General features: G+C 43.9%; 1 protein-coding gene across 4 annotated transcripts; it reads right to left on the minus strand.

The window, feature by feature from the left end:
• Positions 1 to 8285: 8285 nt before the first annotated feature.
• On the minus strand, positions 8286 to 46088 carry HAO2 (hydroxyacid oxidase 2). 4 transcript variants are annotated; one of them, XR_009734974.1, is made up of 9 exons: positions 45953 to 46087; positions 31073 to 31211; positions 28967 to 29118; positions 26822 to 27105; positions 25190 to 25399; positions 20727 to 20885; positions 20089 to 20158; positions 16208 to 16324; positions 8286 to 10797 (listed from the first exon to the last, which is right to left on the minus strand). XR_009734974.1 is itself a non-coding variant. In XM_061409564.1 (9 exons), the coding sequence occupies exons 3-9, from the start codon at positions 31201 to 31203 to the stop codon at positions 16269 to 16271; spliced, it is 1062 nt and encodes a 353-aa protein (XP_061265548.1). In that variant the 5' UTR covers positions 31204 to 31211; positions 40665 to 40871; positions 45953 to 46088; the 3' UTR covers positions 12598 to 16268. The 4 variants fall into 4 exon arrangements, 3 of the variants coding, with proteins under 3 accessions (XP_061265548.1, XP_061265538.1, XP_061265560.1); XM_061409564.1 differs by lacking the exon at positions 8286 to 10797 and adding an exon at positions 40665 to 40871 and having other exon boundaries at positions 12598 to 16324; positions 45953 to 46088; XM_061409554.1 differs by lacking the exon at positions 8286 to 10797 and having other exon boundaries at positions 12598 to 16324.
• Positions 46089 to 72089: the final 26001 nt, after the last annotated feature.

A 72089-nucleotide genomic window follows, 5' to 3' on the forward strand; every position in this document is an offset into this window, starting at 1 on the left:
TTATAAAATTGTCCCCATGGCCCCTCAGCAATGCTGAGTACGTGTGTGAATGCTTGTGGGTCATTGTCCACCAAACCCTACTCTGTAAGTTACACTCTGATAAACTGATCCAACGATTACATGGAGCTGCCTGCTTCACTTTTCCTTCCCAAGATGTCTTCTCAATTTGATGGGCATGCCTCCAACATTAGGGGTCTATAGCTGTGGGCCATAGTAGCTTTTATTATGAATGTTTGCACCCAACCCACATTTGGTTTGCAAAAACACTCTCAGTAGATTCTTGAACGGATGATACTTACATGGTTCAGAAGCCTATACCCCAGAGATGTCCAAATACCACTGCCATCAGCATCTCAAGATACTGTCAAAAGATTGAGGTGTAATTTACGTGCCTTAAAATGTCCAGATCTTAAACGTTAGTTCAACGAACCATTGCAATTATGTACAGCTATGTAAGAAACCACCCAAAACAAGATCTAGAATGTTTTTTTTCCCTGCAAAAAATTCTTTCCTGCCCATTTTCAGTCAATTCCCACCCTTCCAACCTACCCCAGAAACAACTACAGTCTGGTATTTAGTGGATAGATATTCTCCTAACTTTTCTTCTAAAGCCTTCATCATTCTGGATGTATATTTAAATATAGAATTCATCTAAAATCAAGTTTTATACACTGCATACAGGAAATTTTACTATTGTATTCCTCTATTGTCTATCTATTTTCTCTCATCAATATCTCGTTTTAATTATTTGCTTGCTTTTATGTACTTTGTGTTTAATTTATACTTTTCAAGTTTCTTGTGGTCGAAGATTAGATACTTGATTTCTTCTTTTTTACAATGGGCATTTGCATTTAAAGCTACAAATTTCTGTTTAAGCACCATATTACCTGCAACCAACAATGTTTTTTTTTTTTTGGTGGGGCACACATTGAAGGCATGTGGGATCTCAGTTCCCGGACCAGAGACTGAAGCTGCAGACTACCGTGGAAGCACAGGGTCTTAACCACTGGGCCACCAGGGAAGTCCCTTAGCAGTTTTGTTACCATTCAGGTAAAAATATTTTCTGACTTACCTGTGGTTTCTTCCTTAATGCATGAGTTATTCCTAAGCATGTTGTTAAATGTCAGAAACCAGAGATTTTCTAGATAATGTTATCAATTTCTAATTTAATACTATAGTGGGCAGAGAATATAGTCCGTATGATTTTGATTTTCAGATATTTATTGACAGTTGTTTGGTGGCTCAGTACAAATGGTCTGTCTTAGTGAAACGCCACAAGCACTTGAAAAGAATTCTTTAAATTGCCAACAGTTGCAGAGAGTGATGCTTTATAAGAGTGGGTTTGACACCCTCCTTCAGATCTCCCCCTCTTCCTGCGTTGTGGACATCCTCCTCTTGTCACTTGGGACTTGCTCCCAATGCCTCAAACGCCCTTGCTTGGGAAAGGCACTGAGCTACAGCGTCTTCTTCTCTGAGCACTAACTAAAGGCCCTCGGTCTCACTGAGACCTGTGGCGCCTATCTGAGGTCATCAAGATGCCTCGTACAGCTTTGCCTGCTGTGGGGATGCTGTAAGTGGGCATTTATACCTCCTATCCCCTCCAAGGCTGGGGCTGAAGAGCTAATTCCCCCAGCTCTTGGAAATGTTGGAGGCTGGTAGATTTCATCTAGTTTCTCTCTGAGGATTGCCTTCAGCCAAAGAACCAGTGGAACAAGAGTTCAGAGTCGATGAGTGGAACTGATAAACCGTGTAGATGGTGAGAGATAAAGGGGAAGGCAGACGGGGGCCAGAACATTACTTTTGTTTTGTTTTCAGACATCTTTGCTGTAAAACAAATTTACATGACATAAAATTAACTTATTTTAAGTGTACAATTCGACTATTTTAAGTAAAATTATGAACTTGTATAACCATCACCATAGTCCTGTTTTGGAACATTTCTGGGTTTGTGTATGTGCGTGCGTGTGTGTACTAAGTTGCTTCAGTCGTGCCCAACTTTTTGCAACCCTATGGTCTATAACCTGCCAGGCTCCTCTGTCCATGGGATTTCCCAGGCAAGAATACTGGGGCGGGTTGTCATGTCCTCTTCCAGGGGACCTTCCTGACCCAGGGATGGAACTTGAGTTTCTTACGTCTCCTGCATTGGCAGGTGGGTTCTTTACCACTCGTGTCGCCTGGGAAGGCCTGGAACATTTCTATCCCCACTAAAAGATCTCCTGTACCCATTAACAGCAACTCCTCATTCATGCTCCCCAGCTATGTGAAAGTCGCTCAGTCAGGTTCAACTCTTTGTGACGCCATGGAGTATACGGTCCGTAGAATTCTCTAGGCCAGAATACTGAAGTAGGTAGCCTTTCCCGTCTCCAGGGGATCTTCCCAACCCAGGGACTGAATGTCTCTCACATTGCAGGTGAATTCTTTACCCCAGCTGCAGACACCCTTTAATTAACTTTCTGACTCTATAGATTTGCCTTTTCTGAACACCCTGTAGGTAGAGTCATACAGTGAGTGCATGGTCTTTTGTGTCTGGCTTCTTTTTCTTACCACAACACACTTTTGAGGTTCATCAATGTTGCAGCATGTATCAGTATTTCATTCCTTTTAGGTGTCGAGTACTATTTCATTGTATTGATCTCCCATATTCTGTTTATTCTTTCACCAATTGATAGTTGGGTTGTTTCCACTTTTTGTACTATTATGGATAAAGCTGTTAGGAACATTCCCATACAAGTGTTTGTGGGGATGTATGTTTTCATTTCTTTTGGGTGGATAGCTAGGAGTGAAGTTGTTGGGTCATATGGTAAATTTATCTTTAACTTAAGACATTGCCTAACTGTTTTCCAAAGTGGTTGTGCTCTCTACCAGTACTGGGTGAATATTTCAGTTTTTCCACATTATTGTTTCTTCATATTCTTCAACTGATATTCTCTATTTTTTAAAAAAATTATTTACTTCCGGTTGCGCTGGGTCTTCACTGCCTTGCACAGGCCTTGTCTAGTGGTGGCAGTGGGGGTTACTCCTGTGGTGCACGGGCTTCTCCTTGCGGTGACTTCTCTTGTTGGCGAGCATAAGCTCTAGGCGCACAGGCTTCGGTAGTTGTAGCACGTGGGCTCCGAAGCTGCGGCTCACGGGTTCTAGAGTGTGGGCTGGGTAGTTGCAGACATGAGTTTAGTTGCTCCGCAGCATGTGGAATCTTCCTAGACCAGGGATTGAACCCAGGTTCCCTGCATTGGCAGATGGGCTTTTATCCACTGTGCCACCAACGAAGTCCAGCGTTGTCTATTTTTAAAATCATAGCCATTCTTGTGGGTAAGAAGTGGTATCTCATCTTGGTTTTGATTTGTATTTCACTAATAATGAGTGATGCTAAGCATGTTTTCATATGCTTATTAAACATTCCTATAGCTTTTCGGTGAAAAATCTATGTGATTCTTTGACCATTTTAAAATTGGGTTATTTATCTTTTTGTTTTGATTTGTAAAGTATTTTATATTCTATATCAAGTTCTTTCATAGATACACGATTTGAAAATATTTTTCCAAGTCTATAATTTATCTTATGTTATTGATAATGTCTTTTGTTTTAATACTTAAAGCATTTTTTTTCTTTACAATTTTGTGTTGGTTCCTGCCATATAACAGTGCAAATCATGCATAATGACACATACACCCCTTCCCTCCCTAGTCTCCCCCCTCCCCCGATCCCATCCCTCCAGGTCGTCACAGAGTGTCAGACTGTGCTCCCTGTGCTCTACAGAAACTTCTCACCAGTTGTCTGTCTTACACCTGATAGTGTGTATGTTGATGCTGCTTTCTCTGCTCTTGTCGCTCTCTCCCTCCCAACTGTGTCCACAGTCCATTCTCTACATCTAAGTCTCCTTTCCTTCCCTGCAAATGCTGGAGAGAATATGGGGAAAACGGAACCCTTCTACACTGTCAGTGGAAATGTAAACTGAGACAGCCATTATGGAGAAATGTATGGAGATTCCTTAAAAAACTAGGAATAAATCTACCGTATGACACAGCAACTCCACTACTGGGCATATACTCTGAGAAAACCATAATCCAAAAAGACACATGTGCCCCAGTGTTTATAGCAGCACTGTTTACAATAGCCAGGACACATAAGCAACCTAGATGTCCATTGACTGATGAATGGATAAGGAAGATGTGGTACATATATACAATGGAATATTACTCAGCCATAAAAAAGAATGAATTTGAGTCAGTTCTAGTGAGGTGGGTGAACCTAGAACCTGTAATTCAGAGTGAAGTCAGAAAGAGAAAAGCAAATATAGTATATTAATGCATATGTATGGAATCTAGAAAAATGATATTGATAATGTCTTTTGAAGAATAAATATTTTTAATTTTGATTAAGTCCCATTTTTCAATTTTTTTTCTTTTACTACTCGTGTTTTTGTCTAACTCAATGTCGGGAGGTCATGAAGATTTTTAATCTATTTTTTCTTCTAAGAAGTGTATGGTTTTAGCCTTTACATTTATGTCTATGATCGATTTTGAGGGGGTTTTTGCATGTGGTGTGAGTTAATGGTCTAGTTCAGATGGTCAGTTGAAAAGATGTCGAGTAACTTCAGTGGGAGAAAATGATAGCCTTTAAACAAATGACTCTGGGACAACTGGACTGTCCTCCATCCCCTTCAAGACTGAGATTTGTACCTGTTCAGGGAAGGTCAGAGCCTGTTAAGTAAGGCCAGGCCCATCTGGGTTACCCCCAGTTGGCACTGGAGTTTGGGAAGAACTCCTCAATATGACACAGCATGGGTTGAATAATATGCTGTATCAGGGACACTCACAAAGGCCAAAGGTCAGCAAAGGAACAGAGGGCATGAGTCCCCCATCCTTCTACCCTACACTGATTGATGCATGAATGTTCAGGAAACTGCCAGGCCTGCAGTATGGGTCTGTATTCTAGTGTGGGGACACAGGCTTCCTTTATTCGATTTTTTTTTTTTTTTTGATATCCCATTAGCACAAGAAAGCAGGCTAATCAGTAGAGGAAAATATATCCTGTTGGTGCCAAGCAGTCTGAATTTGGAGTGCCAGCTATTTATAAGTTATATGAGGGGACTTCCCTGATGGTCCAGTGGCTAAGACCCTGTGCTCCCAATACAGGGGGCCTGGGTTCGGTCCCTGATCAGGAAACTAGATCCCACATGCTGCAACTAAAGAACCTGCCTGCCACAAGGAAGACAGAAGATCCCATATGCCGCAACTAAGATATGGTGTAGACAAATAAAATAAATAAATAAATATTTAAAAAATAAAAAAATACTAATTAAAAATAATAAATTTTGAAAAACAGTTGTATGGGAAAGACAACTGCCCAGCACCTGGAGTCCGTGGGGCTCATAGGAAGTGTTTCTCTCTCTTTGGGAAGAAGTTACTGTTTCCAAGGGATCTATTCATGGTACAGTCTCTCATGCTGGGAAGAGGGAATTCCTTTACCTGGATAAGTTGTGAAAGTCCTGGGCCACTTAGGACAATTAAGTTCCTTGTGCCACAGTTCTAGAGAGGCAAATTTGGAAAGAGAAAGCATATGATAATTTTTTAAGCCACAGGGTTAGGTGAGATACTATACGGAAAGAATGCTTGTGGATACAAGGAAAAGCCTCAGAACTGAAACCCGGGAAAAACTTAACAACATATAGAGGTTGAACAGAGGAGGACGAGCCAGCTAAGGTGATGGAGTAGGAGTGGAGTAAGGCAGGAGGAAAATCAGGAGAGTATGACGTTAGGAAAATGACATGAGGGAAGTACTTAAAGAAGGAAAATGTGGTCGACTGTGTTGGATGTTGCTGAAGCATCAAGTGCAATGAAGAAAACAATTGACCATTGGTTTTAACAACATGGAGTTCATAAGTAAGTTGGTAAGATCAATTTCCATGGATTTCAAAATTCTAATTGGAGTATGTTGCAAAACAGATGACGTCAATAGAGCGACTACAAAAAAACACTGGGTCTTGTTTTTTGATCCACTCTGACAGTCTCTGTTTTTTAAATCTTATTTGGTGTATTTAGACCATTGATGCTTAAAGGAAGTATTTATATAGCTGGGTTAATATCTATCATATCATAAGAAATAACAAGTGTTGGTAAGAATATGGAGAACAGGGAACCCTCCACTGTGTATTATTTGTGGGCATATAAATTGCACCCACTACAGAAAACAGTATGGAGGCTCCTTGAAAAACTAAAAATAGAACTACCATATGATCCATCAGTTTCACTTTTGGGTGTTTATCCAAAGAAAATGAAAACACTAACTTGAAAAGATTTATGCATTCCCCCATGTTCATTGCACCATTATCTACAATAAACAAGATATGCAAATAATCTAAATGTCCATCAGTGGGTAAATAGAAAAAGGAATGGAGAGTTAGTATATATGGAGAGTTAGTTCAAGGAACTGAACAATACAAGTGTGTGTCTGAAACACAAGAATCTGGGAGAGGGTGGAATTAGATGAGGTTGTCAAGGTGAGCTGGGCCTTGACATGCATAGTCTTGAAGTCGTGATAATGATTTTGGCTTTCTCCTAAGAGCAATGTGAAGTCAAAAAAGAAATTTGAGTCATGCAGTGGCATGATGAGAATTACATTTTTAAAAGGTCACTTTGGCTCCTGTGTGTAAGCTAAGTGTAAGCTTAGTGTAAGCTAAGAAGACTCAGAGAAATCCACTGGGAAAGGAGTTTGGAAGTGTAAGACAAAGGATGGTAACTCACTCTCAAGTAGTGATATGGAGACAGAGAAAAGGTGACAGGCGCATTAGCAATAGAAGGAAACATTGCAGTCCTTCTAAACCACATGCCAGGTACACATGTTATGGTCTGTCTGAGTATAGCCACTGGCTGGTGTGTGATACTCCCTGGAAATCCACGATTTTAAGTAGAATGTGCTAGTTCAGATTCATACCCCATGTTCTATGCTGTGTTGGTTGATTTTGTAAGAGGCAGGAGATGGACAGTTTGTAATAATGTCGCAAGGTATGTGTTTTGCCTCCTGGAGCCAGCAGAGGGTAGGCAGCGTAAGGAGTGTAAACAGGTCAAGAGTGCAGGGGAAAGGCTCACCCACTCCCTGCGGGCCCATTGGTTTAAAAGGTTAAGCGTCTGCCAAACCTGTAGCCTTATCTAGTCTAGCTGAGCCACTCTTTCTAGACACTTGACAGGACTGTTAACAATCATTAAACATATTTGATTAGTGAAAACTTTCCTCTAAACAGTCCCATGAAATGTACCACATCATTGAAAAAATGCATTAACCCTTCTAAATTCAGTACCAATAGCTCAACACAGAACCCAGTGTAAATATACCCTAAGTATATGATAACAAGGAGGGGTACCAGATAGGCAAAGGGAGAAGGAGTATGAGAACAGTTTGTCTGCTCTACTTAATATCCGATACTTGTAGCTTTCATGCTATGACATCAGACTTAAGTAGATGCAACAGACTGTATGGTCTGCAGTGCCTAAAATTTTACCATCTGGCCCTTTAGAGAGAAAAGCGGTCTGTCTCTAAACAGAACCTGTTCAAGAGAGTAGTAGGCTTCTTTTTTATTATTCGTTTATTTACTTCTGGCTGTGCTGGGTCTTCGTTCCTGCGCGGGCTTCTCATTGCAGTGGCTTCTGTTGTTGTGGAGCACAGGCTCTAGGGCACCTGGGCTTCTGTAGTTGTAGGCACATGGGCTCAGTAGCTTTGGCTCTCAGGCTCTAGAGCACAGGCTTGGTAGTTGTGGCATACGGGCTTAGTTGCTCCGAAGCATGTGGAACCTTCCTGAACCAGGCATCAAACTGGCATCCCTTGCACTGCAAGGGAGATTCTTATCCATTGGACCACCAATGGGAAGCCCTGCCAGTTCTTGATGTCCATGCATATATGTAGTTACTCCTGTTTACAGAAACCTTTGAATTTGGCATTAGTGACAAATGGAAATGGAATTGTTCATTGTTATTCAAGAGTAAAGCCAGACATGATGTCCTGGGTAAGAGGAACTCCAGTCAATAGGCCTATAGTGATGTGCTGGTAAGGTCTGTGATAGGGAAAGTGTTTTCTAGTCCTATGGTTAGTCTTAGTCTTTTGGTGAGCCTGTAACCATGGACTGTGAATTTCACCAGTGCTTCTTGGTCCCTCCTTGCCCCCTTAAGTGGGACCGGGTGGCTAGAGGGGGCTGGAGTTGGGTATTTCCCATCTCCCAAATTGGTTTCAAAAAACTAAGATCATGGCATCCGGTCCTATCACTTCATGGCAAATATATAAGGAAACAGTGGAAACAGTGACACACTTTATTTTCTTGGGCTCCAAAATCACTGCAGATGGTGACTGCAGCCATGAAATTAAAAGACACTTGCTCCTCGGAAGAAAAGCTATGGCAAACCTAGATAGCATATTAAAAAGCAGAGACATTACTTTGCCAATAAAGGTCCACCTAGTCAAAGCTACGGTTTTTCCAGTAATCCTGTATGGGTGTGAGAGTTGGACCATAAAGAAGACTGAGCGCCAAAGAATTGATGCTTTTGAGTTGTGTTGTTGGAGAAGACTCTTGAGAGTCCCTTGGACTGCAAGGAGATCAAACCAGTTCGTCCTAAAGGAAATCATCCCTGAATATTCATTGGAAGGACTGATGCTAAAGCTGAAGTGCCAATACTTTGGCCACCTGATGCGAAGAGCTGACTCATTAGAAAAGACTCTGGTGCTGGGAAAGGTTGAAGGCAGGAGGAGAAGGGGACGACAGAGAATGAGATGGTTGGATGGCATCACCAACTCAATGGACATGAGTTTGAGCAAGCTCTGAGAGATGGTGTTGGACAGGGAAGTCTGGTGTGCTGCAGTCCATGAGGTCACAAAGAGTCAGACATGACTGAGAGATTGAACAACAACAACAATTTGGTTAGGTTGTGATAAAATCCTAGTCCGTGAGGGTCTGGTAAAGTGGTTTCTCTTGAGGGCATGCTCATGTTCAGTCACCCAGTCATGTCCAACTCTTTGCGACCCCCATGGACTGTAGTCTGCCAGGCTCCTCTGTCTGTGGGATTAAATCAGCAAGAATACTGGAGTGTTTTGCCATTTCTTCCTCCAGGGTATCTTCCTGACCTAGGGATCCAGCCGCATCTCCTGGGCTCCTCCATTGGCAGGCTCTTTACCACTGTGCCATCTGGGAAGTCCCTCTTGAGGGCAGGCCTAGTTAAGAACAGAACATACTATTGGGACTTCCCTGGTGGTCTAGTGGCTAAGACTCCAGGCTCCCAATGAAAGGGGCCCAGGTTTGATCCCTGGTCAGGGAACTAGATCCTACATGCTGCAACTACGACCCACTGCAGCCAAATAAATAAATAATAAATATTAAAAAAAAAAGAAAAGAACAGAATTCACCAGAGTACTTCAAAATGGTTACTCCCCACTCCCAGTGGAAGCTCTGTGGGATTTTTCTCTGGTATTCACTGTGAGAACCTAGTAGAGCTCCTGTTGGTAAAACAAAAGTATGGGGCGGAGTCTCCCCTGACTGTTTCCGCCTGGATTTTGAATTTTCAGATTTGTCCACTATGAGCCTCCAGCTATTCATCAGTTACAGTTCAGGTTTTCTAATGTCAGGGCTGGTTTTCATGGAGGCTTCTGCTCATGGATTTCTGCTCAGACAAATTATAGTTCTCTGTATCTGTTAGTTCTTCCAATCTGAGGGGCAGTGGTGTGCCCTGTGACTTCATTTTTCTGAAGGAACTAGAGGAGCTGTCGATGTTTCAGTTTGTTCAACATTTTGCTTGTTTTTGGGATGGACTAGCAACTTCCAAGCTCCCTATATCTTATATTGGGAATCAGAAGTCCCCTATAGTGTTTAATTTTCACAGTGAGAATCCAAGGAGATTGGTATTATTATTTAGTAGAAGAAGCAAAAGATGTTTTGGGTCTTGCTAAGAGTCTTGAAGATAGTAGAGTCAGAATCTGAATCCAGATAGCCTGACCTTGGAGTGACTCAAAAGCTTATCCTCTTTATCAGAACACATTTCTTTTACATACTCAGTGTTCTGTTCAATTGTTGAAACTTTCTAGTGGGGAGGATTTCTCTGCCTTCTTTACAAATGCATTCTAGTGTGTGACATCTTTGGGCTTCCCAAGTAGCGCTCATGGGAAAGAACCCACCTGCAAATGCAGGAAACATAAGAGATGCAGATTCAGTCCTTGGGTTGGGAAGATCCACTGAAGGAGGGCATGGCAACCCACTCCAGTATTCTTGCCTGGAGAATTCCATGGACAGAGGAGTCTGGTGGGCTACGTCTGTAGGGTCGCAAAGAGTTGGACACAACTGAAGAGAGTGAATACGCAGGCACATGGGACATCTTTAGAGGCCAAGAAGTGCCTTCTGATGTTTCATATGTATCCCTCCATGTAACTGAGGCCATTCTGTTGTCCACACTTCTGGTTCATTGGACACTCTCTTTATAACATCTTTGCCCATATCCCTTTGAATCTTAGATCCATCCCTCTGAGTCCAGAAGGAAAAGCAACTCAAAAAATAACACATACATGTGTCCAGGACCAAAAAAGAGTACAGTTATCACCCAAGTAGAAGTGCCCAGGGAGAACTTACATCAGATTCTCTCATAAAGTAAGCTAACTCCATTATCTGCACACCAAATTACCTTCATGCCATATGCTATTATGATTTATTTCTCTCTTACCCCAAACCAGTCTGGATGACTCAGTCAAGATCCCAGCGGTGATTTCAGGACAGAAGAGACTTCCTGGCCATCATGCCTACTTAGAAGGGGTGGTAGACAGCATACCCTGTAATAAGTACAGTTATTACAGAGAAACTTGGCTAATTTTACTGCCTGTTCATCAGCCAGCAAGATAATCTTAGCATGAAAATAAAAAATTTGACTTATGAGATTGTGGTGAGGTGGCTAGGGAAGTGGATGTTCTCTTACCAGTGATTTCTCTGGTGTCAAACCTTACTGTCAAGGCTGCCTATTTATTCTTTTAGACCACAAAGGACAGTGTGGTACTGTGATATTCTCATTTGGTTTCTGACATAAGAGAATCATGAGACCAGAGTCACAGACTTAACACAAATTGGAAGAGACTTCAACAAGTGGTATCTGAGGCATAGTTCTGTGATCTATAAGTGGAATTCTAGAGAGTGAATTTCTAGAAAGTGCACTAAGCCCCAGGGGATGTGATGCCGAGTCGTAATGGGCAACAGGGATATGAGGGCTGAGGAACAGGGCAGAGAAGAGCAAAGTCCATCTAGACATGATGTGGCTGGGCTGTCCAGTTCTCTCAGGAGTCTGTCCAAAGCCTATCTACTGTCAGAGTCCATGTTCTTGGGGACCCTTGTGTAAGAAATTATTTTTTAGACTTTAATCTCTTTAGTTGGTTGAGCACTTAATGGAGAAAGCCTACATCTATCTAGTAAAACTAAAATATGAGTGCAGTAAAGGCCTCTCCTTTCTCATTTATTGGTCAAGAACTGATGCCTATGAGCATGCTTGGTTTCTCAGTCACGTTCAACACTTTGCAACCCCAGGTTCCTCTGTCCATGGGATTATCCCGGCAAGAATACTGGAGTGGGTTGCCATTTCCCCCTCCTGGGGATATTCCCAAACCAGGGATAGAACCCTCATCTCCTGCATTGGCAGGTGGATTCTTTACAACTGAGCCACCTGGGAAGCCCCGCAAGGACTGATACAGTCAATTTTAATTTGTGTTCAGAGTCCCCGCAGCTCTTGTCTGAAAACTCTCTCTTTACTACCTGTCCTGGAGGTCAGTGTGCTACACAGAACAGGCATACTTAATGGGCCATTAGGTCCTGTAGCATCCTAGGTCACAAGCACAAATGTTTTACGCTTTCTCTTGCTTTTCTGTTCTCTCATGTCTTTGGTCTTGGCTCTGTGAACTAAAGTAAAAAAAATTCCAGAAGATTCCCGCAGCAGTGTGTGAATTAGTCTGCACTGTGACCACCCCTGCAGCATAACCCTTTTAGGTCCTGTGAACCTTCCACGTGTTTCTTCTCCAATCTGTGTGTTGAGGGCCTTCTTCAAACCCATGGTCATTTAGGCCTCCTGTCCCACAGCTGTGCAACGGTGATTGCTGTGTCAGCCAGGCAGGTGCCCTTGGACATGGACTTTACTTGGTATGTCCCTAAACTTTGAGCACAAGCACCTATTCTTGCTGCCAAATTAAGACCCCTTCTTGGCCTCAAACTGACCATGAGCCTGACAGTGTAGGAGCCAATTTTAACTTTTAATTGAATAAAAAGATAGGGTCTAGCACAAGGGTCACAGTCAATTACCTTTTTCCTTTTAAAACCCATTAACAATGCCATCTAACTCACTCTCCTGGGCCTCTTTTCAAAGACCACAATTCTATAAAGAGGTTACTGCTCTTTCAGTATTCTAACTACAGTAACTTTCCTTTCCTTCTTTATTCTGGTTCATCTGTTCTGCCCTGTCTGATAGATAGGGAGTATGATTTTTGTTGGGGAATATTTTATGTGGATAGCTCTCTGTCCAGAGTCCAAATTTCCACAGTTATGTCATAAAGATATAGCAGATGTACAAAAAATAGAGCTATTTCAGTCATTGCTGATCTGCCCTTTAAAGATCTTTTATTCAGAGAAGAATCAAAGGAATCGATGATTTGGGAGTCTGGGTGTTCACATCTCCTGTATTCTGGGTTCTAAATAAACCCCAGTATAAGCAAACAAGATTCTCTAATGCCACCATAGTTTAATTTCTCTTTACAAATACGTAGGTGGCATATACTCCATACCTTTGGGTAGGCAGATGGTTAGAGCATCAAGAGTTATGATCAGGGAGGCTACCACAGGACTGCTTTCTCTTTCCGTGTTTCCCATGCTATCTAATGTTCCCTTGATCTTGCTTATATGCAATAAGCTGGGCAACAGAGGACTTTTGTTAAGGCAGGAGTTCATGCAGAAAAGTGTCGGCCTAGGAATGATAGGAGACTTTCCGAGTCTGTTGGCTTAGATTGTGATTGATTCAGCTTCTTTCTGTTGCTAACTAACTGTGTTCCCTCTGGGACCACTATATTTCTCCGTATGTGGCAACGCAATTTGATCCAGCTTTTTCTTTTTGGATTAATTCATTTAACACATATTTACTGAAAGCTTTCCATGGAGCTGGGCCTGGTTCATGCTCTGGGAATAAAGAGGTGACCACAGCTGATAAGGGTGCTGTGGTAGTGCAGATGAGCAATAAACAAAGGATAAGTTAATTGCCAATTGTATTAAGTGCTGGGAGGGGAAAACACAGGGTGATGTGATGAGTAAAGGAGAGACTATTCTAGATGGGATTGTCAGGGAACTCTCATCTGATTGGGGTGGTGACACTTAAGTGTAGTTAGTCGCTCAGTCTTGTCTGACTCTTTACAACCCCATGGACTGTAGCCTACCAGACTTCTCAGTCCATGGGATTCTCCAGGCAAGAGTACTGGAGTGGGTTGCCATTCACTTCTTCAGGGAAATCTTCCCAACTTGAATCTTGCCAACCCAAGGATTGAACTCAGATCTCCTGGACTGAAGGCAGATTACCGTCTGAGCTAAGCTGAGATCTAACTATAGGGAAAGAGCCATTCATGGGAAGAGGATGGGGAAGGACATTTTATGTAGAGGGAATAATAAGGATGAAAGTCCAGAGTTTTACTTATTTAAGAAACAGAGATGCAGATGTAGAGAACGGACTTGTGGGCACAGAGGGGGAAGAAGGTGGGATGAACTGAGAGAGCAGCACTGAAATATATACATTACCATGTGTAAAATAGACAGCTAGTGGGAAGTTGCTATATAGCACAGGGAGCTCAGCCTTGTGCTCAGTGATGACCTAGATGAGTGGGATGGGGTGGGAGTGGGTGGGAGGGAGGTTTAAGAGGGAGGGGATATGAGTATATTTATAGCTGATTCACTTTGTCATAGAGCAGAAACCAACCATTGTAAAGTGATTATCCTCCAATTAGAAATAATAAAAAGAAAGGAATAGAAAGGACACATTTTGGCTAAGGCATGATGAGGGAAAGGGAGAGTGAAGGCTGAGGGAAGAACCAGATCATGCAATCTCCTGGAGAGCTGATGCTCAGTGTAGAATTGATACTGAATGGAATAGGAAGCCATAGAAAAGCCTTAAGCAGGTGAGGTATAGCATTTGCCTATCAGAGATCATGGCATCCAGTCCCATCATTTCATGACAGATAGATAGGGAAACAATGGAAACAGTGACACACTTTATTTTCTTGGGCTCCAAAATCACTGCAGATGGTGACTGCAGCCATGAAATTAAAAGACACTTGCTCCTTGAAAGAAAAGCTATGACAAACCTAGACGGTGTATTAAAAAGCAGAGACATTACTTTGCGAACAAAGTTTTGTCTAGTCAAAGCTATGGTTTTTCCAGTAGTCACGTATGGGTATGAGAGTTGGGCCATAAAGAAACCTGAGCACCAAAGAACTGATGCTTTCAAACTATGTTGTTGGAGAAAACTCTTGAGTGTCCCTTGGACTGCAAGGAAATCAAACCAGTCATTCCTAAAGGAAATCAGTCCTGAATAATCATTAGAGGGACTGATGCTGAGGCTGAAGCTCCAATACTTTGGCCACCTGATACGAAGAGCCCATTCATTAGAAAAGACCCCGATGCTGGGAAAGATTGAAGGCATGAGAAGGGGACAACAGAGAATGAGATGGTTGGATGGCATCACCAACTTAATGGACACCAACTCAATGGACACAAACTTAATGGACATCATCAACTCAATGGACTCCAACTCAATGGAGTTTGAGCAAGCTCTGGGAGTTGGTGATGGACAAGGAAGGCTGCGATGCTGCAGTCCATGGGGTTGCAAAGAGTAAGACATGACTGAGTGACTGAATTAAGCACTAAACTAGCAGGATTTGCTTGTACTTAAAAAAGTCAATGATTGTTGTATAGAAAACAGTCTATAACAAGGACCAAGATAGAACATGAACACCAGTTATGAAATTATCAATATTTATTTAGGATATCGGGAATTTATCCTTAACTTCCTTAATGTCTTCAAGTGTCAGATCTTATTTAGCCAAGCGCCCCTGCTCTAGAAGTCTATTCTTGCTGACTGCTGGTCTGGGGAGTTTTTACTCTGATAGGGCATTTATTCATTTTCCCATCTCTCCTTTCACCCTTTTCAGTCCATCCACTCATCTATCCATCCTACAAATGTTTATTGAGATGCTGCTATATGCCAAACCCAGTACCAAGCATATAGTTTCTTGCTCAGAGACATGTAAAGTCTATTTATGGAGAGAGACCAATAAACATAACACATTATAATAAGGATTGTAATAGTATAATGTGCAAAGCACAATAGGAAACCTTTAGCAAGTAGCCAGGTAAGAATAGGTGATATTTGAACAAGATCTTAAAAGATAAATAGGAATTTGCCAAATAATAATCATAAAAGCTAATAGCTCTTTATTTTTTAAGAGGGATTTTTTCAAGTTTTATTTATGTATTTTAATTTTTGGCCACATCCTGCAGCATGTGGGAACTTAATTCCCCCACCATAGCTTGAATCCACACCCGCTATATTAGAAGGTGAAGTCTTAACCACTGGACCACCGTGGAAGTCCAAAAACTACTCTTTCTTAAACTTAGGGGCTAAGCATTGTGCTCTGAACTTTATGTATGTTATCTCCCTCAATCTTTCTCCCAACCTAATAGGGTAGGTATTATAAACCTCATTTTATACACAAAGACATGGAAGAACAGAGATCAAAAAACATTCCCAAGTCTCACAGCTTGTCAGTAACAGACCTGGCAATCCTGTGTCTGTATGACTCCAAAGCTTATGTTTTTAACTATATTATTTCTCTGTTGTCTACAGATAGGAGTATGATTTTTGTTGAGGAATATTTTATAGGTATAGCTCTTCTGTTCTTGGGTACAGATTTCCATAGTTATTTCATAGAAACATAGTATATTCAAATAGTTGTAATCACTAGTTATTTCAGCCATTGCTGATCTGCTCTTTTAAGATCTCTGCTTTCAGAGGAGGATTTCAGGCAAGAGAGCAACATATACAAGGCAGTGAGGCAAAGAAGGGCATTGGCATATTTGAGGAAGATGAGGGATTTGGGGTGGAGTGGTTGAGGGTGCAGGGATAAACTGCTGGCCAGGATGGGATTGAGGCAAGAGGGCATCACACACCCTATGATTTTGTCTTCCTCCTATGGGCAAACTCTGCAGTCAGGCCATCGGCTGTCTTTTTTTACAACCTGGAGAACCGGATCAGGTCCTGATTGATCTCAGCAACCGATCGGCAACCTAAAAAAAAAAAAAAAAACAAACAAACCAAATGTAGTTTAAAAGCTCATTTCTCTGAAACCCCAGTCACCACCCCACCATGGGGATAGAAACAAGCCTTGACCCTTGCCCTCACCCTGATAAGATGTTATATATACAGAACATATCACGTAATTCTGATTACATTGGGAATTATTTTGTGAGCCTGTGCTTGTGTCCTCTTTGAAAACAGCCATGGCAAAATGGGATGGTAAAAAACATAAAAGCAGTATTTCAGCCTTTTGAAAAGTCAGTTTGTGTGCAGTGAATACCCCTGAATACTGAACCACCAGGGAAGCCCCTGGTGTTGATGATAGGTGACAGGAACGGCAGGTGAGGGATGCGTAAATAACTCATAAAATGAACTAAGTCAGCAGAAGCAGGAATTTGGAGCCAGAGGTGCTCTCATCAGAAGTGACAATGATTTTGACAGCTCTGGGTTTCCATGGGGCAGACAGAATTGTGCAGCTTTGGAGAGGGTAGACTTCCTCAAGGAGTGCAGAGATGCCAGAATAGAAACTGCTGATACACTGTAGTAGAAATAAATATTTAAACTATGCAAAAATGTCTCAGTCGTTGCATCAAAGTGTGTGATACCATTTTGAGACACTTTGAAGCATCCCATGTAAGCCCTGGTGCTATTTGTGTGCTTGTTCTACTTATCAGCATGAGCTCATCAGATGGAGTCTTGGTCCACATGGTACCAGGGACACTGCCTTGTTCTTGGTAGAGGTTCACTAAAGGTTTAACAATGAATTCATAATTACAAGGTACTCATGTTTTTTTCATTACTGTAAATTAGGAGGATATTCACACTAAAACACGTTGGCTAAATTAAAACAAAGTGGGTAGTTTCGAGCAATAAAACTCAAGAAGATTCAGCCCCTGTTGAATCTTCTGTTTCAGCCCCTGTCCCTTACAAGAGATGAGACCTAAGTGAGGTCTGTGTACACATGATTTATGTGTGCACAGTTTTGTTTTCCAAGACAAATTGGGATTGTAACATTCCTATATGTACAGTTTTGGCATATGGTCTCACAATTAGGAAAAGATGATTTCTAAGCTTATTTTGATTTCACATGCAAATAGGGTTCTCTTCTCAGGGCTGAGATGTCACAAGGTTACAGAGGAAAAATGTCACACATCTCCAGGAGGTTTAGGATAGAGAAGTCATATTGACTGATCACCTCCTGGGTGCTGGTTTTGTGTCAAGCATCTTACATGCATTGTGCAGGGAAGGGCTGATCTTGGACTGCAAGGAGATCCAACCAGTCCATCCTAAAGGAGATCAGTCCTGGGTGTTCATTGGAAGGACTGATGTTGAAGCTGAAACTCCAATACTTTGGCCACCTGATGTGAAGAGCTGACTCATTTGAAAAGACCCTGATACTGGGGAAGATTGAGGGCAGGAGGAGAAGGGGACAGCAGAGGATAAGATGGTTGGATGGTATCACTGACTCAATGGACATGGGTGTGGGTGGACTGTGGGAGTTGGTGATGGACAGGGAGGCCTGGCATGCTGTGGTTCATGGGGTCGCAAAGAGTCGGATGCGACTGAGCGACTGAACTGAACTGAATGTGAAACTCTATGGAGTTTCACATTATGATTTTCTATTTGAGTGAGTTCCACTGAAAACACAGCCCTCCTCACCTGAGACCCCCTTCTCCCCAGGGATCAGCTTGGGGAGTCTTTCCTGCGGGACCGATACCCACAGAGAATGCTGAGGGATGCCCTTCAGCCTAGATTTTCTCTTCTTTCCCTTCTTCCCCAAACCCTCCTGCCTATCCCACATTTAGTTGTTGATTAGTCATTTTTCTCTGCATTTAAACAATACATTCTCATTGGAGAACAATTAGAAGGAAAGAAATATAAAAAGTTAGGCATAAAAGTATTCATCATCCTGTTTTCTCTTTCTTTTTTTCCTGACCCCATTTAAGAAGAGGGCTCTCTACCCTTTATTTCAGAAAAAGATTTTCCAGTCTCTATTTCCATCCCAGTGGTTGTTAAGTATAAACTTTTGGTGGAATAAAAAAGCTTTGTTATTGTGAATTCCCCCTCCAGGCTTCTGTTTTAAAAGGTCAGACATAATGTCACAAAGACAGGAGAAAATATTTGGGGGAGCAACAGAAGTCACCTCAATCTCTCGGAACCTGCAGAAACTCATAGATCTTTCCATCTCTCTCTCCCTCCCAAGGGCAAAAGACATCAACATGATATCTGTTCACACTTGTGCCCTCCTCGCCCTCATGGGAGAGACTTGGTAACCTTGGGTTATTTATTGACTTATCTTCATAGGCTTTGGCCCCAGATGGACAGTCCTGGTCCATGATGCCTTAATCCACTCCCCCAGTTTTTTTTCCTATTAATCTACTCAGTTGAAAGGGACTGGCATTAATGCTGGTCTAAGTTTTCTAGCTTAAACTACTTAAGCCCAAAAGGCTGAGTTCACAGCCCCAGTGAACACTATGTAGCTTGGGTGCTAAGTACAAGATACTTGTCTAGATAGCTGATGAAAACCAGACTAGAAAAGACCTGGACACCTTGCCTTGTGCCTGGCAGATGGCAGACACTTGGTAGCATCATCTGTGGAAATAAGTCAATGGCACAAAAACGACTCCACTTCAGATCTCTGGATTCATTATTTTGTTACTTCTGGAGGAAGTTCCTATTATTACCAAATTTTAGAATTGAGGCATGAATGGAGGTCTTATTTGGGTTTATCTTGTCTGCCTCTCACATTACAATCTATTACCATCTACAGCAGACAAAGACAGTCAGAGACAGAGCTACCGATGACTGGCATTTGGGCAGGCTAATTTTCTATGAGACAGCTCCAAGCATTTTAGAACATTTAGCATCCTTGATCCCTGAGTACTGAACACCTCCAACACCAACCCTGCATCATTGTGCCAATGAGAAAAAAGGATAAGCCACCTCCCACCCCCAAACCAAATGATTCTGAAGAAGGAAGTTACCATCATTATCTGAGAACCACTATTTCACAGGATCACTGGATTCCAGTGATCACATGGATTTGCTGAACACATGTAAGTTTTTATGAACACTGCTTTATAGTTACCTCGTTTATGCCTGATACCTGCCTGTGTGTAACTCTGAGACGTTCAAGTTTGTCTTGTTGCCTGTGGTTACTCAGGATGATGTTTTTCCTTCTCTCTGTTCTGTCATCCTGCTTGCTTCCACCTTTACAGTTCCTCCATGCTTTCCCTGTGACTTAATTTCCCTACTCTTAACAATCCATGAATCTTACTTAAAGATCACCCCCAGAACTACATCTGACAAGTTTGATGGGATCTGAGCAGGCCAAAGTGAGATGGGACCCTCTTTACCACAATCTGAAATTGCACTTGCTTTTGTGGCAGAGGTATCACATTCTGAGTTTGTGCTTAACTGGCTCAGATGGTAGAGAGTCCGCCTGTAATGCAGGAGACCCAGGTTCAATCCCTGGGTCGGGAAGATCCCCTGGAGAAGGAAATAGCTGCCCACTCCAACGTTCTTGCCTGGGAAATCCCACGGACAGAGGAACCTGGCAGGTTTACAGTCCCCAGGGTCACAAAGAGTCAGACACGACTGAGAGACTAACACTTTCATTTCACTTTGTCTCGGGGATTTCCTCTGTGCTCTCTCTGGGTTTGGGAGAGGCAAATGAGAAGGAAGGGCCCGAGCTTCTGTTCTTTAGACAGCCTGCTTTTAGCTCTGAGTTAGGAAAAGCATGGTAAAAACTTACCTGTCAGGGTCATGGAAGTGTGGAATTCATTTTTTAAAATGTCCAAAACTTCCTTAACACCATGTTCACCCTGCTCACAAGACAGAGAAAAGAGGAGACTCAAAGTGGCATGAAGGAACATCCTGACCACAGGCTGAGTTTCAATACTAAGTGAGGGGACTTCCCTGGCGGTCCATGCTGTCAATGCAGGGGGGCTGGGTTTCATCCTTGGTCAGGAAACTCGATCCCATACACCTTGACTAAGAGTTCGTGTGCCTCCTCTAAAGAACCCATATGTCGCAACAAAACTGAGGATCCTGCGTGATGCAACTAAGGCCTGGTGCAGCAAAGTAAATAAACATTAAAAAATACTTCTAAGTGAGCTCAGAGCTGTGGTGGGGCGGATGGGGGCTATCTGTGAAATTTGAACTATGTTGGGAATAAAGGAAAGCAAAGAGTAAAAAGGTGGGGCTGAGAGCTCTTGAAAATTTACAACATGCTGTGGAAGAAGTGTGGAGGGGCAGGTGAGGTGTCACTGTCCTTCAGGATCTGTGGCACCTCCAAAAACTGGTTAAACTTGGGGGTTAAACCACAGAAGCACATGGAAACAAATGAGAAGTGGGGTGCCTTCCGGTTGGTTTTCATTTTACCACTCTCACCTTGTAGGCAAGACCCCACAGAATGGGTCTCCCCACAAAAACGCACTTAGCCCCGAGGGCTAGAGCCTTCAGCACATCGTTGCCAGTCCGGATCCCACCATCCAGGTACACTTCAACCTTCCCTTTCACAGCGGCCACCACTTCTGTCAGGGCATCGATCTGAAAACAAGAGACAAGTGTGGCTCAGAGACTTCCTTTTGGACTCTCAGGGTGTCACGGGACAGCACTGCCCCCCAGGTTTGGCTGGCTCCAGGAGGTCTAAGCTGGGGCAATGCCTCATGCTTCTATGCTTGAAGCTGCAGATGCTGTCAAAGCAGGGTAGCTACATTCCCAAGGCCCAGGGACTCTTTCTAGGCTACCCGCTCCTGCCCTTTCCTGCTCCAACAGAGTTCAGGTGTTTACAGCTTGGAAGAAATTCTTGGTATTTCTTAACATCCCCAAGGGGGCATTTTTCCATTTGTAGTGTTCGCTTTTGTGTGCTGAGTCACTCAGTCGTGTCTGACTCTTTACTGCCCCGTGACTGTAGCCCTCCAGGCTCCTCTGTCCATGGGATTTTCCAGGCAAGAATACTGGAGCAGGTTGCCATGCCCTCCTCCAGGGGATGTTCCCAACCCAGGGACTGAACCCAGGTTCCTTGTTTTTCCTGCATTGGCAGGGAGATTCTTTAGCAGTAGTGCCACCTGTTCTTTTTATTTCATTTTATTTTTTACAAACATTTATATTGGGGTATAGCCAGGTAGCAATGTGGTAGTTTCAAGTAGACAGCAGAAGGATTCAGGCATACATATACATGTATCCACTCACCCCCAAACTCCCCTCCCATCCAGGCTGCACACAACGTTTTAATCTTCTTCTTTTTAAAGGACATTTTGACTTTTGATTCTCTTCCACTTTCTCTGCTTCTAAGGTGGCACAATTAGAAATGTTCTCCATTGCTAAGGCCCTAAGTCTTTTTGGCAAAATAAATGCGATTAACCGTGACCCTAGTGTCTGAACCACAGCCTGTTCCATGTAACTGGGCTGTAACTTATTCCTGACACAACACATCTGAGCAACTTGTTCCTGACTCCCTTACGGGGTATCTGAGACACGGGAGAGAAAGGCAGTGGTAACATTGTAAGAGCTTGGTTGAAGCCTTAGAAAGACAAAACAAAAACACCTGATCACTCTGGCTGCCTCTCTCAACTGGATCTTTTCTCCCACCTTTTTTTCTCTTTCATTCCCAGCTGTGTGGTCAACAGCCCTGTCGAAATAAGGTGCCCCAGACTGAGCTATGTTCCTGGGCACCTCCAAGTCTGTAAGGAGGGGTGATGGCAGAGTCTGGGGGGAGGGTCCTGAAGGAAAAGTTTCTGGAACTGCCTCAAGGCTCCTGTTCTGTCTCTTTGAGGAATAACTGAAGAGGAGGAGTAGAATCTGCAGCGGAAGGAGTCGATTGAATTCTGCCTGAATGAGATCCTTTGGTGAGACCAAGCAGAGTATGAAATCAGGGAGGAAAGAGCTTTGTACTTTCCAAGTGGGTGGGGGAGAATTGAACATTTTGTTAACCTACATGTAAAGACTGGAGAGAATGTGCATCAAAATCAGGGTATTTTTACAGTCCCACCATGGTACTATGTGAAACATTTCTACAGAAGGCTCAATAGCTGTGGCACTCGGGCTTAGTTGCTTTGTGGCCTGTGGGATCTTCCTGATCCAGGGATCAAACCCACGTCTCCTGAATGGGCATGCTGTGAGAAAGAAAGAAATGTACTCATGCAAACTCTTCTGCCCTGTGCACTCAGTTGCTCAGTTGTGTCCAGCTCTTTGCAACCCCATAAATCGCACCCTGCCAGCCTCCTCTGTCCATGGGGATTCTCCAAGCAAGTATACTGGAATGGGTAGCCATGCCCTTCTCCAGGGGATTTTCCCAACCCAGGGATTCAACCCAGGTCCCCCGCATTGCAGGGGGATTCTTTACTGTCTGGGCTACCAGGAAAGCCCTTCTAGTGAGCCACATTGGACAATGGAACTGAGAGTAGTTTAAGAAGCACAGTAGGGGGTGAATTTCAGCCTGCGGTTCACTCAGTATGGCTTGAGAGTTAACTTTTGATAAGCCACAATAGGGCATTCATTAGAGTCTTCTGGAGCCAAAGCTAGCCTCCTCTGGTTCTGGAAGGAAGCACAGGAGTGTTAGATATGAAACATTACAGAGATGGACTATCACTGAGACAGTCACACCCCTCACAAGGAGGGACTGGGTTGAGAAGAGTGAGCAACTTACCCCAGGCACAAAATTTAAAGGGTGTCAAAAATATAAATAATATTTGAATACAATGTTTATAAAAATCAAATGGCAAACTTTGACCTGCAAGCTGGGGGCTTGTTTTTATAAATAAAACTTTATTGGAACCAGGGCCAGGTTACAGTGAAATGAGTGAGGCAACATTATGCAAGTGCAGGATCAGATCCTATCTCTGTTAAAACTGTTGCTATTCACTGTGGATTTTTCTGCATTAATTTTCATCTTTCAAATGGTGCATGAAACTATTATTCCTAATTCAGTTTTTTTGGCATCTTCTTGAATTTTGAGCCAAGGGTGGGTCTCTCACTAGCCTCCCACTAATCTTGGTACTGTCCCTGGATGATCTTGGGTTTGGCTGTTAGGTCAGATGGCCTGGGAGAACAGCATGTTGATCAGTGTGATGGGGCAGAAGAAACTCTTTTTGTTCTGGCACCTTCCTTCCTCACTGCTCATTCTTTTTTGAGGAAGTGCAGTGCGAAAATTAGTGGGCCGTTTATCCCCACTCCTCTCTCAGAACTCCCTGAGGGAGCAAGACTAGCTAAACTGATTAATGAGAGACAGCCAATTATGTAATGTTTTATTAGAGTTATTTCCAAAGTCAGTATTCTACCCTGTTTGCTGCTGGTTGGTGAGGGGCTCTTTGCTTTCTGTTCTTATTGTCAGCACAGTTGGGTCAGCTCAGAACCTGCTATGCTCTGCACACTCTATTTTGTCAATTACTGGATACGTGAGAGATGGCTTTATGGGTATCCTTGATGGAGTTGGGTGAGAGAGCTCAGCGCATGTTCTGAAGACCTACATTCTCCTAAAGTCTTAGGTCAAGAGTTGGGATGGGAAGTAGAAGGCTTGACCATTCCCTGTAGTTCAACCCATGCTTGTTTGCTATGAGGTAGAACCTGGTAGAGAGGAGGAGGCCAGTGATTGGCATTTGAAACCTCCAAGTTTCATAAGCCTTGAAATGTATAAACTGGCTGGTTAGCTTTTTCTATTTCCTGTAATTCTTTTTAAAGGAGAAATTGAGAATGTGCTAAAGATTTCAGGATGGTCACTGATGTATTGTTTAAAAGAGTGAACCCTTGGAAGCAATCCAGATGTTAAACAATAGGAAGGTGGTCATATAAATTGTCCATTCATACTGTACACCATTAAAAACAAAAGCGAATTTATTGAAGTAAAATGATGCTCTTGATATATTGATAAATGAAGAGAAGAAAATTGCACAATATCATATATAGTTTTCAAACCTAAAATGTTACATTTACATTAAGTTGATTACCAAACTATTGTCATTAATAATAATGATTTTTATCTTAATTCTTTTTGTTTAGATATATTTTACAATTTACTTGCAGTGAATATGTCCTACTTAAAAGACCAAAAAAAAAAAAAAAAAACCCTTAAGAGGAAAAAAACTCACTTCCATTTCTCAGAATGAGTCAAGCAGCATAGAAGAATCCCTTGAAAAATACAAGCTATCAGTCTCCATGAAATCAATGAACTTCCTTTAAAAATTCTTTCCCTGCCTCCCTCCTTTTCATTTTCTTTCCCCAGACTCCATCTCTAATGGACAAATTCATAAGCTAGGGGAAAATTTAGACTGTCTTGGATTTTTAGCAAAAGATTCATAGAGCATTTTAAGTTTTACTGTGAAAGTTATTTATTAGCTTAAGTGAGGCACCATTTCTTCCTGGGATGTGTCATATGAGAAAATATGAGGTTCCAATCCATGCAGACAGGCAAGCTTCCAGCTGAATGCGTCTTCCAGAAGGCAGGTGACCACTATGCCTTGGGAACAACTCTTCTATCAAATTTCACCTTAACCACTTATTAACTGTGTGAACTCACAAGTTACTTAACATCTCTACATCTTACAGTATCCTCATCTGTTAAGTAGGCATAATGATGCAGGACTGTTGTGCACTTTAGAGATGACATATGTTGAGTTTGTAAAAATAGCCTGGCACACACTAGACTATTATTAATGATTAAAAGTCCTTCATATATATATATACACGCATATAACCTTCATATATATATACACACATATAACCAACATAGTCGGTTAGGGAGAGGGGAACGAGCACCAAATATCACAGAGTGCCTTGCTGTGGACACACATACAAACGCATGTGCACACACACAGCACTTACAGACACACCCACTCTGAAGTCATTCTACTTACTGAAGCAGGAACCTCATCAAGCTGCCTCCCACCATGGTTGGAAACAATGATGCCATGGACATTGTGCTTCACAGCTAACTCTGCGTCCTCTTTTGTCAAGATCCCCTTAAGGATGATGGGCAATCGAGTCATGCTTTGAAACCAGGAGAGATCTTCCCAGCAGATGGATGGGTCAATTGGGGACATTTGGAAATAAGGCATTACATTTCCCTGTGGGGAATAAGAGAACCTTAGCCTTGAATTCCTTTGAGACTCTCATTCCAAAGACGAGGCACATTTGAAAAGCGGCCATTTGTAAGCTTGAAAAGAGGAACCGTAAAACCCAACACTACGTCTAGCTCCTTTCCAAACAAAACTTTTGTTAAAGAATTTCTACTCCCATTGCTTATTTGTTAACCATTACTTGTGTCCCTGCTCAAAAATTTTTCTAAGACCTGGGAACACAAAAACAAATGAGACACAGTCCTTACTTTCAACCCCCCCCCCAAATCTCAGAGTTTATTAAGTGAGATAGATAAGCCAAAACATTTATAGACCAATGTGATTGTTGTGACTGAGATATGTACAAGGTAACAATAACTAAGCAAGACTTCAATAATCTTAAGTCAGTATTGCGTGCCTGCTCAGTCATGTCAATTCTTTGTGACCCTCTGAACTGTAGCCTGCCAGGCTCCTCTCTCCATGGAATTTCCCAGGCAAGAATACTGGAGTGGGTTGTCATTCCCTTTTCCAGTGGCTCTTCCCCATCCAAGTATCAAACTCACATCTCCTGTGTCTCCTCCATTGGCAGGCAGATTCTTTACCACTGAGTCATTTGGGAAGCCCATATTTATCTTTGCTCACCATGTGAATCAAATATCTATAGGCCCCAAGGTATCCCTGGAATCTGAGCTAAGATACCAGAAACCCTCAAGGCCAATTTGTGGCTAAAGGGTAGAACTATTGAGTCATTTGGCTGGATATCGCAGCTGCTCATTGGATGAAAAGGCTGGTATCATTATTTCTAATGCAGTCAAGGGATTCCAACTTTACCACAGCTTTCTCTCTCTGGGACACTTCATCCCATTGGACTAAAGGATTTTAATGGAGGAAGTGCCTTTGTAGTCACCTTGTTCAAAAAACTACACTGTAGCTCTCTGGTGCCCCATGGATGAGTTCCAGGTGTGCAGAGATACTGCTGCCCAGTTTTCAAGGCAGTCCTGCTCCATAGGCATTCACCTTGAATAGGAGCATCTTTTTCACATGGTCCATTTATCTATGTATGATCGTTTTCTAAGTGTGCCATAAAGTAGAAAATGTTGGAAGAAACTTTTACTCTTCTGTCTCATGAAAAAAAAAAAAAAAACAACTTCTTTCCCTAGCTTTCTTATTTCCTAACATCCAGACCTGCCCAGAACACTTCTGGGGACAGGCTGGCCAGCTCCAGAGGTGAGAACAATTTGTCTTATATTCTGCTTATCTGGAAGTTCTGAGCAGCAGGAACTCCATCTGCTTTTTGAACTGCTGCATCCTTAGTGCCTGGCACAGAACAGGTACAGAACAATGACTTCTTGAGGAAAGAAAGAAGAGAGGAAAGAGGGATGGAAATCTGCCTCGTTACACCTGCCCTCCCGGCTCTGGTATCTTTCCTACCATCTCAGGTGATCCGAGATCTTTCAACAATAACTTCTTCATCAAGTCCACTTGGTTCGTAATGTCATTTCGTCTGTTGCCAACTTTGGGTACATCCACAGTGATGACCAGAGCTTTGAAACCCAGGGATTCCGCCTTCTGGATCATCTGTTGGTTTATCTGCCGGTTCGGGTGCACATACAATTGGAACCACCTCAGGCCCCTGGGGGCAGCAGCAACGATATCTTCAAGGCTACAGCTGGCATATGTGCTGGTGATGTAGCAGATACTGGCTGCCTGTGCAGCTGTAAAGCAAATGATACAGCTCAGGTTGGAGGGCAGTGACATTCTGAACTGGGGTGAAATGCCCTATAGGTCTGTGTTCCCTCTGGCCAGCTTGCCTGTGAGTGAAGATAAAGCCTGACCTCATTCTTCTTCCCTATCGGGCAGGCATCAGAGGTGTTTGATCAGACTGCCTGGGTCCTCCACTGTATAACTGGTCTTATAAACTCTGTATTCCATTAAAATATTTCAGGCTAGAAATGACATTGAGTCCCCAAAACCATTTCCCAAAACCATTTGAACATGTTGCAGCTTTCAGATAGGAAATGGACATCTTATGAATCCATTAATGAAGCAGAAAGAAACTAAAGAAGGTGAAGGTTGAGAACATAATTCCAAGGAGAAGACTGAGCTTTGCAGTAGAAAAAGCATGCTATCTGGAGGTAGAAGAAAACTAGTTCTACAACTTCTTAGCTGTGTGGCCTTGAGTCTCTTTTTCTTTATCTGTAAAGGGGGAAAATGATAATATCACTCTTATAGGGTTGTTGCAAGATTAAATAGGATACCAGCTATGGTATCCTTTTTTTTTTTTAAAGCTATGAAGTGAGGTACTGTACAAATGCTAGTAATAATGTTGTTGATGATGGTGACGATGCTGACGATGGTGACAATGATGTGCCAATTGCACCTTTCTCATTTCTCATTTTAATCATTTTCAGGGAGGGGATTCCCCAAGAGGTTAATGTCACTACCATTCTACAACTCACAGGTAGAGACTTTGACCTAATCACAATTAATATTTTCAGTTCCTAACATCAACAGGAGATAATGCTTTCTCCTGCCTAAAACAACCCAACACCCTCAACCATGAAGATTTAGTAGAGCAGTCATATTCATACAGGGTATTCATATTTTAACTCAGCCAAATTTGTTCCTAACCAGATGGATGTCACTTTAGCTCTAGTATCCTTGGATTCATCACTTCCTATATCACAGAGTCAAAGGAAAAGACCCCAGGGAACCCTTGGGCAACTTGAGAAAAAAAGATTTGGTTTCAGTTGAAGATGACAAATGAATCCCAGGAATATTTTTGCCCCCTGCTCTTCCCTTCTTCTCCCTTCTTGTTTTTTGGTGGTGGCAAATGAGGGAAGAGACTGAGATGGGACTAGGAAGAAGACAAAAGCCAATGGAAAACTTTTTCTCAAATAAGATGATCAAATCAACTGTGGTTTTTCGGTCATTAAGTTGTGTCCAGTTCTTTGCAACCCATGGACTGCAGCACACCAGGTTTCCCTGTTCTTCATTATCATCCTGAGTTTGCTCAAACTCATGTCCACTGAGTCAGTGATACCATCCAACCATTTCATCCTCTGTCATTCCCTTCTCCTCCTGCCTTCAACCTTTCCCAGAGGATAAGAGAAATGGAACATTTGGACAAGAGCACCTGCCAGGACCTCATGTTAGGAGCAAGGTCATGACTTTCTCCTCGTCCTGAATTAAGAGACTCGGCATTTAGCCCCAGCCCTGGCCCACGAGGGCTCAAAGAAAGGCCTCCCCCTGCTGGCCACACTAAGCAGCCCTTACCCCACAGGGCCAGTGCCCCTTTCTTGGCATGGCTTGGTGGGGTTTTCATACTCTCCTATTCATCTGTAGCTCCCTCCCACCCTAACCATTCTTTATAATGGAAAACTGGTATTTCCTCAATCTTAGGTGAAATGATAGGCAAATGTAGCTTTAACTGTTCCTTTTCCTATCCTTGCTTCCAACCAGGTTCATGTCCGTAAGCGTCTTCCATAGAGAAGCTGGTTGCCCCTGCCCTGAAGGACATGTCTGCACACCTAAAGGGCCTTGGGAGGGGAGCCTCAAGGTGGGGGCAGCTCATACCTCTGGCTGTGCTCATTTCTCCATCAGGCCAGGCGAGGCGGTGGAAACCTGTGGGTGCAATACAAATGGGAGCGCTGATCTCTGCTCCTTGGATGGTGGTCCGCATGTCCACCTTAGACACATCTTTCAGGTACCGGGGACGGAGGCGGATTCTGTGCTGGACAACAAAGAGATGTTCTGTTGGTGGGATCATTCTCCAGCATGAAGGTGCTGCTGGGACCTCTAGATTCCTGGCACAGGTCTAGGACCTCATTGGGTCCCAAGAAATCACTTGTGGGGTCAGTTGGCTGGTGAGGCAGTATAGACAAGCAGGAGGCGCCTTTCTTCTGGAAAGCCTCTCCCAACCCCCTATTCCACATTGACCTGGCCTTCCCTGAACTCCCACTGCACATATAGTCTTTCTGTTCTCTGCCTGCTCAATCAGAGTCTGTGTCTTGGAGCCATGCCTCCATGACCAGACTCTCAGCATGTGGAGGCTTTGATTGATGCATCATAACAAGAACTAGAATGGATATAAATGAGCAGGGCATAGTTCTAGGCTCTTCTCTCTTAGGTTAAACACAAATCTGTGTGTGTGTGTGTGTTGCTCAGTAATGTCCAACTCTGTATGACCCCATGGATATAGCATGCCAAGCTCCTCTGGAAATCTTGCCAAGATTTCCCAGGCAGGAATACTCTGGGGTGGGGGGGTTGCCATTTCCTCCTCCAGGGATCATCATGACCCAGGAAACAAACCCAGGTCTCCTGCATTATAGGCAGATTCTTTACTATCTGAGCCACTAGGGAAGCCCAGACACAAGTCTCTTTAAGGCAAGTAAAGGTCATTGCAAGAGGACAAATCCAAGAGAATTATCACTTTTTTTTTTTTTTTGGTTAGAGGCTAATTCATTGAAGATCTGACTTATACACTACTTTAGAAGAAGGTAGGGAAATTAACAAGTGTTAATTATATGAAACACATTTGTAAGTCCCAACAGAGACTTAGTTAACTTCAGGGTCCAAAAGTCCTTGTTTTCCACAAAATATTATTATTCCTGTACATAAACTGAGAAAAATTTTTCTGGAAATGCTGATTGTGTGAACTTGGGTCAGAGAGCCTCAGTTACTTTATCTGTGAAATAGGAGTAATAATTCGACTTTCCTAATAGTCTTGTGAAGACACATGAGAGGAAGCAATTAAAGTGCTTAATATAGTGCTCAATAAATATGAAAACACAGAAGATAGGGTTCACCTTGTGTCCCATTTTCCAGTTTTTTTCTGGCCTCAGTATCACAGAGGTCAGCAAACATTTTCTGTAAAGGGTTAGATGGTATATATTTTAGGCTTACTGCCATGAGGTCTTTGTCACAATTACTTGGCTCTGCTGTTGTAACATCACAGCAACCACTGATAAGATGTAGATGACTGAGCATGGCTGTGTTCTAATAAAATTTTATTTATGGACATTGAAATGGAAATTTCTTATAATTTTGACATTTTGTAATTCCTCTTTTGGTTTTTGTCAATGATTTAAAAATGAAAAAAAGTGCAGCCTTAGCTTGTGGACCATCCAGAAATAGTGGGCCCGACCTGACCATCCAGAAATAGGCAGTGGGCCTGACCTGACCTGTTTACTGACCCCTACTTTACCACTGTTGTGGCAGCCCAGCCCTTCTCTCTTGAATCAATCTCCTGCTCTCCCCAAGACTCCTTGGGTCTCCATATTTCCTCCAGCATTGAGCCCTCTCTCCTACTATATCTCCAAGCTGGAAGTTCAGGCATTCAGGAGATTTAGGCTTACCCAGCTGGCTTCTCCTCCCCGCCCTGGGGGCTGGAGACCCGGAGACTGTTGTGCTATCTTTTCAAGTGGCAGAGTCAGCATGATCGGCAGAGGGTGGCTTGCTTGTGCTAGTTGTGCAGAGATTAAAGGTCTCTCCACCCATCCTATCCCCAGTTACCCACTCACCTGTGGAGAAAACCCCCCAAATCCCCACCACCAACAAAAGCCCATTACAATATTTTGAATACTCTGTTCTTTGGAGGCAGAAACCAGGACTGCTACCTTCCAAGGAGCTTTCAACCTGGGCACCTTAGCTTAGCAATAGAAAGGATACGGAAGACCAGACTTTTTAAACGCTGCCATGTTTTCATCCCGCGTGCAGCAGTCATCAGCTCCTCCTTCGATAAAATCCCAGGTGGACTTAGATAGGTGCTCCCGAGCATGCTCCCGAAAGTCTGTCAAACACACCAAGGGCATTTCTGGACCTTTAAAGGAAAAACCAAAACCAACCAAACAAAACTCATTGCGAATTCTTCAGATAGTTGAGGCGGGTGAAGGGGTAGGTGTGGACTATAGCACAGAGCTGTTTGGATTCAACGTGAACCCCCGTGTAATCTTCATCCACAAGGAGGGGCTGCCAGACAGGCTGATTCCCAGACTGAGAGCAGGGAGTCGTGCTGCCCTCCTCTGCTTTCCCAGCCCCGGCTCCCACTCCTGGTTGTTGGGTCTCTTCACTGTCCCTCAGGTCTGTCCCCTTGTTTCTAGGCCTGCTGCCTCAGATCTTGTTGAGGCCCCACCACCTCTTATAAGAATATTATGAAAATTTCTTATCTCTTAGTTTCCATCTTGTCTCCCTCCAGCTGCCGGGGACCTTTCTAAAATGCAAGTCTGGCCATGGCTGTTGGCTTTCGAGTGCCCATAGCGTGGCATTTGCACCTTTCTAGGACCTGGCTCCTGACACCAGCTTAATTTCTTGGTGGCTTTTTCTCATCAGCTGAGTCACTATAAACAATTTCTGAACATTCTGGAAGGCTATTTCATATCTCTGCCTTTTGGGAAGGAGATCCATCAGGCCAAGAAAACTGGGTCTGAACAGAAATCAATATCTGGGAGTTCCTAGGAACCTCTGGGTATATGAATACATGAGGCAGTTAGTTCATTATCTGGTAGGAAGTTGACTTTTTGCAACTCTTTGGCTGGGTCATTGAGCATGGTGCTAATTTTGAGCCAAAGAAAGTGATACATGCTCTCTCCATTCATTCCTATCCCCTTATTTGAACCTCGTAAATACGTGGAGCTTGGTACTTCTGCTATGACCATCCCTGAAAGAGGAAAAAGGGCAGGATTAGGTGGCAAATTTCTCTAGTAGGAGCAAGTATCTACAGAAATTCTGAAGGCACCGGTTACGGTCAGTCTCAGCATGTAGAGCTTCTGCCTAAGAAGGTTCTACTATGAAGGGTGATGAAATCTGTAGTACGTAGCTCAGCACATCTCCCTAGCAGTTGGCCATGGGGTGAGTTACCCAAAGCCTGTGGGTAGAAACTAAGTGCCTACCAAGTTATCATCTGAAGGATGCAGATAAAACCCAGGGACTAGGGCTTCTAATGAGGCAACTCCTTTAATGAATGATGGGACCAGAGAGGCCAGATGAAATGTGGGGTGTTGGGAATCTTGGTGGAGGTGAGGCTGTGCCAGAATCCAGTTAAGTCAGAGGAAAGTAGCCTAAACACCCGCTTGAAGGGCTAAGCAGAAAGAAGTTATACAACAGACAGGAAGCACCCCTGGGATGTGCCATGAGTTCTGCAAGGAGGCCTGGAGGTGGAGTTTGGAGCACAATCACAGAACTTTTTGAGGACAGCACAACCTGTCATGGGCAGAGAGCAATTGGGGTGCCAAGTTGAGTTTGGCAAAGTGCAGGAACAATGTCTAATTTATCTCATTCCTATCATACCCTTAAAGGCTCAGTGACTTTCAGTGAATGAATTCATCATTGTATTTATCCAGCTGTATTGCAATCAATTATTTAAACCTCTCGGTATATAAAAGGGTTAATAAAGCAGACCTGAGAATGCTAGACCTCGGAAAGCTTGCATAAAGTTTGGACCTTGGCTGAAGTCTGGGAACTTGGATTTCAAGCGGGTTCCCACCATCTCCTGATAAGAATGTCTCTCTGTGTCTAAACTATTTGTGCAAACAATGTGCTCTATGCTGAACATCTGCTTTCTCTCTGAGAGTCAGAATTTTGGTACGGGCTAGGCAGACAGTGTCCCTGTGACCAGCTCCCAGCAAAAAACCTTGGGCATCAACTTTCTAAAACAAGCTTCTCGGGTAGACAACATCTCACAAAGTGCCGTCACAGCTCATTTTGGGAGGAATTAACTGCATCGTCTGTGATTCTACTGGGAGAGGGCTCTTGGGAGCTTATGCCTGTTTTCCTCTAGATTTTGCCCTTTGTCCCTTGCTGATTTTGCTTTGCATTCTTTCACTGTAATGAATCATAGCCTCAACTGTCTACTGTGTCCTGTAGATCTTCCTCGTGAATCACTGAACCTGAGACCCCCCAACACACTTTGCCTCCCCAAGCAGTGGGATGCTATGTGACACTGAGCTGCTGTTCATAAGTGTTCATTCCTTGAATTTACCATTCCCCTGTGTATCATCTCTCTGCTTTGTGGGCTGAGAATTCATCATCAAGTTTCAGCTCCCAGTGTCTCAACAAATCCCCATATCCTAAACATTACCCGCTCACAGAAATGTTCTTCTGCAGACTTTTAGCATAAAAACTTAACAGTATTTGCTTCTAATCTAAAGGAAATGGTACAGCCTCACTCAGAATCACTCACCTGGGATAATGTGAATAAAGCTGCTTGGAAATAAATAACGCACCATCTTTACGTATAGCAAACACAATTTTATCTAATGTCTGTCTACTATTTCCTTTTTCACCTACTATTTCCTTTTTCTTCCTAGTGAAGGAGATGGAGAAGGTGTTAGTTTCCTCTGAAGAGAATGGAGCCTGGGAAACAAATACTTTGTGAAGGATTAGACAGTCAATTATTACAGGGGAAAGCTCAGACTCATATCTTCTAGTAGTTTCTAAAGGTAGACAGTTTCCATTTTCAATTTCATGGTACAGAGCAAAGTAGTTGGTTTACCTAAATTACTTGTTATACTGAGTTTAAAAGAATTTTGTAGGGGGAAAGTATAATGATGATGCTTCTTTATTTTCTTTTCATAGCATATGTAAAATTTAGTAGAGTCCTGAGCCCATAATTTTTACTAGAGGTCTAACATAAGGTTCATAATTGAAGAGAAGGACAATTGTGTTGTTTCAAGTTTTCCCTATTTGGGAAGGAAACTAAGCACTATATGTTTTTATGTATTTCAGTTTGACCCATATTGGCTTTAAAGCCCCAGAAATTAAAGGGAGGGTCCAAGTTGTCTAACGGGTATGTTTTGTATTCCCATTTCATTTGACCTTCATTTCAGCATTTTTTTTCTTCTTTTCTCCTCTACCCCAGTTATGCAAGAGGAAGAGAAAAGGGAGAAAAGGATGAAAGTCTTTTGCTCGCTGATCAACAGCTTAGCTCATTTTAGCTCATTTCATCTGTTTAGCTTTTTTTTTGTCTAGGGTAAAAAAAAAGATAAGATGCAACTTACATACCAGTAATAAGGAAACTAAAACCTAAGTGTAAAGACACTCAGTGGTACCTGTTGCTAACGATCTGAAGTTCAAATCTTCCCGAGTGAGGGAAAGGGGAAGTTCATAGACTGGGGCTGGTTAGCATTTCAAGGCAGATTTTGCTTTCTTCAAAATTGCTAAGTACCTACCAAATTAGGCTAGATAACAACCTGTCTTCCACTGGAGTTTCATATGGCTCATATGTTGATGTCTCTTTAGGAATGCTTTGACTTGTATGCACTCTGTAATAAATCTCGGGGTGAGGGGACATCATGGTGCAGGTGGCTGAGATTCAAGGGAGAATCTCAGGGCTATCTCAGATGACCTGCCTCCAGGATCAAATGCTTGGTGTCCTTTAAGTCCATGCGGCCTTGTCCCCTGGGAGCTTATGCCAAGTTTCCCAATGGAGTGGTAGAGATAACATCAAGGCTACATGTTGGCAGCCTTGTTTGAGACATTACTCTGTTCAAGGTTGGCTGACAGTGCTTTAATCTCTTTGTGAGTGACTATCTTAAGGACAGTGGCTGCAAAGCCTGGAGCCATTGCCATAGCAACAGTGGCCTTGGAACCAGAGAAGCTGTAGCAGGAGGAGGCCCTGGGAGTGGAACGTGTGGACAGGGGAAGGAGGGGTCCTGGTATTGCTGGAGCCACAGGCAGTGTCAGGACCAGGAGATGGGAGTCAACAACACCCATAACTGAGGCAGGCGAGCCCCCAGGGAATCCTGAAATGAGGAGGGAAGGTCAAGGTCAGGGACTTGGATTCCTCTGTTGATGGACATCAGATGAATGGATAAGTGAATTGTGGTACATTTAACACAATGGAATATTACTTGTCACAAAAAAAAAAAAAAAAAGGAACGGAACTGGGTCATTTGCAGAGATGTGGGTGGACCTTGGGATTATCATACCGAGTGAAGTAAGTCAGAAAGAGAAAAACAAATACCATAAATTAACGCATGTATGTGGAATCTAGAAATATGGAATAGATGATATTATTTGCAAAACAGAAATAGAGACATAGACATAGAGAGCAAACATATGGATGCCAAAGGGGAAAGTGGGGTGGGATGAATTGGGAGATTGGGATTAACATATATACTCTATTAATACTATGTATAAAATAGATAACTGGAGAGAACCTACTGTATAGCTCAGGGAACCCTATTCAGTGCTCTGTGGTAACCTAAATGGAAAGGAAATCCAAAAAGGAGAGGATATGTGTACGCGAATAGCAGACTCACTTTGCTGGACACCAGAAATTAACACCATGCTGTAAAGCAACTAAACTCCAATAAAATGTAAAAACAGAGACAGGACTTGGATTCTCGGGAACATAAGGTCAGATGTCAGTAAAGATGGGATGGGAGTGTCCCTAACACTGGTGTGCCCTGAGGAACCACGGATGGCATTTATATGGGGGCCTGGAGGCAGAGGGCCCAGGGTGGGTCTGACAGGTGCCGGTAGTCTAATGCTGCAAGAATGTACCCAGGGCTCTATCAGCCCAGGGTCAGCTCTGGCCTTTTCCCTGAGGCTTCCCACACTGAGCCGAGGACTCAGGACCCCTTCCAGGACAAGAGGGCCATGGTTTTGTTTTATTCTGTTTGTGCAATAATAATCTGTGCTCTCCAGCCACCACCCCACCATCCTTTCTCATGAGCTGGTTTTTCTCCCCAGTCATTAAAATTCCCCTCTTGAGCTGTGGGCACATCTTCCTATGAAGAGTAGTACATATGGGCTCTTCAGAACCTATTCTGCCACTAACTATGGAGACTGTCTTTGTCTTACTCTAGGAGCTCTGTTTAAGGAGAGTGTGAGGTTGTGAGGGGAGGTGCATTTATATTAATGCTCATTCTGGAGCTGTTGTGACCTAACTAGGTTATTAGTGACCCAGTGTTCCTCCTCTGCGGATGGTAATGATTGCAAATCCTGCCTGGTGAGAATGAGAAGACAGAGCGGCTGTGCTTGACGGAGCTGAGAGGGACTTTAGAGAGATGGAGAGATGTCTACAAGTTCACAGCACAGCGGAATTAAAAAATGAGCCTGGGTCTCCTGTCTCCATGCTCAGTGCTCTTTCTGATGTAGTATGTGACTCAGAATTTCTCTGAAGAGCCTGGCGAAATTACCTGGAATTTGCTTATCCTTACGTGGGCATTAGTTTCTAGTGTAGACCTGAGGTTTCTAGAGACTGAACTTATCTACACTGGATTTTATCACTCCAACTCCTCCCGACCCTGCTTGGTTAGCCAATATCAGCAAAAAGGGGCTGAAGCTGGAGGAACAGACTAGACTCTTGCCTGTGTAGTCAGTGGACCCACACTTGTGGGGGACGGAGAAGCAGTCTGCTTCAGAGGAGGTTACTGACACTTAGCTCTATGAGCAGAGACAAGTTACTTCCGCTCTTTGGACCTCAGTTCCTCATTGGAGAAACTATGGTTTTATATATTTAGGTATAATCTCCACCAGATTTGGGGGGCTTTCCAGATGGCACTGGGGCTTCCCAGGTGGTACTAGTGGTAAAGAACCCTGCCAATACAGGTGGCATAAGAGACGCAGGTTCCATCCCTGGTTTGGGAAGATTCCCTGGAGTAGGAAACGGCAACCCACTCCAGTACTCTTGCCTGGACAATCCCACGGACAGAAGAGCCTGGCAGGCTACAGTCCATGGGGTTGCAAAGAGTCAGACATGACTGGGTGACTAAACAACAACAATACCAGATTCGAAGCCACTAGAGAAATTAAAGGTTGGGCTGATGTTTTATGAGGTCCTCATTCTATGCTTCCTTTGCCCATAAAAATGCAAAGACCTCTGTTTAGATGGATCACATTAGCATTCTTGTTCAGCACTTACTTCATGGTGATAAAGTGCAGAGCAGGGAACAAGCCCCTTATCTAGGCTGGTTCCTGACACCAATCAGCTGGGAGCTCACAGACATCCTTTGCTCTTCCTCACCAACCTTGAGGCTGGTTTTTACAATCTCTTCTGACCCTGTGGTGCAACCAAAGGCTTCAGCGGGGAACACTTTCACCAGTCAGGGCACCGTTTCCCTTTTACAGGTGGGTTCTCACCCCACTTGGGTTCCCAGATGGCCCACCAGCTAATTCATCATCCTACACACGTATCCTCTTCTTTCCCTGATTTCTCCAAACTATTGGCTGATTTTTCTTTCAGGAAACCTTTCTCACTTTTTCCCTTTCTCTAGTTTCTCCCATATCCTTCCCTTTTCCATTTGCAAACCAAAAATAACCCCCTTGTGGTGGATGAGACTGGTGTTGTGGAGTTTCTTGGATTATGAACAAAGTGAAAAAGTTCTGAAGTCACGTTGCTGCTGCTGCTGCTAAGTCAGTCGTGTCCGACTCTGTGCGACCGTACATGGCAGCCCAACAGGCTCCTCTGTCCCTGGGATTCTCCAGGCAAGAATACTGGAGTGGGTTGCCATTTAGACTTGGTTAAAGAAAACCTCCAAAGCCTTTGAATACACCCTCAGGGGCACAAGACTTCTACCCTCTGTCACCACAGAATTCTTTCTTTGTCTAATTAAGCCTGCTTGTCCTCTTCATCAGCATTTATAAAAACAAAAGAAACTATTTAGTAAGCAACTTCTTCGTTTTCAGTTTTAGTCTATTTCTAGCGTACAGGACTCTATACTCATTTGCATTGCAAATATGCTAATTTTCTGCTACTCTGGAAATCAAGTGGGTATTTTCAGTAACCTAGGAATCCAGCCACTATCTTAATAGCTTTCTTTCTATGGGAAAATATGCGCTGAGTTCCCAACAAATGACCTCCTAGTAGAGCTTTGGAGCACAAGCCTCGTTGTGAATAGTGTGCTTTCTATGGGCTGTTGGCTATTGTTTAGGACATACTGGGAGACCTTGATCCAAGGGTTCACAGGGTGTTTGCAGAGACTGGGAATTTTCTTCTCTTGAGCAGTGGAATCATTTGATTACACAAAGGCCCTTGGAGACAGCGTGGTGGCTCCTTAATAACAAGAATAGTGACGATAAATTCGCAACCATTTATGGAATGCTTCGTGACGTGTCACGTAGCTTATTTTAGGTGAATTAATGTGCAATCTCCAAACACAAATATCATTATCCTCATTTCGCAGATGAGAAACCACAGGTTCAGAGAGATTAAAATATTTTGCCCAGCATCACGTATCTAGTCATATACTCTGACTCCTGTGGCTTGGCTCTTAAGCATCACGAAAAGAAGCAAATATCTGCAGCCAAGTGTGGTTTGTAGGGTGAGAGCTGGCATCGAAAATGGTGAGAGTCCCATTTTATAAATGAAAAAATTAAAACTCAGAAAATTCAAATAAGTCGTCTCTATTCACATGATGAGGATGGCAGGGCCTGCCTAGGAATTTTCTGGTTTGCTCTGAATATTGTTTAGTCGGCCAGTACATGGTCTTAGTGGTTTGCTAGGCTTCCCAGATGGCGCTAGTGGCAGAGAACCCGTCTGCCAATGCAGGAGACATGAGACGTAGATTCAATCAGGAAGATTCCCTGGTGGAGGGAATGGCAACCCACTCCAGTATTCTTGCCTGGAGAATCCCATGGATAGCGGAGCCTGATGGGCTACAGTCCACGGGGTGGCAAAAGAGTTGGACACGGCTGAAGCGAATTAGCACACAAACGCACAAGATCAGTTCAGGTCTCTGCTCTATAGGGTCAGAAGAGTTGCACAGGGACTTGCCTGGTGATCCAGTGGTTAAGACTCTGAGCTTCCAACACACGGGTTGTGGGTTCAATCCCTGGTCAGGGAATTAAGATCCCACATGCCTTGTGGCATGGCAGAAAATAAAAGAGCTGCACAAAGTGAGCTTGATCAGTTCCCACAAGATCTAGGCCACTGGGAAAGGTGTCCTGTGTGGAGATCACAGCCCTGCACCTTCGTTTGCTCAGAAAGGGTGAAGCGCACTAAACAGATGTCAGAAACTACACAAAGGTTCAGAACAAGCTCTGAACTCTACTATTTTCACTCCTGACTTGAGGTCTCGTAGGCATAGCTCTACGCAGGAGTGGCAGCTCCTGAGAGGCAGCAGGAGAGGAGTGAGAAGACAGAGAAGCTGCTCACGATGCTCCATGAGACATCAGTAGCTGAGGGAGTGCGTGGAGCCAGGAGGACAGGATCTCATAAGTGTTATGTCTTGGGAAACGTGGGCTCAAACTCAGCTCTGCTGCTTGTTCACCAGGTGCCATGAACAGGTTATTTGTAAAAGAAGATTATTAATGCCTGTCCCACAGGGCCTCATGAGGACTAAACACTGCTGCTGCTGCTAAGTCGCTTCAGTCATGTCCGACTCTGTGCGACCCCATAGACGGCAGCCCACCAGGCTCCACCGTCCCTGGGATTCTCAACACTACAGTTCACATAATGTTCCTAGAGCAGTGCCTTATATAGATTAAAGTGCCAGTGGAAGTGTTAGTCGCTCAGCCACATCTGACTCTGTGACTTCATGGACTGTGATCCATCCTTCAGAGGACCAGGCTCCTCTGTCCATGGGATTCTCCAGGCAAGAATACTGGAGTGGGTTGCCATGCTCTTCTCCAGGGGATCTTCCTGATTGAATCCACGTCTCTTATGTCTCCTGCATTGGCAGACGGGTTCTCTGCCACTAGCGCCATCTGGGAAGCCTAGCAAACCAGGGATTGAACGCAGGCCCCTGCTTTGCAGGCAGATTTTTTTACTGTCTGAGCCACCAGGGAAGCTCTTGTATAGACTAGACTATCCTTAAACGGTAGAACCATTGGCATTCTTTCTCTTGTTGATGACATTCTCCTCTGAGGCTCTGGAGGTTGAAAGTGGATTTCACCTTCGAGTAATTCTGTGATGGTAGAATTTATTTTTTTTCCTTTTTTATTGGAATATAATTGCCTTACAATGTTATGTTAGTTTCTGCTGTACAAGAAAGTGAATCAGCTGTATGCATACAAATATCCCCTCCCTCCTGGACCTCTTCTCCCTACCCCTCACCATCCCACCCCTCTAGGTCATCACAGAGCACCGAGCTGAGCTTCCTGTGCTAAACAGCAGCTTCCCACCAGCTAGCTATTTTACAAATGGTAGTTTATATTTGTCAGTCCTAATTTCCTGATTTATCCCAACCTCCCCTTCCCCTCCTATGTCTGCATGTCCATTCTCTAAGTCTGCCTCTCTATTCCTGCCTTGGAAATAGGTTCATCTGTACCATTTTTCTAGATTCCATGTATATGCATTAACATACAATATTTGTTTTTCTTTCTGACTTACTTTACTCTGTATGACAGACTCCAGGTCCTGGTGATGGTATAATTCAAACTGTGTCGGATTTACTCGTTGGTTAATCCCACAAGGCTTGTCTAGTGCACACTCTCAGCCAGGACGAGCAGAGGCAGTCACTGTTCCGCACGTGCTCCTCGATGGTTCCCAGCTGCTTATAGGTAGGCAGGCTTTATATGACTAGTTCTGGTCAATGGGCTAGGAGTGGAAGTGACTTGTGTTCATTTTGGGCCAAGAATTTAAGAGCTTCTATGTGACTCTCTTTTTTTTCCTCCTGTTACAACATCCAGGGGCCATGTCCATCAGGAGGCATTGCTATAGGATAAAGGTAGCTTAGATCCCTGAATTATCACCTGAAAAGGAGGAGCCCTGGGGATCAGCTGTTTTTTTTGAATAAGAAATAGATGTTTGAATGTTAAACCACGAAGAATTCAGGGTTTATTCCTTACCACAGCAAAGCCAAACCCAACCTATTATATCTAGGCATCATGCCAAACACTACAGGTTAAAAAAAGAGCTACATGATGTTAGTCTCTATTCCCAAGAAGCTTACAGTCAAAAGAGAAGGTGGATTTCAACAGCTGACTCTCCTTTAGTCGATATGATGTTGCCTATAACAGAAATCCTTTTCTAGGAAGGGTTACCCAGGAATGTGGGAATATTCCCATTGCTTCTCAAATGGTAGCCCATAAGTGATGTTCCACTCCATCTAGTCTAGACAAGCTCCAATTCTCATCTATCTATAAAGTTAGGTTATGGTTGTCTGTCCCACAGAGCTCTTATGAGAATCAAAGGATCTTGTCAAATGCAGAATAGCCTAATGATAATAGTAAGTTATCATTTAAATAATAGTAATGATCATAGTAAATTATCATAATAAATTATTACTATTACTTCAATAGTAAAGGCTTTGGAGTTTTGCTTCCTGTTAGGAGGTAGGATATCACAAAAAGCCATTTCTCCCTTGATCCTGTTTCCAGACTGTCTATTACAATCCACTGATCTGGGTATCTTTCTACCAATACCACCCTGACTGATCACTGTTGGGGACAGTTCTTCCCGGACTGATCCATAGATTCAACTTGAGTGCATGCATGCTCAGTCTTTGGGAACTTACAAATTATAGCCTGCCAGGCTTCTCTGTCTATGGGATTCTTCAAGCAAGAATACTGGAGTGGGTTGCCATGCTCTTCTCCAGGGGATCTTCCTGACCCAGGGGTCGAACTGTGCCCCCTGCATTGCAGGCAGATTTTTTTACTGCTGAGCCACTGGGGAAGCCAGATTCAGCTTGACCCAATTATAATTTCAGGAGGCTATACACCAGAAGGAATTGTTACCCGGTTCCAAGTAAACGTACTCCCCAAAGAAACTACACCAGCCCGACTGTCTGACAACATTAACTTTTTTGCTTTTTAGGAGCAGTCGCTGCATCACTGTTATCCTCTGTGGCCACGAAGCAGTGGTCAAGTGACAAAGTAGATCCCCGGGGGCAGGAACTGTGACTTTTAGATTTTCCAGAACCCTTTCAAGTGGACATCTTTTAAGCTATCTCCCCTCCTAAGGACATCCATAAGTACTCCCTCGGGGCTATTCCTTGGTGGCCTAGCAGTTAGGATTTCAGGCTTTCATTGCTAGGGCCAGGGTTCAATCCCAGGCCTGAGAACTGAGATCCTGCAGGTTGCTTGATATGGCTCACCCCACCCCTCCAAAAAAAAAAAAAAAAAAATTACTCCCTCAGGTGGTTCTAAAACTTAACTTCCCTAGACATAGCCTCTCTATCTATAGTTTTTTTTTTTTTTGAGTATGATTGTATCACAATGTTGTGTCAGTTTCTGTTGTACAGCATAGTGAATCAGCTATTTATGTACATATATCCCCTCTTTTTTGATTTTCTTCCCATTTAGGTCATCACACAGCGTTGGGTAGATTTCTCTTGTTATACAGTAGGTTCTCATGAGTTACCTAGTTTATATATACTACTATCTATAAAAATGGGACTTCCCTGGTGGCTCAGATAGTAAAGAATCTGCCTGCAATGCAGGAGACATGAGTTGGATCCCTGGGTCAGGAAGATCCCCTGCAGAAGGGAATGGCTACCTCCTCCAGTATTCTTGCCTGGAGAATTCCATGGACAGAGGAGCCTGGTGGGCTAAAGCCCATGGGGTCGCAAAGAGTTGGACACGACTAAATGACTAACACTTTCACTTTTTAACTTTTTTGTATATAATAGATAACTCATGGGAACCATCGGAGTGACTCTGCGGCAAAGCCTTCCTTTGCCAGGCCCCTCAGTGTCCTACTCCCTGTGTCCACATGGCGTCTTTCTGCCGAGACTCTTTGTTTGAAGACTCACATTTGAGCGCCTCCAGTGCCTCCAAGGCAAATTGGAAGTGGTCAGACAAGAGATGGCAAACTGAATGTCGACATTCTAGGAATCAGCGAACTGAAACAGACTGGAATGGGTGAATTTAACTCAGATGACCACTATATCTACTACTGTGGGCAGGAATCCCTCAGAAGAAATGGAGTGGCCATCATGGTCAACAAAAGAGTCCGAAATGCAGTACTTGGATGCAATCTCAAACATGACAGAATAATCTCTCTTTGTTTCCAAGGCAAACCATTCAATATCACAGTAATCCAAGTCTATGCCCCAACCAGTAACATTGAAGAAGCTGAAGTTGAATGGTTCTATGAAGACCTACAAGACCTTTTAGAACTAACACCCCAAAAAGATGTCCTTTTCATTATAGGGGACTGGAATGCAAAAGTAGGAAGTCAAGAAACACCTGGAGTAACAGGCAAATTTGGCCTTGGAATACGGAATGAAGCAGGGCAAAGACTAATAGAGTTTTGCCAAGAAAATGCACTGGTCATGACAAACACCCTCTTCCAACAACACAAGAGAAGACTCTATACATGGACATCACCAGATGGTCAACACTGAAATCAGATTGATTATATTCTTTGCAGCCAAAGGTGGAGAAGCTCTATACAGTCAGCAAAAACAAGACCAGGAGCTGACTGTGGCTCAGACCATGAACTCCTTATTGCCAAATTCAGACTTAAATTGAAGAAAGTAGGGAAAACCACTAGACCATTCAGGTATGACCTAAATCAAATCCCTTATGATTATACAGTGGAAGTGAGAAATAGGTTTAAGGGCCTAGATCTGATAGATAGAGTGCCTGATGAACTATGGAATGAGGTTCGTGACATTGTACAGGAGACAGGGATCAAGACCATCCCCATGGAAAAGAAGTGCAAAAAAGCAAAATGGCTGTCTGGGGAGGCCTTAACAAATAGCTGTGAAAAGAAAAGAAGCAAAAAGCAAAGGAGAAAAGGAAAGATATAAACGTCTGAATGCAGAGCTCCAAAGAATAGCAAGAAGAGATAAGAAAGCCTTCTTCAGTGATCAATGCAAAGAAATAGAGGAAAACAACAGAATGGGAAAGACTAGAGATCTCTTCAAGAAAATCAGAGATACCAAAGGAACATTTCATGCAAAGATGGGCTTGATAAAGGACAGAAATGGTATGGACCTAACAGAAGCAGAAGATATTAAGAAGAAATGGCAAGAATACACAGAAGAACTGTACAAAAAGATCTTCACAACCCAGATAATCACTATGGTGTGATCACTGACCTAGAGCCAGACATCCTGGAATGTGAAGTCAAGTGGGCCTTAGAAAGCATCACTATGAACAAAGCTAGTGGAGATGATGGAATTCCAGTTGAACTATTCCAAATCCTGAAAGATGATGCTGTGAAAGTGCTGCACTCAACATGCCAGCAAATTTGGAAAACTCAGCAGTGGCCACAGGACTGGAAAAGGTCAGTTTTCATTCCAATCCCAAAGAAAGGCAATGCCAAAGAATGCTCAAACTTCCTCACAATTGCACTCATCTCACAGGCTAGTAAAGTAATGCTCAAAATTCTCCAAGCCAGGCTTCAGCAATATGTGAACTGTAAAATTCCTGATGTTCAAGCTGGTTTTAAAAAAGGCAGAGGAACCAGAGATCAAATTGCCAACATCCGCTGGATCATAGAAAAAGCAAGAGCGTTCCAGAAAAACATCTATTTCTGCTTTATTGACTATGCCAAAGCCTTTGACTGTGTGGATCACAATAAACTGTGGAAAATTCTGAAAGAGATGGGAATACCAGACCACCTGATCTGCCTCTTGAGAAATTTGTATGCAGGTCAGGAAGCAACAGTTAGAACTGGACATGGAACAACAGACTGGTTCCAAATAGGAAAAGGAGTTCGTCAAGGCTGTATATTGTCACCCTGTTTATTTAACTTATATGCAGAGTACATCATGAGAAACACTGGACTGGAAGAAACACAAGCTAGAATCAAGATTGCCGGGAGAAATATCAATAACCTCAGATATGCAGATGACACCACCCTTATGGCAGAAAGTGAAGAGGAACTCAAAAGCCTCTTGATAAAAGTGAAAGTGGAGAGTGAAAAAGTTGGCTTAAAGCTCAACATTCAGAAAACGAAGATCATGGCATCTGGTCCCACCACTTCATGGGAAATAGATGGGGAAACAGTGGAAACAGTGTCAGACTTTATTTTTCTGGGCTCCAAAATCACTACAGATGGTGACTGCAGTCATGAAATTAAAAGACGCTTACTCCTTGGAAGGAAGGTTATGACCAACCTAGATAGCATATTGAAAAGCAGAGACATTACTTTGCCAACAAAGGTTCGTCTAGTCAAGGCTATGGTTTTTCCAGTGATCATGTATGGATGTGAGAGTTGGACTGTGAAGAAGGCTGAGTGTTGAAGAATTGATGCTTTTGAACTGTGGTGTTGGAGAAGACTCTTGAGAGTCCCTTGGACTGCAAGGAGATCCAACCAGTCCATTCTAAAGGAGATCAGCCCTGGGATTTCTTTGGAAGGAATGATGCTAAAGCTGAAACTCCAATACTTTGGCCACCTCATGTGAAGAGTTGACTCATTGGAAAAGACTCTGATGCTTGGAGGGATTGGGGGCAGGAGGAGAAGGGGACGACAGAGGATGAGATGGCTGGATGGCATCACTGACTCGATGGACGTGAGTCTGAGTGAACTCCGGGAGTTGGTGATGGACAGGGAGGCCTGGTGTGCTGCGATTCATGGGGTCGCAAAGAGTCGGACATGACTGAGCAACTGATCTGATCTGATCTGATCTGAGTGCCTCCTGAAGTCTCTAGCCTCTCTTCTCGTCCCACCTGCCACCTGCTCTCCCACCCCAGTTCCAAATACACGGGAGACAACCATCAACACACCTGGTATTAGCCTCTTCCAGTGCCTGGGGATAGTGGTGTCCAGCAGCAGCCACCCCGATCTTGGCTCACAGCTGGCTGTGGTGGGAATGGTAGGTCTCCATCCACAGCCCACTGAAGACAGAAGAGGTTCAAAGTTACAAGTTAATCTTTAATGGGAACAGCATCTAGCTTGGAAGCCAGTGAGCAAGTGGGCCAAAGCATGTTAACCATGAAATGAACTTTGCCAAGTTACATCACATTCAAGTGACATTCATTAACAAATTCAACCTCAAAATAAAATAGCTGTTAATTTGCTCAAGCCATATATTTCTCCCCTTGGGCAGCAAGGAGATCAAACCAGTCAATCCTAAAGGAAATCAACCCTGAATATTAATTGGAAGGACTAGGGCTGAAATTGAAGCTCCAATACTTAGGCCACCTGATGTGAAGAGCTAACTCACTGGAAGAGAGTTGGCTGGGAAAGATTGAGGGCAGGAGGAGAAGGGGGTGACAGAGGATGAGATGGTTGGATGGTATCACTGACTCAGTGGACGTGAGTTTGAGCAAACTCCTGGAGATGGTGAAGGACAGGGAAGCTTGGTGTGCTGCAGTCCATGGGGTTGCAAAGAGTCGGACATGGCTTAGTGACTGAACAACAATTTATTTTCCCAATCCTTCAAAGATGGCTAAAGGAAGAGAATCAGTGATTTCAGTGGAGAATTACAAAAACCCCCATGTTGTAAAGGAAAGGCTTGTCTGGGGAAGTGCTGAGGGGATGGGTATGGAGCAGTCACACCTGGGAACTGGAACACAGGCAGCAGTGACCCAGCCAGGTTGTTCTGAGGGCTGTGCTATGTCAAGTCCTCCAGGCCTGACCAGAGACGAATAAGGGAAGCAGGGGGAACCACTAACACTTCTGAGTGGGAGAATGACTCAGTAATCAGGTGAAAGTCTGAGGAAGCCAATGCAAATGTTGTTGTTCAGTCACTCACACTCTGCAACCCCATGGACTGCTGCATGCCAGGCTTCCCTGTCCTTCACCATCTCCCAGAGCTTCCTCAAACCCATGTCCATTGAGTCGATGATGCCATCCAACCATCTCATTCTCTGTCACCTCCTTCTCCTCCTACCTTCAATCTTTCCCAGCATCAGGGTCTTTTCCAATGCGTTGGCTCTTCGAATCAGGTGGCCAATGTATTTCACAATAGTACATGTTAAAAAAAAAAAAAAAGAATTCCCCAAGAGCAGTCCTGTGGGGCTCACTAATGTCACTAATTAATGTCTAATTTGTCCAGGCCCTTCCCGCTGTGCTCCTGAGCCAGCCCCTCATTCTGCACCAACCACGTTATGAGGTGCTGACAATAGGCCTGATGTGTCACACACATTATTTCACTTGATTTTCACAGCAACCATATGGGGCAATATTATTTTCCCATTTTTCTGAAGAGAAAATGAAGTTAGCTGGCTCAAGCTTTCCATCAGTAATGAGAAGAGTTGGGATTTGCATCTAGCCTGTAGCCCATTCAATGGCAGGTGAAAATTCTAGGCTATTTCAAGGACCATGGCAGCGGGATTTCCCTATCGTTTAGAATCTGCAGCTGAACTGAAAAACAACTTTGCTGCTGATGTATTTACCTTCCCCATTCAAGGCTCATTCTACATTCACTTGAGGGTAATTGCTACCTGCTGTTTTACCACTAGATGGCAGGCTTACCTCAGAAATACTTTCAAAGTGACCAGCCGGCAGGATCTGAAAAGTCCTTTGCCACGGTGATTTTTACCCCTCCATAATCAGCCTCCAGGCCATGCCCGCAGTCAGCTCTCACACCACTGGGCCTCCTAGCTATCCAGGAGACATTATGTTATGGTCAGGAACACAGACCCTGGAGCCTTGTGAGCGCCTGAATGCCCATCTGTTGCCACTTCTAACTTCTGAGTTCTGCAGTTTCTCCCAATGTCTCCTACACTTTAATGAGAAGTAAATGAGTTAATACTTATAACGTTCAGGTAGTCGGTGGAACAGTGGAGGTTCTATAGCTCTTATAGCTAGATTCATAGTTTGAATCAACTTCAAATTAGGTTCTCAAGTTTGAATCTAATGTGAAGTCCTGGGGATCTTTCAAATCTGGTCACTGAGCTAAGGAACATTTTCTCTTCTTTAGTATCAGCCTTCACTGCTGTAGCCTAAGTGAATTAATCCCCACAGGGGCACAGAGGGACACAAGCAGAGCTCTCTTGAGGTGGTTTGTAGCATCTCTTGAATTCCAGAGACTGGAACCATCTGGTGTTCATGATGGGTTCAGCTTTGGATTTGACACTGGGTTGGACAGGACAGCACCAGTGTGCTGGGAGCATGTTTCAGGGAGGCTGTAAAGAGATGTTGTTTTTCAGGTGGCCCTGGGGCTTCCCAGGTAGCGCTAGTGGTAAAGAACCTGTCTGCCAATGCAGGAGAGAAAGGAGAAGTGTATTTGATCCCTGGATGGGGAAGATCCCCTGGAGGAGGTCATGGCAGCCCACTCCAGTATTCTTGTCTGGAGAATCCTATGGACAGAGGAGCCTGGTGGGCTACAGTCCGTAGGGTCACTAAGAGTCGGACTTGACTAAAAATCGACCTAGCATGCATGCACGCATGGGGTACCTATTAATCATTGTATGTGTATGTGCTAAGTCACTTCAGTCGTGTCCGACTCTGTGCAACCCTATGGGCTATAGTCCCTGAGGTTCATCTGTCCATGGGATTCTCCAGGCAAGAATACTGGAGTAGGTTGCCATTTCCTTCTCCAGGGGATCTTCCCTACCCAGGAATTGAACCCATGTTTTTTATGTCTCCTGCATTGGCAGGCGGGTTCTTTACCACTAGCACCACCTGGGAATGTGCCTGCTTAATTTGGGTGAAGGGAAATGATAGGTTATTCTTGGGCAGTCATGGCCCAGCTCTTAGAGAACAAACGTAGTTCTGCGAGCATAAAGGCACCCCCCAGTCCCCTATGATGGGGGGCACCTAGGCCCTCCTGGTCCCAGCTGTGCCATGCAGCCATCTGTCTTGCTTAAGCTGATTCCAGAAATCAGACGAACCTGGAACTTTGAGGTCTGGGCTCAAGCCCACCACATGCCTGACCCTAAGGAGGTGCAGGCAAGTTAATATTGAATTATTGAAGCCTGAAGCCAACCAGTTGTGGACGGGGTCAAACGAGGGACAGTTTGATCTTTCTGCAGCTACTGAACCTCTCAGAGGCTAAGAGGCCAGCAGTGTGGTTGTTCCCCTGGGTGGGAGCAATTGTGCAGTGAGTCACAGGGAAGGATGGGGACACAGCCTGAAGAAGGGCTTTTTGGGGAATATGGTTATATGCCAGTGATGTTTGTCACAGGGCTGCATTGTCTGTCCTTGTTTTACAGGGTCTGAAGGGGGAAGGAAAATTCTTTCTCCATTTGCTAAGTTTGCTACATAGATCAGGTCTGATAGGAAGTAGAGAGAGCTTCTGAATATGAAGGTGAGCTAGGTAGCAAGAGCTGGGATTATAAAGCTTCCCAAGATCTTGGAGAAATTTGGGTGCGGGGTGCAGACAAGAGTTCAGGATCTCAGATTCTGCTGGGTGTCTGGGGTCACGGGCACGGCTATCCCCATGGGAGACAATGAGGGAGCCGCCATCAACAGCCCATTGATATGAGAGCCGCTGGCATCTTGGAGATGATTTGTATCCTTCAGAAGGTTTATGCTGATTCAGGATCAAACACAGCTTATATATGAGTTAGGTGACAGGGAAGGACAGTTGGTACAGGAGAGGAAGCAGTGGTTTCCTCCCTAAAGACACCTCATTTGTGACTTGGTCTTGCTCAGACACCAGGGGGTCTCACAGCTGCCCCATGATGAGGTGTGTAAAAGTCCTCACACTGTGCTCATAGTAGTGAGTGCTCAATAAATGGTAGTGTTATCCTTAACAATAGTCAATAACACTTAAAGGACATTTACAATGTGCCAGGCAGTGTTCTAAGGGCTTTGCATGTATTAATTCATAGGGATCAACTTTATCCCCATTTTACAGATAAGGAAATTGAAGCACACAGCAGAAAGTAACTTTTTCCAGATCACACGGCTGGCAAACACAGAGCTGGGATTCAAAGCCAGAAAATCTGGCTCCAGAGTCTACGCTGTTAGACAAAGTGACAAAGTGTTAGTTGCTTAGTCTTGTCTGACTCTTTGTGACCCCATGGATTGTAGCCCGCCAGGCTCCTCTGTCCATAGAATTCTCCAGGCAAGAATACTGGAGTGGGTTGCCATGCCCTCCTCCAGGGGATCTTCCTGACCCAGGGATTGAATCCTGGTTGCCCACATTGCAGGCAGATTTTTCACTGTCTGAGCCACTAGGGAAGCCTGACACTGTTAACTATTATGCTATTAATTCATATTTCAGAGTAGCTTATGGGAGACCAGAGGAGGAAGAGGTTGCTTCTGGCTGGGGTGACTAAGGAAGTGGGGGACCTGAACTAACAGATGTTCATCTGGCGCTTTCACATAAATTTAATTCTATTTCCTGTTTTCAATCCCAGTCCGTGGGTCTGAAGTTGAGCCTACAAGTCTTGCTCCTATGTGGACGGAGCTAGGGTGTTCAGCTGAGGCCCCAGACCTGCTGAACCCAGAGCCAGTGGGCCAGTTAATGAAGGACTCCTAGAGATCAGGAACTCCGGAAGACTCAGCGAGGGCCTTTGAGGCTCGCTGGCTGACTTTTGTCCCCGCTTGCAACCAAAACATGATGTTTCCATGTCTCTGCCTGTACTTGCTATTCCTTCTTCCTCAAATTTTCCCTTTTTTTTTTTTTTTCAGTTTTTAAAATTAAACTTAAAAAAATTTTTTTTGAGATAATTGTAGATTCACATGCATGCTTCCTGGAATATTCTTACACTCCTACTTGTCCTTATGATCCAGTCGATGTGTCTCCCCAACCGTGAAGGCCTCCCCAGTGCTGTCAGGCAGAGCTGGCACTCTGTCTGTGTGTGTGTGAGTGAGTGAGTGTGTGTGAAACATGTCACACTGTATTCCAATTGGTCCATTATGGCTTTGCAGGATTTGGAGTTCCTTGAGGCCAGGAACCCTGTTGTATTCATTCTTGAAACTGAGCCCACCAGAGCCTGACATGTGACGAGTATTTGTTGTAGAATTAGAGAATAGATGAAGAAGCAAGCATAGATGCTGTCAGCATCTTCCCTTTACATTTCTACCCAACCTCTCCCTCCTCTCTCCTTTCAATCATCTGTCTTACTGGAAGAGCATAGCCAGTTTAATGCAAAGGTCAGGATAACTGGTTTCTGAACTGTTGACTGATGTTCACATTTCTGAACGTGCAATGACCTCAGCAGATCTAGGGCCAAACTCCATGTAAACACGATGGGTTATGTAGGGACAATCAGCTTTGTGAGGTGGTAGCTTTATTAAAGTCCTTAGATTCTGGTCAGCCCCAGCCGCTTGCCTGTAAACGCCACCACGGACTCCCACTGGAGCCCAGCCCTGTGGTTGTTGTATGAGCTGCACCAGGCCCCAGTGGGCTAACTAGCCTGCGATGTCACTATGGATAAGAGGAGGCCCTAGAGTCTCCGAAAGCAGATGCTAGAATCTGCCTTCTCCTTCCCTCTTCATGCACTGACTTTGCATGGTCTCCTCCCCTGAAAGTCTCCTGCATGTGCTCAGGGCTCATTCCTTGAACAAGGCGTATTCAGGACAGGCATATTCAAGTCGCATTTTGCAGGGAGGTGACAGCAAGCATTTAATGTGCTTCAAAAATATTTGATATTTGAATTGATAAAGAAGATGGGGTACATACATAAAATGGAATATTACTCAGCCATATAAAAGACTGAAATAATGCCATTTGAAGCAACATGGAGGCAGCTAGAGATTATCATACTAAGTGAAGTAAATAAGAAAAAGACAAATATCATATGATATCACTTAAATGTAGAATCTAAAAAAATGATACAAACAAACATATTTACAAAAAAGAAAAAGACTCCCAGACATGAAAAGCAAACTTGTGATTGATTACCAAAGGGGAAATTTGGGGGAGGGATAAATTAGGAGTTTGGGATTAACATATACATACTACTATATATAAAATGGTGGCTTAGATGATAATGAATCTGCCTGCAATGTGGGAGACCCAGGTTCAATCCCCGGGTCAGGAAGATCCCCTAGAGGAGGGCATGGCAACCTACTCCAGTATTCTTGCCTGGAGAATCCCATAGACAGAGGATCCTGGTGGGCTACAGTCCACAGAGTCGCAAAGAGTTGGACATGACTGAGTGACTAATATATATAAAATAGATAATATATAAAATAGATAACCAGTAAAGACCTACTGTATAGCACTATACTCAATATTTTGTAATAACCTATAAGGGAAAAGAATCTGAAAAAGAATATTATACATAATATAAAAGGATATTATATATATGTGTGTGCTGCTGTTGCTGCTTCTTAGTCACTTCAGTGGTGTCAGACTCTGTACAACCCTATGGACTGTAGCCCACCGGGCTCCTCTGTCTATGGAATTCTCCATGCAAGAGTAGTGGAGTGAGTTGCCATGCTCTCTCCCAGGGGATCTTCCCAACTCAGGGCTCAAACCCAGGTCTCTTGCATTGCAGGCAAACTCTTTACCACTGAGCTACCAGGGAAGATATATATATATATATATATATATATATATATATATATATATGGAAGCCATATTCCAATATATATTGAAATATATATATTCAGATATATATATGAATCACTCTGTTGAAACTAACACAACATTATAAATCAACTATACTGTAATAAAAAATCTGGGGACTTTCCAGATGGTGGGCCAATGGTTAAGACTCTGCACTCCCAATGCAGGAAACCCAGGTTGGATCCCTGGTCGGGGAACTAGATCCTGCATACCATAACCAACACCCAACTGAGTGCAAAAAAAAAATGATCCATAAGCTGCTGAATCTAATTCCTAGAACCATGGGTTGACTATTATTTAACTACTAGACTACAATGGATCCCACTGTCCCAGCCCCCAACTCCCAGTTATTTCCACTAAGGATTGACTGTATGATTCCTGACGGTTTAAGGCCTAAGTCATGGAAAACAAAGTGGAAGAGAAGGCAGAAATAGAAACAGAACACAGTTATGTTCCCCCAGTAGCTGAAACAATCTTAGGTTTCATTTTAAAAATTAGAATGTAATTTTTACACAATAAAACAAACTCATTTTAAGTGTACAGTCTGATGAATTTTGGCATAACTGGTATAACCACTGCCAGTGTTAAGATACTGAACATTTTCCTTGCCACAGAAAATATCCTTGTTTCTTTCCAGTCAGTGGCTTCCCACCCACAGCAGAGATCACTGTTCTGATTCCTATCACTATAACTTAGTTCTGCCTGTCCTAGAACTTTACATTATTGGAGTCAATTAGATGGTTATTTATGTATGGATAGGTCCTTTTACTCAACAAATGCTATAGAGATACATTTCTGTTGTTACTTGTATGAGTGAAAGTGAAGTCGCTCAGTCGTGTCCCACTCTTTGCGACCCTGTGGACTGCTTCTTAGTCACTTCAGTGGTGTCAGACTCTGTGCAAACTCTATGAATTGTAGCCCACCATGCTCCTCCATCCATGGGATTCTCCAGGCAAGAATACTGGAGTGGGTTGCCATTTCCTTCTCCAGGGGATCTTCCCAACCCAGGGATCGAACCCAGGTCTCCCGCATTGCAGGCAGATGCTTTTAACCTCTGAGCCGACAGGGAAGCCTTGTATGAGTAGTTTATTTCTTTTTGTAACTGTTGAGTATTGCTCTATGGAAGAGAGTGAGACGGTTGGATAGCATCACTGATTCAATGGACATGAACTTGGGCAAACTCTGGGATATAGTGAGGGACAGGGAGGCCTGGCATGCTGAGCCCATGGGGTCGCAAAGAGTCGGACATGACTTAGCAACTGAACAACAACAACATCATTGCTCTATTATATTAATATAACACAAATATGTTTCTCCATTCACCTGTTGGTAGGCATTCAAGTTGCTCCCAGTTTGGGGGGTTATTATGAAAGTTTATTATGAAGCTTGGAGAAGCATTTCATAATTTCTGTGAAATTTCTTTTACAATTCTTTTTGTGAATGTTTTTTTTTTTTTTTTTTTCTCTTGGATAGATGCCCAGGAGTAAAGTTGCTGAGTAACAGAGTGAGAACATTTTTAACTTTGTAAGAAAAGTTCTCCAGAACTTTGAAATAATTGTGCCATCTCACACTCCCAACCATCAGAGTACTCCCACCATTCTCGGAGTAGGAGAATTTGGTTACCACCTAGGCTTCATTGTATTATCTCATAGTCGCTACTTAGAGAAACAGGTCAAAGAACCTTAACATTGGTTCTTATAGATTTCAGAGAGCGGTCTGTCCCCATGAAATGCCTCATTCTTGTGTATCCTTGATAGGAAAAAGATTTTCCATTCCTTGGGACCTAAGACCCAGCATGCAAACTTAGGAAGGATGCTTGAGGACTGGTGAAGGGGGACGGCACTATAGCTCAGCCCACCATGCAGGATCAAACCCAGCTATCAATTTGATGACAGATGTTCAAGCCAGATCACCCTCATCTCCAAGAGTGGCTTTGTAACAAGTCACTATCCCAGGCCTAAGTAATCACAGAATTTATTTGCAGTCTGTTAGCTAATTGTTCCCATACTGAGCACAGATCTTAACTAAATGCCAAAGTGACATTTACATTTCTGGTCTCCATTATGAAACAGCTGATAAATTACCATGCTTATATCCTGCCAGTAGAGTTTAATTTGCTTAAGATCACAGTGATTTCTGAGATCCCTAAACAAGATAGGATAAATATCCCAGGATATGATGGAAAAGTTAGAGAAGACACAGATTTGCAGCCAGGACAAGGACATTACACTCCACCTGTAAGACATTTAGCAAGTCACATCACTTCTCTCGGCTTCAGGTCCCTCAAAAGCAAAGTGGAAACAATTCCTATTTCTATCCACCTACCTGCTAGGGTGGGTATGAGATTCAAATCAGATGCAGCTGCATTCAAATCTTGGCTCTGCCACATTCTACCAAAAGTTTGACTGTGTTACTTATTTAATTTCCCAAATCTGGGGTTTCACCTCTGTTAAATGAAGATCATAAATGAATGCTTTGTGTGTGTGTTAGTAGCTCAGTTGTGTTCGACTCTGTGTGACCCCATGGACTATAGCTCACCAGGCTCCTCTGTCCATGGGGCTTCTCCAGGCAAGAATACTGGAGTGCCATTCCCTCCTCCAGGGGACCTTCCTGACCTAGGGACTGAACCTGGGTCTCCAAGATTGCAGGTAGATTCTTTACTGTCTGAACTGCCAGGGAAGCCCAAATGAATTCCTTGCACAGTTATAAGAATTAAGTAATGTACATAAAGTGACTACTGGTAATGAGAGCCTCAATTTTAAGCAGACTACTTGAGTTATACATCAACCAGATGGCAGTTTTCTCAATCAAATGGCAGATTTACTCACTTGCCAACCAACCTTTGTTGAACTAGGCACCATGTCCTGCTGATAAAGCTCACACAATGACAGCAACACTGCCTGGCGGGTGTTTTGCAACCCAAATTTCAACTGTTTTTCTTGTTTTTATTCTTCATTGGCCCAAATGTAAAACACATCTTTCCTCTTTCAGTAAGGTCATTTCCTCTTTTCTCCTATCATGTACTAATAATTAGGGTGGTCTGTTATTATTTATTCAAATAAAAGGATTTATTCTAGCCCCTACCCATATTTCTCCTCTTTTATTTTCCTGCACTTCTTGTATAGAATGGCTTCTGACAGTTATACTTTTCTTAAATTCACACTTAATCATTTTGTGTAAGTGTAAACATGTGACCCAATTGCCTGTCCTAATTTGTTCATGTGTGAATATCTACATATTGAAACACATTTAAAAAAAAAACCATATGCTACTATATTTTCACCTTTGTATTATATTAATCGTTATGACATTACATTAATTTTCATAATAATGTTCATAACTGATTTTATTGTCAATGAATTTAATTTTAGAGTGGTAGAGGAGACAAAAGGCTTCCCAGATGGTGCTAGTGGTAAAGAAACTGCATGTAAGCTGTAAGAGATGCAGGCTTGATCCCTGGGTTGGGAAGATACCCTGGAAGAGGGCATGGCAGCCCACTCCAGTTTTCTTGTCTGGAGAATCCCATGGATGTAGGAGCCTGGTGGGCTACAGTCCATAGGGTCGCAGAGTTGGACATGACTGAAGCGTCTTAGCACAGCGTGACACGAAGGGGACAAAAGCTAACGATACATAGTACAAAGAGGGTGTTGGGTCTGATGGTGTTGAGAACGATCCTTGCGGGTGAATTGGAGCGGCATCTTTCCATTCCTTTGGCTCCTCTTTTTGCTAGTACTACTCTTGCTAGAGCACGGGCTGTTGAATGTAAACCTGCAGTAGAGGATGGAGTCTCCTTGGGACCCTCCTTTGTCTGTGAGTGCTGTATCTGTATGCCATCTGCCCCCCTGTCTTTCCACTAGATGCCAGCAACGTCCCAGGAGACTGCCTGGCTGTGCTGGGCCTCCCCGATGGTAATGGTTATGGTTTAGTCGCTAAGTCATGTTCAATTTTTGTGACCTCGTGGCCTGTAGCCTGCCAGACTCCTCTGTCCTTGGGATTTCCCAGGCAAGAATACTGGAGTGGGTTGCCGTTTCCTTCTCCAGGAGATCTTCCTGACCCAGGGATCGAACCCATGTCTCCTGTGTCTCCTGCATTGCAGGTGGATTCTTTACCCACTGAGTCATCAGGGAAGATCTGGGAATTTTCAGAACAACACAAGGGCAGTTGTTCCAGCTCCAAGCATACAGCAGTGCTCCTGGAGTTGCTGATGGTATCTTAAGTGTGTGGTTTCCTACCTGCCCTGGTGTCAGAACAACAAAAGGGTCAAGTTTAGGCACACAGCAACGTATCGGGTGAGATCCATGGCATAACCACGGGTGAGATCCCAGCTTCTGTGCTGATGCCCTCACTGACCCACTCACTCACCCACTGACCCACCCACCCACCGAGTACATCTGCTGGAGACTGACCATAAATATTTACCTTTCATTAAACATGTCATCACTGCCGTTCACCCAGAGTCTCAAGAGTACCAGCACAGAAGCCAGGGGGGACTGGAGCTCAAGGCGGCCAAGAGTGAACCTGTGATTTTTCCAACCCCTGGAAAACAGTGCTCTGCATTCTGCCCTGGTCCAGGAGCCTAGGATAAGGCTCTGCCTGTGCTGACAACTATCTAGCTCTTAGATTTTGCTGAACAGAATTGAAAATGAATGAAAGGCCTCTCAAAGGAAAACTATATCTTCTCTGGATGATTTTATAAAGCTGAATTTTTGGTTAATTTTCTTTCAGCCAATAGGTTTTTGCGAATTTCCTTTTGGCAAGCTGGTTTTGCTTCTGGGTTCCTAACAGTTTTCCTCTTCCCTTAAAAATCTCCTTGCTTCCCCTCAACCTAACCATCCCCCTACCCCTTATGCCACCACCAGAAATGAGCTGTATCTGGAAATATGCATTCCTTGTTCTTCTCCAGGGACACCCCTTCCGACCTGAGGAGGAAGCATTTCATTGTCAGACTAGCTGTCTGGGACTGTGACAGTGGTGGGCTGTCACTGGTGTCATCCTGGTGAGGCTGGACCAAAGATTTGGCTTCAGTTCTGATTGGCTGGGGCTTGTATCATAATATCTATCAAATATTTTGAGTATCATCTCTGGCAACCATTATGTGGGTAGCACATCCGTTTTAAAGAGATAATCCCTGATGTTGGTAAAGGGATACTATGTCCAGAAGCTTCCTACATTTTGCTCTCGTCAGCCTATGAGAGCCTTAGGGCAAACCCCATGTCTGTATTTTCCTTGTTTGCATCTCTAATGACTGACCTGTGTCAGACACACAGAGGCCTAGTGGTTAAAAGCGAATGAGGACTGGTCTGGATTCAGAGCCCGTGAGATATGTGACGCTGGTGAATCCTTCCACCTCTCGGAGGTGTCTGTCCACTGGGGAAAATGACAACAGCCTTCTGTCTCATCAGGATGCAGGGAGGAAGGGGTGTCAAGGGCTTTGAACAGAGTGTGACACGTAGTGAGCACCCAGGAAGTGCTAAGGATCGCTGATGAATGAATGAGAGAGAGCTGGTTTGATCCTCACAGCTATCCCGCCAGTTCGGCATTATTATATGCAGATAACCCACATGTCCCTTGGGCCTCCATGCCCTTTGGGGAGGCGCTAGTGGTAAAGAACCCACTTGCCAATGCAGGAGACGTGAGAGATGAGGGTTCGATCCCTAGGTCGGGAAGATCTCCTGGAGAAGGGCATGGCAACCCACTCCAGTATTCTTGCCCGGAAAATTCCACAGACAGAGGAGCCTGGCAGGTTACAGTCCATAGAGTCACAAAAAGTCAGACATGACTGAAGCAACTCAGTACACACAGGCCCTTTGGAGATTTAAGTGAAATGTACTCACACCTCAATTCCAGGACTGAGTAAGCCTGATTTCTCCATAGAAATCCTTGCTTCTTACCCTTATGTTCTTACTGTTTTCTCTTCCTGACCCTCTTGATTCTCCTCCAAGAACCTCATATCAGATCCATATTTCCACAAGAATCCAACCATACTTAGCCTTTTCTGAAGTGGGTCATTTTACTGAAATTTTTACAGCAGGTCAATAGCACCCATTCATCTCCCCCCACCCCCACCCCACCCCTCCCCAACAAGTCTCCACATGCTCTCTGGACTTTTTGGGCTCTAATACTTTCTCCGTTTGACCTTCTGCCTGACCCCACAGCCCTGGAAAGTGCTGTCCAGTTCTGGTTCTCCGGCTGTGCCATTTCTCATGAGGAGAGGTCTTGCTGGGCCAATTTGCTACTCCTCAGCCTTCCTCTCCCCAGTGTCTTACCTTCCACCCAGAATTCTGGTCAAAAACATCCTCAATATCAAGTACATCTTGTTTTGAGAAAAAGGTTTCTAGCTTGTTTCAAATCATGCAGACAATCTCCTCATGCAGACCTTAGTGAGAAGAAAGTATCTGGCTTTATCGTGTCTGTTAGTTTTTAATTTTTTATTGAAGTATAGTTGATTTATTGGGTTGGCCAAAAAGTTTGTTCAAGTTTTTCCATAAGATCTTATGAATCTTTTGTCCAACCCAATAAAATGTTGTATTAGTTTCTGCTGTACAGCAATGTGAGTCAGTTACACATATACATCTATCCATTCTTTTTAGATTCTTTGTGCATACAGGTCATTACAGAGTATTGGATAGAGTTCCCTGTGCTACACAGTAGATCCAGTCAGTTATCTATTTTATAGTATATACGTGTGTGTGTGCTCAGTCACTTCAGTTTTGTCCAGCTCTTTGCAACCCTATGGACTGAAGCCCACCAGGTTCCTCTGTCCATGGGATTCCCCAGAAAAGAATATCAGAGTGAGTAGCCATGCCCTCCTCCAGCTTCCTGATCTAGGGACTGAACCCATGTCTCCTGGGTCTCCTGCATTGCAGGAGCCACTAGGGAAGCCCTTATAATATATATAGTAATGTGTATATGTCCTCTCCAATCTCTCAATTTATCCCTGCCCCACACTCTCCCTGCCACCCCTGCCCTGGGTGGGTAAGTTTGTTTTCTACATCTGTGATGCTATTTCTGTGTTGTAAATAAGTTCATTCATACCATTATTTTAGATTCCACGTATAAATGATATCATATGATATTTGTCTTTCTCAGTATCTGTTTACTTGTGGCATCCAGCTTGTCAACCCATTCCTCCACAGAGGTTGCTGATATGGAGAGGGTCCCTTTCACTGCTGGCTAAGCCGACCTCATTCCCCACTGGCTTCATCCATCCCAATGAAGCCGCCATCCCAGGAGGATCAAACGTGGAAGCATAGAGGTGAAAGGTGACCTGGATGGTGGGCAGAATTCTCAGCCACATCTGCTGCTCGTCTTGTCTCCCCATGGGGAACCCAAGTAGGTAGGGTGGCATGTTCTCTCTTCCCCACTTCTAAGGTTTTCTGTATTTTGTAGAGAAGAGAAATGGTACATTTTCAAGTTGTTTTGCTCTAGGCTCGGACAGTCCCTCACTCTGGCTTATTTTCCACCTGGAACTTGGGAAGGCTCCTGGAGGCAGGCAGTCAGTCACAAGGAGCCCATCTTACTGCAATTAAAACCAATGGGTAGACATTTCCATCTCAGAGTTTTGAGCAATTCTTTGCTTTTCTGGAATCCACCCACCTCTACCGGGGCTAGGTAGTGAGGCTGGGTGGTGGGTGGGCCTATTTGAATGGTCACATGCAGACTGAGGGCTCTCCCAGCCAGAGTTGAGCAACCTGGGTAGACCCCAGGTCAGATAGACTTTGAGGAGGAGAGGGAAGACAACATGGAGGAAAGCCTACTGGGACCCCCAGAACTCAGTCTCTGGAGGCTGAGCCCTGCAGGCCACCAGCTGTTGAGTCTTCCCTGGCTCCTCTGGTCTCCACTCATTCTCATACTGACAACTTCTCCTTTCTTCTAGTCTCTGGTGAAGACTGAACCACTTCCAGAAGCTCACACCCCACTAGATCTTGCTCCAGTAGGCCCAATTTTCCAAGGTGATCTCTCGTACCATGGCTTACTCTTTTAGCTCATTCATGAAAATCTTCTCTTCTTTCTAGTATTGCTTCTGTTCTGCATTTTCTCCTTTTCTGAAGTTGGGTCTGGGTGAGGAGGCTGCTCTCGCTCTTTGCCCCATGAAGTCATAGGCCAGTTAGCAGTGAGGTGAAGGGGAGCTTTCCAGGATCTTCCCCAGCCTCGCTGACTTGCAGAAGTCTGCTTTGTATCAGCACAGATCTCTTGTGATTACAACCCTAACCTGTGTCGCCCTTCTCTGCCATTGGACGTACCTCAGTAGAAACATTTGAGAAGCACTGGCTCTAGACAAAGGGGCTCAACTGGGCTGCTTTTCTCCTAAGCCTTAGGCTAGAAGCCTGAACAAGCCTTTGGGGCTCACACATGGTCTACCTCACCAGGAAACTTCACAGACATGTGGGTTCCAAAGCCTCAGATCATAACAAGGTATTTGCTCACCTGGGGCTCTGTCCCTATAAATCCCTTGGAGACTTGAGCCTTGTGGGAAGGTAGTCACAAGCCAAGGAACCCATGACAAGTTACCCAAGTTCTCTGAGCCTTGACTGATTTATCTGTAATAGGAGAGCTATAGTTTGTATTTTATGAAGGACTTTGATGAGAATTAAATAGGATGATGTGTGTGGGAACCTAATATGATGCTTCCTATGTGGTGGGTCTTCTGGATTGGCTTCTTGTTCATCCCTTGTTAGACGTCATACTGCATTGTAGGCAGCAGGGCAATGCCTCATGCTCCCAATTTCTACATGTTCCCTTCCCTTTCATCATCAGAGTCTGTCTGACCTTAGTCCTATCCCCTCACCGCTTTGTTCGCAGAACTGATGAAATAAGTCAAGCTAGGGTGGGATGAAATTCAGTAGACATCACTATCATGCGTTATTTGATCAGACACTGTAGGCTGCATTCACCAAATTGATCCTCACACCTCCCCCACTCCCAACTTCTTTCTTGCTAGTAGAATCTGATTTTTTTCCAGGTGTATACACTCTTCCATGTAGCAATGTCCCCAGAAAACTCCATCCAATTTCCAACTCAAGGGTTAAAGCTGATGGGAAGTCCATTCTCTAAGCCAGTACTTAGTTTGGAAGTGGGCATATAACCCTGTTTCTGTCAAGGATGGGGAGGAAATGTTTGCTCTGGGAGCTTTCGATAAAGGTTTCCTCATTTTTTTCAGAGTTGCCACTGGAAGCTGCCATGTTTGTGAGTGTCATGTACAGCTTCTGTGCATGCTTGTCACCTTGAGGAGGGTATGTGTCTGTGAGTAATAGCATGCCTGTCACCTTGAGGAGGGTCAACCCAGGTTGTGAGCCAACATGCTGAGGCTGGCAGAGGACAAAGACAGAGAGACCTTGGGACATTGCTGATGTCCTTGAGCTGTGTCATTCCTCAGCCCTGAGACATTCTAACTTCTTGTTATGGGAAGATAACAAACTGTCCATTAGTTTAGATCTATTTGAGTGTTTTTCTGTTACTTTAGCTGAGACATTCTGAATGATACAGTGAGATACCAGATATGGGTGTGGAAGATGGAGAGAGGAACATGGCAGAATGTTAATTCCCAGGGAGTGTAAAATCTACCGGGAAAGGCAGTGTGTGTGTGTGTGTGCCTAGTTGCTCAGTGGTCTCCTACTCTGCGACCCATGGACTGTAGCCTGCCAGGCTCCTCTGTCCATGGGGATTCTCCAGGCAAGAATACTGGAGTGGATTGCCATGCCCTCCTCCAGGGCATTTTCCCAAGCCAGGGACTGAACCCAGGTCTCCCACATTGCAGGCGGATTCTTTACTGTCTGAGCCACCAGGGAAGCCCATGGACACTGGAGTGGGTAGCCTATCCCTTCTCCAGGGGATCTTCCCAACCCAGGAGTCAAACCAAGGTCTCCTGCATTGCAGGCGGATTCTTTACCAGCTGAGCTATCAGAGAAGTCCCAGGGAAGGCAGAGGAGGACACAAAAATTTCTGAGAAGGGCTTAAGTAAAGGCATGGAAAACAGAGTGGGAAGAGAAAGGAGGGCTGGTTGTAATTCAACCACAAAACAATCTGTAGATCCACAGTCCTCTTTCTCAAAGTGAGACAGCTTGGCTTGTTTTTCTGACTAGCTAAGCAGTGGCCTGATAACATGAATCTTTAAGTGTTTTTGTTTGTTTGTTTGTTTTTCCGCTGTGCTGGGTCTCCGTTGCTGCGTGAGGGCTTTCTCTAGTTGTGGTGAGTGGGCTCCTCTCTAGCTGCAGGGCATGGGCTTCTCATTGTGGTGGCTTTTCTTGTTGTGGAGCACAGGCTCTAGGGTGCATGGGCTTCAGGAGCTGTGGTGTGTGGGCTTAGTTGCTCTTCAGACTGTGGGATCCTAGTTCTCAGACCAGGGATTGAACCTGTGTCCTCTGGATTGGCAGGCAGATTCCTAACCACTAGACCACCAGGGAAGTCCCGGTATTGAAGCTCTTAAACATGCAGGTGGTCAGTGGTGGGGCAGGTGGAGCAGGATGAAGGTAAGACAAACTTTTCTAGAGGGGTTTTTCTAGCCAGTTCTTGCTAGGCAGAACCCACTCCATGCTCTCAAAGACCTTCCCTGACCCCAAGACCTAGGTCTTCTTTTCCTGGTTCAGTTTTATCCTGGGGCAGGTAAAGCAGGAAGAGCAGGAGGAATAGTGGCCTTGGAGCCTAGATCCAGTTCCAACAAAGGGCTTTGTTGCTAGAAACATGAGGCTCAAGGGACATTGCCCGTTTTCTTCCAGCAGCCTGACTCCGCCTCAGGCCTTCCCAGGCTCCTCTTACCTTGCCCACTACCATCACTCCAGCTTTCCACCCATCACAGGTGGTGGTGGCTGTGGTCTAGGAAGTTCAGTAGAAGAGACAGACAGCAGGAGACCAAGGTGTGAGATTCCTGAATGCTGAGGGCACGGTAAAGTGGGGCTCTGGCCAGCTTCCTGTTCCCTCTGTCCTGGAATGCTGAGTGCTGGAATTGAGTGGTGGCCAGCAAAACAAGAACTGGAAGAAAGAGCCCAGGGTTTCAAATTCTGGTGCTACCCAAGGACCGAGTCTGGCAACAGGGTAATACATGGGCTACAGCTTGGGCAGGTCCAGCTGTATTGAGTTCTAGGTCCACCTCTTCCCAGCCATACTGTTTTTGCTGACCTACTGAAGCTCTCTGTGCTCCCATTTCCTCATCTGTGTAAGGCTTTACTGATTAGCAGTTACTTAAACATAAAGGGTGTCAACTGAAAAAAGATGCCCAATGTGAGAGTTGTGAGTTAAGTTTTATTTGGAGCAAAATGAGGACTGCAGCCCGGGAGACAGCATCTTAGATAGCTCTGAGAGACTGCTCCAAAGAGGTGGTGGTGGGAGGTCAATATATAAAATTTGGTGAAGGGGGAGTTCAGTGCAATCAAGCACTTATTTTATGAAAGGTTTTCTGCTACTCATGAGAAGCTGATGCCACCATGCAAGGATATACTGCTTTTCAAGATATGAAGAGATGCAAGGATTGGGGTCATGAAATCAGTGTCTGAGAATGTTTAACTATGTAAAGACCTGTTCCATCAGTTTCCCTGGAGCACGGGCTGCCTCACGCTCCACCCTGAACTCTCTTCAGGGTGGGTTAAGGGTCAATAGCTGTGGCAGCACAGGGTTCAATCTCCACAGAGGTAGATGGCAAATGCCCTTGGCAAGTGCCAATTTGTAGTTGACAAGGGCTAGAAGGATTCAATAAATGAAAAAAATGTGTATACAAGGTTATAAGGGTGCCTGGCCCTGAGCTGAAGTGCAACCAATGTTAACCACTGTTGTTCTAGAAAACTGCAAACCTATAGGCCTGGAGGGAGGCGATTATTCTGTGGCATTAAAATGATCAGGTAATTGAGAACTTAACCTTTCAAACAATGAATGTCTTCTTTATGTTCAAAGGTTTCTTTTCAAAAGGGATGTCTATAATCATTGTCTTTACTTTCTTTTATTTTCCAGTCAGGCTTTGGTTTCTTGCCTTAACAATTGAATCCAAGCTTGATTCTCAGGTCTCCTCTTGAGCTGTCAGCGCCATTAAAGTGGTGGTGGTTTAGTCATTCAGCCCTGTCCGACTTTTGTGACCCTGGGGACTGTAACCCACCAGGCTCCTCTGTCCATGGGATTTCCTAGGTTAAAACACTGGAGTGCTCTGCTGTTTCCTTCTCCAGGAGATCTGCCTGACCCAGGGATTGAACCTCTATCTCCTGCATTGCAGGTTGCCTCCTGCCTTGTGGGTAGATTCTTTACTGACTGAGCCACCAGGGAAGCTGGCATTAAGCTAGGAGGTCACTATTTCTTTTAACTCTTTCTTCCTTTGGCCTTTAGGACATAATTATATCACATATTTCCTCTTACCTCTTGCTGGTTCATCCCCATTTTCCTGATTTTTTCATGTTGAAGCATCCCAGGACTCAACCTCACAAATTTCTTCATCCCAGAGATGGAAACTCCATGTTTCTAGCTTCTCAGGCCACTTTCATCAGGTCTCTCCCAACACTCAGTCCAAACAAGAGGAAGTGATCACTGACTATGCCCACACACCCTCCAGATCCGTGGGGAGTTTTTGTGGCTCTTCATTCTGATAGTGCTTCATCTGGCTACAGTGCTAAAAGAGAAATAGCTAGGAATTATGACAACGTGTGAAGAAAGAGTCAACTAAACCAAAGACAATGAGATCAACATCACAAAGTTTAGTTCAGTTCAGTCACTCAGTCGTGTCTGACTCCTTGCGACCCCACAAACTGCAGCACGCCAGGCCTTGCTGTCCATCACCAACTGCCGGAGTCCACCCAAACCCATGTCCATTGAGTCGGTGATGCCATCCAACCATTTCATCCTCTGTCATCCCCTTATCCTCCTGCCCTCAATCTTTCCCAGCATCAGGGTCTTTTCAAATGAGTCAGCTCTTCGCATGAGGTGACCCAAGTATTGGAGCTTCAGCTTCAACATCAATCCTTCCAACGAACACCCAAGACTGATCTGCTTTAAGATGGACTGGTTGGATCTCCTTGTAGTCCAATGGACTCTCAAGAGTCTTCTCCAACACCATAGTTCAAAAGCATCAATTCTTTGGTGCTCAGCTTTCTTTAGAGTCCAACTCTCACATCCATACATGACTACTCGAAAAACTATAGCCTTGACTAGACAGATCTTTGTGGACAAAGTAACATCACAAAAAGGCATGTTTAATCTCCCTTCTTCTCCCACCTTTTCTACTTCTTTTTCTGTTTCATATTTGTCCATATAGTCAAAGCTATGGTTTTTCCAGTAGTCATGTACAGATGTGAGAGGTGGATCATAAAGAAGGCTGAGCACCAAAGAACTGGTGCTTTCAAATTGTGATGCTGGAGAAGACTCTTGAGAGTCCACTGGACAAGAAGGAGATCAAACCAGTAAATCCTAAAGGAAATCAACCCTGAATATTCATTGGAAGGACTGATGCTAAAGCTTAAGTTGCAATACTTTGGCCACCTGATGCAAAGAGCTGACTCATTGAAAAAGATCTTGATACTGGGAAAGATTGTGGGTGAGAAGAGAAGGGGATGACAGAGGATGAGATAGTTGATTGCTCACTGACTCAATGGACATGAGTTTGAGCAAACAAGTGGAGGACAGAGGAGCCTGCATGTTGCAGTCCATGGGGTCACAAAGAGTTGGACACGACTTAGTGACTGAACAACAACAATCTGTCCTTTCCTGTCTTGTGGATGGACACCTTACATATGCACTGTGAGCCCATCCTTGAATCCCTACAACACTCTCACTCACTGCCTTGAGCAGAACAGTGTCTGCTGAATAAATAGGTGGAGAATTTTCTTCAAGGATCCATTCTTACCTAGGGAATCCAGCCTGAAAGTTTTATTTTGGTGGGAATAAAAAAAGAGGTTTGGGTAGAATGACTAAACCACATTGGTCGTCTTTCAAGAAAGCATACATGGTGGCTTGGTGGTAAAGAATCCGTTTGCCAGGGCAGATGACATGCGTTCAATCTCTGGTCTGGGAAGATCCCACATGCCACAGAGCAACTAAGCCCATGAGCCACAACTTCTGAGGCTGTGCTCTAGAGCCCGGGAGCAGCAACCCCTGAGTCCACATGTTCTAGAGCCTATGCTCCATAACAAGAGAAATCTGTGCACCAAAACTAGAGAGGAGCCCCTCCTTGCCGAAACTAGAGAAAAAAAAATCCCATACAGCATCAACGACCCAGCACAGCCAAATATAAAATAATAATTTTTTTTTAAAAAAAGAAGGCATGCCTGTGAAATGGAAAGGAGATTTGAGAAGGAAGACATATGGCTTCTCTTCCTGACTCTCTTAGGTTCCACATTCTGGAAAATAACCCCAAAGTTCCCTGCCTTTATTTTTGTTTATCATGAAAAATGAGACTGAGTTTAAGTGGGTCAGGACCTCACATACCAAGAAAATGGGGAATCAGAAATGCTTGGCATCTGGGGGGAGCGGGGTGGTGGAGGGGTAGAGTAAGAGATTTAATGCTTACCTTGTTTTTCTTTTTCATTATGAAAATCACAAAGTCAGATAAAAATCCTTGCTTCTGTTTTCCCGAGGACTTATGGCTGCTTGCTTGAGCTCTGCAGAGAGAAATAAGTCTTATAAACAGATACAATGCCCACTATTCTATATGAAAATGAATTTAAGGACCAACCAGGACAGGTCCCAACCTGCACAGAGCCCAGTGAATGAATAGAACCACATTATAAGGTTCTCCAGAGAGTGGGGTAAAAGGAACCGATTGTCTTCCTAAAATATACCAGCAAGAATGCAAGCCTTAATTAACAAAGCCCAAGGTTGATTTTTCTTGCTGCCTTTTTCTCTGAGAGACAAATCATAAGAAATGAATGAGGCTGAAAACAAATGAGAACCATATTTGGAAAGCAAAGCATAGTCTAACTCTTGGCTGAGCTGGTTGCAAAGAGCTAAAGTTCTTTAATCATCTCACCGGAGATGTAGCCAAAAAATGCAATTTGAAACACACACACACACACACACACATACACACACGCACACACACACATTTCCACACCATGCCCTCCTCCTTTTTCACTGTAGATGAATCAAGATGGTGGAGACAGGATATGATCAGAACCATTCCTGCTCTCCATGACTTTATAAAAGGCTTTGGCAATAGGTAATCTTTGCTGCCATGGTCTGGGGAATTCATCTATCAATTCCTATTCTTTAAATGTTCACTGTGCGTGGTGCATTAGCTGCAAGGAGCAAACAAGCAGTTGGAATAGGTAAGGGATTGTGAATATGCTAAGATGGCAACCTGTTTAAGATTCAGATTCTTCTAACAGATGATTTTTTTCTAGAAGAAGATGAATTAGTTTGGCTTAAAAGAAGAACATTACTACATCTGAAGGTGGGGGTGGGGTGGGAGGGGAAATGACAACTTTATGAGAATTAAAATAGTCTCTTATTAGCTAATAAATTGAGGAAGCACAGAAGGTTTTCCTTGCATCTGGGTTAGCCACGTCAACTTCGCACAGAGGCAGAACTGGTGGCTGAATATGGTGGTGTGATTTCAAGATGGTTCAGTATACAGTCCATTTCACTCCACCCCACAGTACCTGACAGTTTGCTTAAGGCTTGAAAAATTACTGTCTTTGTTAACATAGAGACAGAAGACATATCTATCTTGCTCTATGGAAGTGGGTTAAATGAAATATGGGCTTTTCTAATGAAGCCTAACTTAAAATGATATTAAATAAATCTAGCTTATTGTAGGAGAAGGCAATGGCACCCCACTCCAGTACTGTTGCCTGGAAAATCCCATGGAGGGAGGAGCCTGGTAGGCTGCAGTCCATGGGGTCGCTAAGAGTTAGACACGACTGAGTGACTTCACTTTCACTTTCCACTTTCATGCACTGGAGAAGGAAATGGCAACCCACTCCAGTGTTCTTGCCTGGAGAATCCCATGGACGGAGAAGCCTGGTAGGCTGCAGTCCACGGGGTCTCACAGAGTCAGACATGACTGAAGCGACTTGGCAGCAGCAGCAGGCAGCTTATTGTAGGAACATTTTTACCCAACTCATGATGTTTCTGTTTGTTAAAGGGAGCTCATTTAGTCTAACTCCTGGCCCCCATTCTATTACTCTCATTTCCCTAGGGGAGGATGGAGTATCTTAACTGACTGAAATATCTGGGTGTGCTCAGCTCTGCTCCACCCTTCTTCCTCTTGGGAGAAGCAGCTCAGAGAGAGGAAGGATTCTATCCTGCTCTTCTGGGGGAGGGATCTTTCTCCTCAGTGGGGTCCAGTGTTGGCAGATCTACTTGGCTGACAGACAACCATATCCCCCAACCTGGTCTCTGTTACAAACGAGGGAGATTTATGTCTCGACTTGACCAGGCTTTTGTTTTACTGTCAGTTTGTACAGAACACGGGCACAAAAGAGGAGTGTTATATACTGGGCTCCTTAAGACACCCCAGCATGGTTTAAATATAAAGAAATCTGAATAGAGAACTTGAAAATGTTAGTTCTGATCCTGTCCTGGCTCTGTCTTACTTTCAGTTCAGTTCAGTCGCTCAGTCGTGTCCGACTCCTTGCAACCCCATGGACTGCAGCACACCAGGCCTCCCTGTCCATCACCAACTCCCGGAGTTCACCCAAACTCATGTCCATCGAGTCGGTGATGCCATCCAGCCATCTCATCCTCTGTCATCCCCTTCTCCTCCTGCCCCCAACCCCTCCCAGCATCAGGGTCTTTTCCAATGAGTCAACTCTTCACATGAGGTGGCCAAAGTATTGGAGTTTCAGCTTCAGCATCAGTCTTTCCAAAGAACACCCAGGACTGATCTCCTTTGGGATGGACTGGTTGGATCTCCTTGCAGTCCAAGGGACTCTCAAGAGTCTTCTCCAACACCACAGTTCAAAAGCATCAATTCTTCGGCGCTCAGCCTCCTTCACAGTCCAACTCTCACATCCATACATGACCACTGGAAAAACGATAGCCTTGACTAGATGGACCTTTGTTGGCAAAGTAATGTCTCCGCTTTTGAATATGCTATCTAGGTTGGTCATAACTTTCCTTCCAAGGAGTAAGCGTCTTTTAATTTCACAGCTGTAATCACCATCTGCAGTGATTTTGGAGCCCAAAAAACATAAAATCTGACACTGTTTCCACTGTTTCCCCATCTATTTCCCATGAAGTGATGGGACCAGATGCCATGATCTTAGTTTTCTGAATGTTGAGCTTTAAGCCAACTTTTTCACTCTCCTCTTTCATTTTCATCAAGAGGCATTTTAGTTCCTCTTCACTTTCTGCCATAAGGGTGGTGTCATCTGCATATCTGAGGTTACTGATATTTCTCCCGGCAGTCTTGATTCCAGCTTGTGCTTCTTCCAGCCCAGTGTTTCTCATGATGTACTCCGCATATAAATTAAATAAGCAAGTTGACAATATACAGCCTTGACGTACTCCTTTTCCTATTTGGAACCAGTCTGTTGTTCCATGTCCAGTTCTAAGTGTTGCTTCCTGACCTGCATATAGGTTTCTCAAGAGGCAGGTCAGGTGGTCTGGTATTCCTATCTCTTTTAGAATTTTCCACAGTTTATTGTAATTGACACAGTTAAAGGCATTGGCATAGTCAATAAAGCAGAAATAGATGTTTTTCTGGAACTCTCTTGCTTTTTCCATGATCCAGCGGATGTTGGCAATTTGATCTCTGGTTCCTCTGCCTTTTCTAAAACCAGCTTGAACATCTGGAAGTTCACGGTTCACATATTGCTGAAGCCTGGCTTGGAGAATTTTGAGCATTACTTTACTAGCGTAAGATGAGTGCAATTTTGCGGTAGTTTGAGCATTCTTTGGCATTGCCTTTCTTTGGGATTGGAATGAAAACTGACCTTTTCCAGTCCTGTGGCCACTGCTGAGTTTTCCAAATTTGCTGGCATATTGATTGAGTGAAGCACTTTCACAGCATCATCTTCCAGGATTTGAAACAGCTCAACTGGAATTCCATCACCTCCACTAGCTTTGTTCATAGTGATGCTTTCTAAGGCCCACTTGACTTCACATTCCAGGATGTCTGGCTCTAGGTGAGTGATCACAAATCATGATTATCTGGGTCATGAAGATTTTTTTTGTACAGTTCTCCTGTGTATTCTTGCCACCTCTTCTTAATATCTTCTGCTTCTGTTAGGTCCATACCATTTCTGTCCTTTATTGACCTCATCTTTGCATGAAATATTCCCTTGGTATCTCTAATTTTCTTGAAGAGATCTCTAGTCTTTCCCATTCAGTTGTTTTCCTCTATTACTTTAGGTGTTTAAAATTAGGGGGAAAGCAACTTCTCAAGGGGCTTCCCTCGCAGTTCATTTGGTAAAGAGTCTGTCTGCAATGCAGGACAGAGGAAACCCGGGTTCGATTCCTGGGTTGGGAAGATCCCCTGGAGAAGGAAATGGCAACCCACTCCAGTATCGTTGCCTGGAGAATCCCATGGATAGTGGAACCTGGCAGGCTACAGTCTTAGGGTCTCAAGAGTCGGACACGACTGAGCAAGTAAGCACACACACACAACTTGTCAATATTTCAGTTTTCTTGAATGTAAAAGTAGTTCCTAAGATCATTACCTTATAATTATACATGTAATAGAATGTCACCCCAAGACTTATGTTTATATAATAATGTGTTCTGTTAGAGACCTTTTCCCAGCCAGAGAAGATTTCAGGGCTTTGTAAAGACAGAGCCCGAGGAGTCTCTATTATTTACATAAGAGTTTGCGGATCAAGTTGTAATTTTCCAGAGAAGAATATAATTGTACCTTCTAGGTTTTGAGCCTTTGTAAAACTGACTACCTCCTTGAGAAGGGGAAGTCTTGCAAGAGGTTAAGAATTATTCGCAAAAGGATCCCCAGTGTCTTCTGGGAAAACAGGGTCTGAGATCTCAACCTTGTGTCCCAATAATCAAAGTTATGATGATACACTGGAGGTGGATGAGGCTAACCCTAAGCAAGACCATGGATGTGGAAGATTGATGAAGTCCCTGAAAATGAAATTATCTTGAGAAAGGGGGGGGAATTGAAGTTGATAGCTGGAGCTCAACACAGAGCTGATGGCACACGGATCAGTTAACAATGAGCACACTAGTACTGCCTAACAAACAACCACATAACACATATGGGTTGTTGGCAAATTAATAGAAATACAGCTGTAAATGTGCCCCAAGTTGATGACACAAGTAATTTCACATACAAATGGAAACCATTCACACGTGGATCTCTGACACTCTCCTCTTCTTCCCTTCACTTTCCTGTTTATTCTTAGTTTTCCTGAGTTTATAGTTATAGATACTGAGGAAGGGGAAATCTTGATTCCTATGGGAAATGGTCAGTGTTGTGGACCAGAGGAATAAGTATCATTCTGTTTCTTCTCTTCCTGAAAATCAGTTTTGGAATAATCCTTTCACACCCATTTCCAACAACTGAGTGTGTGATGTAAATTTAGCCTCCA

This window comes from Bos javanicus, chromosome 3 (genome assembly GCF_032452875.1).
Source record: "Bos javanicus breed banteng chromosome 3, ARS-OSU_banteng_1.0, whole genome shotgun sequence".
Taxonomy (NCBI): domain Eukaryota; kingdom Metazoa; phylum Chordata; class Mammalia; order Artiodactyla; family Bovidae; genus Bos; species Bos javanicus.

Excerpts from the sequence above, each read along its gene's own strand:
- HAO2 (XM_061409564.1), bottom strand. The coding sequence starts at position 31,203 with ATGCCCTTGGTGTGTTTGACAGACTTTCGGGAGCATGCTCGGGAGCAC. Across the intron at positions 29,119-31,072 it reads AACATGGCAGCGTTTAAAAA|AATCCGCCTCCGTCCCCGGT; the intron begins GTCTGGTCTTCC and ends TGTCCAGCACAG. Across the intron at positions 20,886-25,189 it reads TTGATGAGGTTCCTGCTTCA|ATCGATGCCCTGACAGAAGT; the intron begins GTAAGTAGAATG and ends TCTTGTTTTCAG.